The sequence below is a fragment of the Coffea arabica genome, chromosome 2c, assembly GCF_036785885.1.
Source record: "Coffea arabica cultivar ET-39 chromosome 2c, Coffea Arabica ET-39 HiFi, whole genome shotgun sequence".
NCBI classification, from domain to species: Eukaryota; Viridiplantae; Streptophyta; class Magnoliopsida; order Gentianales; family Rubiaceae; genus Coffea; species Coffea arabica.
This window is the reverse complement of record NC_092312.1, coordinates 72,014,849-72,083,404: the sequence shown is the minus strand read 5'-3', so window position 1 is coordinate 72,083,404 and position 68,556 is coordinate 72,014,849. Positions and strand designations below refer to the sequence as shown.

At 34.7% G+C, this 68,556-nt stretch overlaps 8 protein-coding genes and 1 non-coding gene across 18 annotated transcripts in view; 6 read left to right on the top strand and 3 right to left on the bottom strand.

Annotated features, from left to right (window-relative positions):
* LOC113727782 (pyrophosphate-energized vacuolar membrane proton pump) overlaps window positions 1–8,414 on the top strand; it is an 8,707-nt gene extending 293 nt beyond the window's left edge. The window contains exons 2-11 of one of the 4 annotated variants that reach the window (XM_072076353.1): window positions 1,629–1,692; window positions 2,261–2,345; window positions 2,487–4,126; window positions 4,850–5,424; window positions 5,550–5,929; window positions 6,019–6,105; window positions 6,466–6,796; window positions 7,291–7,701; window positions 7,827–7,886; window positions 7,988–8,414. In XM_072076353.1, the coding sequence (XP_071932454.1) occupies window positions 3,892–4,126; window positions 4,850–5,424; window positions 5,550–5,929; window positions 6,019–6,105; window positions 6,466–6,796; window positions 7,291–7,701; window positions 7,827–7,886; window positions 7,988–8,194 (2,286 nt within the window). In that variant the 5' untranslated portion in view covers window positions 1,629–1,692; window positions 2,261–2,345; window positions 2,487–3,891 and the 3' untranslated portion in view covers window positions 8,195–8,414. Of the gene's footprint in view, window positions 1–1,628; window positions 1,693–1,911; window positions 2,031–2,260; window positions 2,346–2,486; window positions 4,127–4,849; window positions 5,425–5,549; window positions 5,930–6,018; window positions 6,106–6,465; window positions 6,797–7,290; window positions 7,702–7,826; window positions 7,887–7,987 lie in introns of those variants that run through there. The other 3 variants (XM_072076352.1, XM_072076354.1, XM_027252127.2) reach the window with 3 other exon arrangements.
* A 7,396-nt stretch (window positions 8,415–15,810) lies between these two features.
* On the top strand, window positions 15,811–19,514 carry LOC113727781 (calreticulin). Its single transcript, XM_027252126.2, has 14 exons — window positions 15,811–16,016; window positions 16,850–16,957; window positions 17,052–17,244; window positions 17,332–17,590; window positions 17,674–17,730; window positions 17,821–17,868; window positions 17,969–18,055; window positions 18,136–18,193; window positions 18,281–18,348; window positions 18,435–18,530; window positions 18,636–18,683; window positions 18,841–18,870; window positions 18,985–19,095; window positions 19,194–19,514. The coding sequence occupies exons 1-14, from the start codon at window positions 15,905–15,907 to the stop codon at window positions 19,203–19,205; spliced, it is 1,287 nt and encodes a 428-aa protein (XP_027107927.1). The 5' UTR covers window positions 15,811–15,904; the 3' UTR covers window positions 19,206–19,514.
* Window positions 19,515–20,270: 756 nt separating this feature from the next.
* Window positions 20,271–29,078, bottom strand: LOC113724638 (histidine kinase CKI1). Of its 4 annotated transcripts, none has more exons than XM_072076347.1 (9): window positions 28,457–29,078; window positions 28,178–28,300; window positions 25,594–25,924; window positions 25,286–25,507; window positions 24,536–25,192; window positions 23,305–23,680; window positions 22,500–23,074; window positions 21,151–22,338; window positions 20,271–20,552 (listed from the first exon to the last, which is right to left on the bottom strand). In XM_072076347.1, the coding sequence occupies exons 3-9, from the start codon at window positions 25,666–25,668 to the stop codon at window positions 20,334–20,336; spliced, it is 3,312 nt and encodes a 1,103-aa protein (XP_071932448.1). In that variant the 5' UTR covers window positions 25,669–25,924; window positions 28,178–28,300; window positions 28,457–29,078; the 3' UTR covers window positions 20,271–20,333. The 4 variants fall into 4 exon arrangements, with proteins under 4 accessions (XP_071932448.1, XP_071932450.1, XP_071932449.1 ...); XM_072076349.1 differs by having other exon boundaries at window positions 25,594–25,723; XM_072076348.1 differs by having other exon boundaries at window positions 28,178–29,078.
* A 2,638-nt stretch (window positions 29,079–31,716) lies between these two features.
* Window positions 31,717–32,971, bottom strand: LOC113727779 (uncharacterized). Of its 2 annotated transcripts, none has more exons than XM_027252123.2 (4): window positions 32,644–32,971; window positions 32,430–32,536; window positions 32,177–32,295; window positions 31,717–32,009 (listed from the first exon to the last, which is right to left on the bottom strand). In XM_027252123.2, the coding sequence occupies exons 1-4, from the start codon at window positions 32,843–32,845 to the stop codon at window positions 31,916–31,918; spliced, it is 522 nt and encodes a 173-aa protein (XP_027107924.1). In that variant the 5' UTR covers window positions 32,846–32,971; the 3' UTR covers window positions 31,717–31,915. The 2 variants fall into 2 exon arrangements, with proteins under 2 accessions (XP_027107924.1, XP_027107925.1); XM_027252124.2 differs by having other exon boundaries at window positions 32,665–32,963.
* Window positions 32,972–36,518: 3,547 nt separating this feature from the next.
* LOC113727778 (dihydrolipoyl dehydrogenase 2, chloroplastic-like) lies at window positions 36,519–44,648 on the top strand. Its single transcript, XM_027252121.1, has 15 exons — window positions 36,519–37,072; window positions 37,546–37,692; window positions 37,952–38,086; window positions 38,235–38,352; window positions 39,056–39,180; window positions 39,861–39,986; window positions 40,107–40,187; window positions 41,543–41,605; window positions 41,706–41,780; window positions 41,871–41,949; window positions 42,046–42,146; window positions 42,838–42,951; window positions 43,078–43,191; window positions 43,612–43,683; window positions 44,223–44,648. Exons 1-15 carry the CDS (start codon window positions 36,722–36,724, stop codon window positions 44,274–44,276), a joined length of 1,755 nt encoding a protein of 584 aa, XP_027107922.1. The 5' UTR covers window positions 36,519–36,721; the 3' UTR covers window positions 44,277–44,648.
* Window positions 44,649–50,134: 5,486 nt separating this feature from the next.
* Window positions 50,135–52,857, top strand: LOC113727777 (uncharacterized). 3 transcript variants are annotated; one of them, XM_027252119.2, is made up of 4 exons: window positions 50,135–50,544; window positions 51,469–51,539; window positions 52,123–52,227; window positions 52,452–52,857. In XM_027252119.2, the coding sequence occupies exons 2-4, from the start codon at window positions 51,495–51,497 to the stop codon at window positions 52,566–52,568; spliced, it is 267 nt and encodes an 88-aa protein (XP_027107920.1). In that variant the 5' UTR covers window positions 50,135–50,544; window positions 51,469–51,494; the 3' UTR covers window positions 52,569–52,857. The 3 variants fall into 3 exon arrangements, with proteins under 3 accessions (XP_027107920.1, XP_027107921.1, XP_027107919.1); XM_027252120.2 differs by having other exon boundaries at window positions 50,136–50,452; window positions 51,458–51,539; XM_027252118.2 differs by having other exon boundaries at window positions 50,138–50,544; window positions 51,458–51,539.
* Window positions 52,858–54,844: 1,987 nt separating this feature from the next.
* LOC113724637 (uncharacterized) lies at window positions 54,845–55,288 on the bottom strand. The gene has a single exon (XM_027247520.1). It carries the CDS (start codon window positions 55,286–55,288, stop codon window positions 54,845–54,847), a length of 444 nt encoding a protein of 147 aa, XP_027103321.1.
* Window positions 55,289–64,602: 9,314 nt separating this feature from the next.
* On the top strand, window positions 64,603–67,947 carry LOC113729447 (small COPII coat GTPase SAR1A-like). The gene is made up of 3 exons (XM_027253742.2): window positions 64,603–64,951; window positions 65,293–65,424; window positions 67,464–67,947. The coding sequence occupies exons 1-3, from the start codon at window positions 64,823–64,825 to the stop codon at window positions 67,782–67,784; spliced, it is 582 nt and encodes a 193-aa protein (XP_027109543.2). The 5' UTR covers window positions 64,603–64,822; the 3' UTR covers window positions 67,785–67,947.
* LOC113728316 (small nucleolar RNA snoR83) lies at window positions 66,417–66,537 on the top strand. Its single transcript, XR_003458044.1, has one exon. It is a non-coding gene; the product is annotated as a small nucleolar RNA snoR83 (small nucleolar RNA).
* Window positions 67,948–68,556: the final 609 nt, after the last annotated feature.

Here is a 68,556-nt window from a genome sequence, read left to right as displayed (position 1 = left end):
ATATGATTGTTGTTAGTGCAACAGAAATTTTTAAACGGCAAGATAACATCAAAATGGTATTGATCAATCTCATGCATCTTCTGGTCAATGTACTTTTGAATGTTTCTACTTTCAAAACAATTGCTTTTTTGAATATCTCTGCCTTCCAATAAAATTATTGTCAGGTTATAGAAGTTACCCATCACTGCGTAAGACACTTAAAGAAGTCACCTCTTTCTCTGTTAATTTGATGAATGGGAGCTTGTCATTATCTACCTATATTACAAGCTGGTCTTAACAATAAGATGCTCATTCTCAAAGACTTCAGGACTATGAGAAGGTGACTACATATTGGGTTAAATAATTATCTAACAAGGATATATGGTATAAAAATGAATATAGATGTACCTAACTGATACCCTGTCCCCTCTCCCAAAGAGGAAAAAAAACTCCTTGTTAACAAAATGTATCATAATAGAAGCAGGAAAAGAGCTGCTAAGTGGTTTCCTATGAACTGGTCAGTGGATCTAAATTTTTTCTATTAATTGGTAAGATTTTGTTCTTTCTGTGGTTATAAATTTTGGCATCCTTGAGTTGAAATGTACAAGAGTTAGAGGAACCTTATTCTGACAGTTGACTTCACTTAATGAGAATGTTGGCCTTGATCTTGTTTACATAAAATGACTTACTGTTCTGGATGTATACTTGTAAGAGGTGGGAGGCGCCAAAGAATTGGAGCTATCCTGGGGTGTTATTCTGTCTGTTCAACATAAATTTTGAATTAGCCTTTCTTATCCAAAGTAATTGAGAATTCACCGAGTAAAACAATAATTACTGAATGTCAAATAGCACCTTTTTCAGGAAAAATCAGTGCTTCTATACTCAATATAGCATACTTTGTTACCTAATCATGCCCCAGTATCTAAAGAAGTCGTTGATTGATACTGCAAGCCTTGTTTTACTGGGTAGTTTACTGGTTTACAAGGAAGAGTGGGTGGTGTTCAGTTTCTCAGTTTGAAGAGTACTCAGTAAACACTCCGTCTAGTTGTTTGATTGGGTTACTTTTCTCACTTAGCTGAATTTGCCTGTTGCTGCTTCAGACTAGTTAGAGCAAGAAGCAAACCAGCTTCAATTGAATGGCTTGGGCTTGAGTTCATGTTAAAGTTCTTTCTCCTAGACTGATTTGGTTCTGAGAGTATGTGGACCTGGCCAAGGCTTGACTGCAGTTTGAAATTCTTCTTATTGATTTATCTCCTGTCTTTCTACAACGATCAAACGTCACACTAACCATGAGATTATCAAACATATCCCTACTTGGTTGAGTTTAAGACATTGAATTTGGGTCGCCCTCATACTCAAACACAATATTCAGTACAAGCCTAATCAACTGTTAGCTCAGCTCAGGCTTGATAATTTTTCCACCTGAAGCTTTATAATCATCTGTGCAATTTTTATTTAACATGTACTACTACATTAGGGACATGAATAACACACTATATTTTTATCTAGTTCAACTCATAATAATACCTGGGATGACGGGCATTGGAAGTCTCCAAGAGTTACTCCACTGGCTTTGAGCTGCATGAATAAGTATAGTAATATCCACCTATCGATTGAATTTTTGACATATGGAACTTCATATGATGCAGAATCATGCGATTTGGAGATGAGATTGCTCCTACATTGCAGCAGATGGACTAGTGCATAATTAAGGTATAAGTAATCATCTTTAAATTCAAAATGAGCATCTCAGGGATTACTGCAGCGAGGAACATACACAGGAAACAGCAAAGAATCATGATCCTCTTCTGCTAGAAGTTCACGATAGCTGTGACTAGGATATGTGCTTTATGCCTGGAAACCTGGATCAAAACTCATCGTGTTTGACCAGAAACAGCCAGTAATTTGTCTTTGACTTCCAAGTTGCTGGGTGGACTTAGGATTCTGCTTTGAGTGATTAAATGTCATAGAGCCTCTTTCTTTGCTCTAAACGGTGAGGTGCTCGTTGGGCAAATATAAAATCTAGGATTTGGCTGGTTCAATAAGACCAGGTATTTGTTAGGTGAATAGACTTGCCAACATTTATAGTTAAGTGTACGGAATTTCGTGTTGAATATCTGGTCCAAACCATAGTTTTTGCATTTCCATTTATTATCCGTCCGTCCTTTTTATTCGTTTACGAAAGTTGATGAGACTTGTACTGAAGCACAGAGAGTGGCATCTTAGTAATGCCCTAAGGTAATAGAATTTTATGATTAACTCGTTAATTTCCACTTTGTAGTTTTCCAGCCGCCTATTCAGATTGTTTGCAGCCATGTGAAATTGAAGATTCTAAAGTCCTGGAGTTCTGTTCTTTCCTCTTTTAGGTTCTCTTATCTGAAATGAGTTGAATTATTTCTTTCTGTACTGTGAAGTAAAACTATCCATGATATATAAGGAATTTCGGATTTCTCGAGTGATCGTTAGCAGTTATGAAAATTGACTAGCTACATGTTCTTCTATGCCAGATTAAACAACAGCAGTCTGATGTTCCAGAACTGATGTAAATTTTCACAGGGACGCCCATATGTGCATCAAATTTTCAATCTTGGATACAGATCAGAACGTGGGTTTCCATGAACTATGATTAATTAAAAGAGGTATAAATGTGAATTCAAGACGCAGCAAAGGTGGGGAGATTCATTGCCAAGAATACAAATAAAGTTCTTTTACTTTTTCTGATATCCTTTCACGATGAAACTTTCAAATGAAGATCTCGACCATTGACTTTCCTGAAGGAACTTGCTGCGTAGCTACTAGCTACAGAGTACAGAGTCGCCTTGGACATCAAGCATCAGCACTTCAAAAGAGGCAACTTTGGACTTTTGTCACCTTAATTGCTAAAATATATTCCTCTTATCTTAAAAATTAAAACCCTTTTAGCTAACAGGATTTCCGTACCAAACCTGTTGCATATGTAATCATGTCGTTAAGTTGACTGGATGTTTAGGCATGCACTACTCCTCTCTTTCTCTGTAGACATGGGACGTAAATTTTTATTACTCCTCTTAAGGAATTTGACTGTCATGGTGCAGTTACATTTATTGCCTGTAAAAATGCTTATGATCACTGGAAATGACATATTCTTGCATGTATCGCGGTGTTTGGGTTAGTCGGACGGTGACAGGATCAGTAAAGCTACATTCAAGGACGTTAGTACGAGGACAAAATAATAGTATGGTTACGCAGGAAACAGGGAAATTGTGGGCTTTTTTTTTAAAATTTTTTATCACGGAGTAAACTACGGAGATCAGTCAAACCACTTTCGAATTTTGTATCCTTTGCTGATGTATTTGGAAAAGACTAATGGCGAAGCTTGATAGATACAATAATGGGTCAATCCAACATGGTTATGAGAAATTTGCAGGACGTCATCATGATTTAGAAAGGAGAAAACGTGTAGGAGGAGATCTTAGACTAATTTTTCAATGGGGAACTGATTTTAATTCTGGCTCCCTCTACTTGGTCCAGTAGCTTGCAAGTTTGAAACTTAACAAGGAAGCAAAAATGGGGACAGAACATTGACGAGGTTGCAAGATGTAACCTTTTGAAATTTAAGTACAAAGTAGCTGTTCTAGAAGTTTGAATAGTAAATGATATTCTTAAACCACTTGTCCATTTGGTCAATCCAACCAAGCTAAGTTAAGGATTTCCGCATGCACCCCGCAGTGAAAGCCATCAAAGATAGTTTTCATTTGTAGCATCAAATTTTCATTTTCAGCAGGTTCAGGAGACTTTACTCTGTGGGATATAAAAAATATATTCAAAAAAAAACCGGAACAGGTCGCCAAGAAGTTATTTGATACATGTGTTTATATAGAAGGTAGTAATCCAAAGAAGTTAAAGGTGTTGAATTGGATAGAGTTTGCTGGAATGGGGTTGATGAGTGAGGCCTTTTCACAGACTCTGATTCCTGTGTGTGCTTTGATAGGCATTTTGTTTGCTTTAGTCCAGTGGTTTCTCGTTTCAAGGATAAGAGTAGCTTCAAGCGGTCCTGACAGTTACGAGGATCAGTTGATTGAAGAAGATGATGAACAAGTGGAAGGCATTGATTCGGCTGAGGTTGTTAACAAGAAGTGTGCTGAGATTCAAAATGCTATTTCTGTTGGTAAGACATCTCCGTGTCTCTCTCTTTTTCTTTCTGTGCACACTGTTGGGTATCTGTGTTTCTTTTTATCTTCTTCTTATCTTCTTTGATGATCCATCTATTGTGAAAATGGACGTAAATTCTTAGACAGATTTCTAGTACTTTAGGTGTGTTTCTGGTTGTCCTTCATTAATGACCTTCTCCAGGAGTTCCAGTAGTTTCTAGTTCCCTTTATATAAACAGACACTACTCGTTCATCCTTTCTGCAGGTAATTCTGGTTAAACTGGTTAACCATATTTTGAGTTGCATGACATACCTGAGAAAGTTTTACAAAAATATGTATTAAGATTTCGATTCTTCATGGTGACTTCAAACACAATGTTTATATGGAGAAACGGATTGTCATCTATTATGACTTCAAACACAACATTGAACTAATTGGTTTGAAGTTTTCATACTTTTGATCCCTTTCTATTTTCATTTAGAAACTTGAATACATCTTTGATACATCATTGGCGAGGATAAATTTCTGCAGAAGTTTAATATGAACATAATCAGAAACAAGATACACTAACTCTCTCCACGTCTGAAGAAAAACAGAATTACAAATTCGTGTCGTGTATCTCCAAAGGATACCTTTATCTAGGTTCTTTAAATTGCAATTCTTTAATTTGAAGCCATTGAAGTAGTAGAAAATTTGCAATCTTTTTTTCGGAACTTACTCTCCACATGATTTTTGGCAGGTGCAACTTCGTTTCTGTTCACAGAGTACAAGTACCTTGGAATATTCATGTTTGTATTTGGTGTAATCATCTTCATATTCCTTGGATCAGTTAAAGGCTTTAGCACCAAAAGTGAACCCTGCACTTACAATGAAGGAAATCTCTGCAAGCCAGCTTTGGCCAATGCTATCTTCAGCACAATTGCCTTCTGGCTTGGATCCCTGACATCGGTTCTCTCAGGTTTCTTAGGAATGAAGATTGCTACATTTGCCAATGCAAGGACAACTTTGGAGGCAAGGAAAGGAATTGGGAAGGCATTCATAACAGCCTTCCGTTCTGGTGCAGTGATGGGTTTCCTGCTTGCAGCCAATGGCCTCTTGGTGCTTTATGTATCCATAAACTTATTCAAACTATATTACGAGGATGATTGGGAGGGACTCTACGAATCGATCACTGGTTATGGTCTTGGAGGGTCTTCTATGGCACTCTTTGGAAGAGTTGGAGGTGGAATCTATACAAAAGCAGCAGATGTTGGGGCTGACCTAGTTGGCAAAGTTGAGAAGAATATACCCGAAGATGATCCCCGTAACCCAGCTGTAACTTCTCTCTTTATGCTTTTCCTAGAGGATCTCATTCATCTAGCACTAGTAGTATGTGTACCATTGTCAATCTGCCAATGTAGAAGGAACTATTTTAAATTACAAGCGTGATCTCTTTGCAGGTTATTGCAGACAACGTTGGCGATAATGTTGGAGACATTGCCGGAATGGGTTCTGACTTATTTGGATCTTATGCTGAATCATCCTGTGCAGCACTCTTTGTTGCCTCAATTTCATCTTTTGGTATACACCATGACTATGCAGCGATGTCTTATCCTCTAATTATTAGCTCTGTGGGGATAATCGTTTGCTTGATAACAACTGTTATTGCAACTGATGTTGTTGAGATTAAAACTGTCAGTGAGATTGAACCATCTTTGAAGAGGCAACTTCTTATCTCAACTGTTCTTATGACTGTTGGGATAGCTGGAGTAAGCTTCCTTGTTTTACCATCAAAGTTCACTTTGTTCGACTTTGGGGCTGACAAAGTTGTGAAGAACTGGTATTCATCTGGGACCTGATGTTTGTACTCTCTTCTTCTCGTCCATCTTGTATATGCAGTTTTATGATCCTAATGGGTACACTTTACAGGCATCTTTTTTTCTGCGTTTCCATTGGCTTATGGGCTGGCTTGGTGATTGGATACGTTACTGAGTATTATACTAGCAATGCTTACAGGTAAGCTGTCTTAAATTGTCCTTGGCTTTCTTTCTGTGTGTGCTGTTAATTGGGACATGGCTTTCAGTACTTTTATTGGCCTCATTACCCTATTTGGTAGATCCTAAACGTGGACGCCATAAACATGAAACTGGTACTTGATATAGATTCCATCCATATTTTACTAGTCACTCTTGAGCATTAAGTAGATAAATTCTTGGTTGACATTTATTCACAACCTAATGCGTAGAGTATATGCATTCTCTTTGAACTCTTATCAGTTGCTTTTTTGCCCACTTTTGTTGAGAGAGAGAGATGATGTTTAATTGTGGATATATCAGTTCTGAAGTATACATAAACGGTATCTGTAAAATCTTGCAGTCCGGTGCAGGATGTAGCAGATTCTTGTAGAACTGGTGCAGCGACAAATGTAATCTTTGGGTTAGCTCTGGGATACAAGTCTGTTATCATTCCCATATTTGCCATAGCCATTGCTATTTATGTAAGCTTCAGCTTGGCAGCAATGTATGGTATTGCAATGTCAGCTTTGGGAATGCTCAGCACTATCGCCACTGGACTTGCAATTGATGCTTATGGCCCAATAAGTGACAATGCTGGTGGTATAGCAGAAATGGCTGGAATGAGCCACAGGATTCGTGAAAGAACAGATGCTCTGGATGCCGCCGGAAACACAACAGCTGCAATTGGCAAGGCAAGTTCCTGATAGCCAAAAACTTGGTAGCATCAGTTTATGTAGAAACTGGGGAAATTAAGGATGGTAACTTTTACATGTGGACTATAATGTAGCCAAAATGGTTTGGTAAATCAGTTATACAAGAGATGATAAGTGGCTTTCTGATTGCCAAAGCTACTTTTGCAATATTGGGTGGTTAAATTAGTATATAACAAACTAACTCACGAAGAGAAATCCAGAAATTACTAATCCATGATCTGTAACTCAACTGAGAGAAGATAACTAGGGTGACTAAGTAGTTAGCCTATGGCTTTCAAATCCTGGAAGTTCTTCTGAAGGCATCCTTCTAGTCCTTTGAGTTTGGGCAAAATCATTAACTTATATGTCAAAAGATAATTCTTCCCAGAAGATTCACCAATCACATAGCTTCACAAGTCACTAAAAAGCGATGATCTTTTTATGTCCTAAAGAGAGAAGTTCTCAAACAGGCTTAATTATTCTGGTACATTCAGGGTTTTGCGATTGGATCAGCTGCTCTGGTTTCTCTTGCTCTCTTCGGTGCTTATGTAAGCAGAGCTGGTATCAAGACTGTTGATGTCTTGACTCCAAAAGTCTTCATTGGCTTAATTGTTGGGGCCATGCTTCCTTATTGGTTCTCGGCAATGACAATGAAGAGCGTAGGAAGTGCAGCACTGAAAATGGTCGAAGAGGTCAGGCGACAATTTGACACCATGCCTGGGCTCATAGAAGGAACAAGAAAACCAGACTATGCAACATGTGTAAAGATTTCAACCGATGCTTCGCTCAAGGAAATGATACCACCAGGTGCTCTTGTTATGCTAACACCATTAATTGCTGGTACTTTATTCGGGGTCGAAACTCTGGCTGGTCTGCTTGCTGGCTCCCTTGTTTCTGGTGTTCAGGTATACTTGTTATTCTGAACCGCTTACCTGAATAGCCAGCCATATCTGTCTTTGAAAGTTGCATTGTGAAACAGTACTATTTATGCGTGATATAAAAATGATCATGTATACTTATCCTTTCTTAGGTAGCCATCTCCGCTTCTAACACAGGAGGGGCATGGGACAATGCCAAGAAGTACATAGAGGTAAGATAATGTGCCTCGATCAACCCTTCAAGGTGTCGTTTTATCATTACCTATTGTGGTGGATACTGATTTTTCTGCCCCAATCGGGTTGCTTGCTGCAGGCTGGTGCTTCAGAACATGCTCGAACACTCGGGCCTAAGGGATCAGATGCTCACAAAGCTGCTGTAATTGGTGACACGGTCGGAGATCCCCTCAAGGACACTTCTGGTCCATCGTTGAATATCTTGATCAAGCTCATGGCCGTTGAATCATTAGTTTTCGCTCCCTTCTTCGCCAGCCATGGGGGATTGCTGTTCAAATATCTTTGAGATTGAAGCTGTTACAAAACCAGGCCATCAAACCAAAGTGCATCAGTTTTGACATCACAAGAGAAGCTTGTTGATCAACGAATATTTCAAGACAAGATTAAATCACTCAGCAATGTTGACAAGAGCAACACCATCATCTGATAATTTATGTTGTAAGCTGACTTGTATTACTATTTGTCTACATTCATGGCATCAATGCATTATAATAGTTTCAGATCCACCATTGGTGTCAGATGCATTTATCTATTCGATGCCATAACTCAAGCTCCTGTGCTGCATCCTCGATCCTGAAGAGAAGTTGTCTGGCCGAAATGATGCTTCGAGTGTTTCGTTAAATAAATAAGTACCATTTATTTATAGGGGAATGGGATGGGAGTTTTATACACTAAGCTATTAATTGTAGAGGTGGCAAAATGGGCGGGATGGGCGGGATTTGCTTGGGTTTGAGATGGAACCGAGTCATATGGGTTTGGGCCCAACATTACCCATATGTGTTTTGGGACTAACTTGGGCGGGATCAGTTTGGGATGAGTTTAGATTGATCCCGCCCAATACCCAAATCCATTTTCTACATATTTTTTTTCCTTTAATTCATTTTTTATTTTTTATATAATTTTAATATTTTTGATTTATTAATTTCTTTTAGTTTTATTAAATAAACATGCAAGTGCTTTATACTCAAGATTCCCATAAAAAATTGGATTAACAAATAAAAGAAAAGATAGATATACAACCATATTCTAACATATATCAAGATGGCCAAGGTCCTTAGGATGTTGAATATTTATATCATTGTCCAAGGATGACAGGTCTAAACTAACTGAAATGTTGGAAATTCTTGTGGATAATGACTAGGAAGACTACTAGATTATATTCGCTGGTATGACTATAAAAATTGTTAAAGATGATTTTTGAATCTAAGACTCCGTTTGGATTGACTATTTTTTCAAAAAATAAGTTTTTCAAATACAATGTTACAGTAATATACAATAACTCAAGAAACATCCCATCCATATTAGTATATCAAATATTTCAAAAAAATTTTATAGTAAAAATTTTTCATATACACTGCTACAATAAAATATTTCAAAAACACCCCTCAAAAACAGCTAATCCAAACGGAGCCCTTGTCATTTGAGCCCAATGGGTACCCAAGTATTTCCCATCCTTTCCCATTCATTAATGGGTATAGTTGGGATGTGTCCCAATTTAAACCCAATACCAAATTATAATACCCATCCCGCCCAAAGTTCCTTTGGGCATGGGTAGCCCATTGGGACTTGGGACAAATTGCCAGCTCTAATTAATTGTGGTTGTAAAGTATATATGCCGACTAAAAAGTTTTAAATAACTCACTCAATTTATAAGTCTATGAACAATTGGCTAGTTAGTCAATTTTCACTGTCAAGCCTTTTTTTTTCGTGTGATTAAGTTTAAGGACATTTATGTCAACACGTAATATATTAAGAAAATTCAAAACCATAGAAACCCATCAATCAAGATAAAATGAAAAGAGATAGTGAGAAGTATGGGAATAAAAAGCAGAAAAAGAAAAATCACCGCAAGATTGCCTTATTTATTTATTTTTTTCAGTAGGAGCGGGATGAAATTTAAAAAAAGAGGATTTCAGTCGTGGGGTTTTTTTTTTTTTTTTTGTGTGTATAGTTTTGTTAAATATTTCCGGATGGACATAAATGCTCCTAACCTTGAGGACATTTTAAACATAAAAAAAAGGAAGGAAAAAAAAAACTTCAACAACGAAAATGGATGGAATGGTTACTAATACTTTTACACGATTAAAAAGTGTTGTGGTCTATTTGAAACTCTTAAATAGTTGAGTGACTAAATTACAATCAGAATAATAAATTAATTTTTGTTGCCATTCTTCAAGTTTAAGTATTATCCAACAAAAGCCAACGGATCCAACTCAGAAGCACATGACCCATTCCTCAGGTCTTTTCCTACTAATTTATGTGCCTCCACCAGTTTATCTACTTGTCTTATGGATCTGGTCATTGACCAAAGTTGGCAATCTCTGCAGCTCACCAATAATCACCATAAATAGGAATAAGGTACCAATGCCACCATCATTCTAATCATCATCAATATATATGCAGTAGGGCTTGTCCACTACATTGCTGCCTTTTCTTGCCTTTCAATTCAAGCATCCATTGAAAACAGATTTACAGACTTACACTAACTTGTATTATTGTCCCACCATACATATTACTAAGAAAAAGCAGGCTAAAAATACATGTTACATAGACTTTTACCATGCCGTAGGGAAAAAAAAAAAACCTTAATTAGCACAAAACAACACGTATATGGAAGGCACTTAGCTAGAATGATATATAATTTGTACTGTAATTTGTTCTATTTCATTTGTTTGTTTTGAAAGGACCATAAACCCTTTTTTCTTCTTTTGGAGATGTAGTTTGATTTATTGTCGTAGTTTGATTTGCTATGGAAATGTCCTTTTCAGAAGAGGGCAATGATCAAAAAACTATTGCCTAGGATTTTCTAAAGAAAGATTCTTCTCTCCTAATGTCTTCTAGTGAGAGTTTCTTCTCTCCTAGATTGTTCCGATGAGAGTTTTATTCTCTTCTGAGTTTTTCCTAGGGAGATTTTTATCTTTGTGAAATTTGAGATTTTGTAGATCTAGAATCTAGTTTCTTATATCTGCAATTTCTTCATTATCGTCAGATCTAAATTTCTTTTTGGACTTGAACCAGTTTTAATCAGATCTGATTGTCAGCGGACATGCATTGATGTATTGGATTACGGTGATTCATCCGGATGAAAGACATATAGGAGCATCGATATTATCTTTATTTGTATTATTTTCTTAGATCCGTTATATTTATTGATTTCAAATCTATATGTATCTGTGTCATGTTTGTTTGATGTATTTTTTACTATTAGTGCAGATTTGTTTGAATGAAATGATCTTCTATATATATATATATATATAAGTGTGCAATGATCTAAAGAGCAAGGGTGTACACAAATCTAGTCAAGTCAAATATCTAAACGTTTTTAACGAGTTTGAATTCGTGTTCAAGATTGGTTTGTTAATCTATCGAGTCGAATTCATATGAGATGCTATAGAACCAAACTCGAGTCAAATTCCTGTAGTTTGAATTTTTTTTACCTATAAATTCTAATTTTATGCTAATGGAGCTATAGACACAGAAGTCAGAAGATTATTGTGGTTTGTGTCGTAGGCCCATAATGGCTAACATCCCATGAGGAGGCCTTGACTTGCAACGTTGTCTGACTGGTAATTTTGATGTAAGTTGCTTTCTTTTGGATCTATCCTATCATTCGGTTCAATTAAGGGTCAATGGTATCAGAATCTTCTAAAGCTCACCAATCACTTTCACTTCCAGCTTTGAGAGAATATAAAATCGTCAATCTTGCAATGCTCATTTTCTCTTTGGTTTAGGGTCCCCTTGAATTATACTCCCTCTGTCCCTAAATGTTTGTCGTATCTTGGAATTGTAACTTTTAAAAAAAAAAAAAAATAGTGGATCGATAGTGATGTTAATGAATTTGGTTTTACAATTAAAATTAAAATTTTAAATTTGAATTTCGTCTGAAATATAATTAAAGGTATAAATAACATTGAAAAGATAAATCAAAAGTAATTTTGACTTTAATAAGATGACAAATATTTTAAAATAAAAAGTATAACATTTTCAATAAAATAGGGTGGAGTGAGTGTCAATCTTCTCAAAAGTACCAAAGTAATCTAAAATGGTGTGAATCATGTGCGTGAATTCGAATTGTCATTTTGGTTTAGGAATTAATTAGGAGACGTGGAATCTGACGAGACTAGATCAAGAAAACCAAACAATAAGTTCACGCTTTCAAAATAGAGTCAGCACCCTTTTGCGGATTTGCATTGACAACCAATCCCTACGCCTAATGGTGTATAAAAATATTCGTTTTAAAGCTAAATCAGGATTAGAAAAAGAAACATGTATGTAGTTATATCCTATAACTAGGGGTGTGCATTCGGTGCAAAATCGGTAATTCGGTGCACTGAATTCGGTGAATTCGGTTATTCTACCTATAGAAATCTAAACCGTTTTCAATTCCGAATTAGCCATAACCGAATTTATACCGCAACCGATTTCAAATTCGAAAACGGTAATGAATTCGGTTAATTTAAACTAGAATAAACCTTAGACTATACAATGACTGGTGATAATTTATGAATTTATAATTTACAATGATTAATAATAAGTAATATTAGTTAGTAGTTACAATGAATTTATAATTTACAGTAATTAATAATAAATAATATTAGTTACAAACTTACAAATTATAATAATTAGTGATAAATTATATTAGTTACAAACTTATAATTTATTTCAAATCAAAATAAAAAACTTATTTACTTACACATGTTATTGTAAAAGTCAATACACTAATACATTGATTTGCAATTCACATGCATTCACTTACACTGCCTAGTTGTCTTGTCTATACTTAAAACCTTAAGATTAGTAAATAGATAATATGAATTTTAACTTATTTGATAACTTATACCTAGAATCCTTAGTCTATGATTTAAGGAACACAATGATTAGTGATAATTTATGAATTCATAATTTACAATGATTAATAATAAGTAATATTAGTTACAAACTTACAAATTACAATGATTAGTGATAAGTTATATTAGTTACAAACTTATAATTTATTTCAAATCAAAATAAAACTTATCTACTTACATATGTTATTGTGAAAGTCAATACACTAATACATTGATTTGTAATTCATATGCATTCACTTACACTGCTAACTGCTTAATTGTCTTATCTATACTTAAAGGCTAAAGCCTTAAGAATTAAGATTAGTGAATAGATAATATGAATTTTTATGTTAAATATGTAGAGTACACTAATACTTGCAAGTTACAGATTACGCATTTAAATATTTAATAATTCAAACATGAATGATATATCAAATTACCAATATCTAAATTCTAATTATGAATTATGTTTATTGTTTAATATTTAGTATTATACATATATGTATTAATTATTTTCTAATTCTAGTCATGTTACTCATGTATAAAATAATAAGTATTATAGTTATCTTATATTGTTATGTATTACTATATATTTGTATTATTATAGTCATATAACAATTAACAAATACTAAAAGAATATATTGTACATTATTATATATTATTATTATTATAAGTACATGATATGATGATAATACCATATACTAATTATTATTAATAGCATTTACCTATATAATATAATAAAGTATTAGTAGTATATACTAATACTAAATAGCATTTATCTATATATTATATAATTTTATTTATCAATTTGGTAATTCGAATGCAGTAATGCGGTACCCGATTTCAATTACCGAATTTGAATGCGAAATCGGTTATTACCAAATTCATAATCTCATTACCTATTTCATACCATATTAGAATTCGGTGAATTCGGCATGTACCGAATTTGTACCAAATTACCAAATACCCGATTTCAAATTACCGAATTGAATTTGAAATCGGTTATGAATTCGGTAAGAACCGAATTTGCTCACCCCTACCTATAACTAATAAGATTGATACTTGCAAGAGAGCAATGATCTTATCTTAAGATAAAAATTATTAATTTGCAAGAAAATTACTAATTGGAGTAATTATCTTGGAGAAATGAAAAATATATTGTAACGATGTAATGTATGTGAGGTAAAAAAAAGTGGCTAAAAATGAGTTAAAGAGATTTTTTTTTTGGCGAAAATTAACAATCCAAACAAGGTCTAATTTTATTATAAATTTTGAACTTTTGTACTTGTTTCTTTAAGCTCTTAGGGTACCATACTTAATTTTGTATTCCTTTGTCTCTTAATCGGATATTAGTGGTGCACTAATGGACCATAATTGTTCTTTTTTTCCAAAAACGTATTGGGCTTTTTTTTAAAAATTGAATTTGTCTCATTAAGATATATTTCAAGTATCATATTTTTGAAAATATAAGATTAATTAAGGAAATTAAATAAATACAAGAGAGAGTGAGTAAGATTAAATAGAAAAAGTAATAAATGCAATAAAAGGTAATAATTATGGATTAATCTTTCCTACACTGACAGTGTAGTGTTGGATGAATGATAAATATGCCAAATTTGAATTTGAAATTTAACTATTGCACACATGTCATGAATCAAACAGTGATAGTATATACACTGTCAGTGTATATAATATTTAATCAATAATTATTAGTATGTATATATATGGAGTAGGTTACGTGAATTTTAAGTGTGGTTAACGAATTGAAAAAACCCTTTAAAATTCATTCAACAACTGTCAAGTAATTGCATTAAGTTATTAGCAGTAGATCTAAAAGTCAAAAATTACACTTTAGGTAAAATATTAATTTTGGAAACTGTAGTTCACGCCGCTGGTGATAAGCATTCCTCGTGTCTTTGGAATGAGGTCCATGAATCATTAGAAACCCATGAAATCTAGATCGAGAAACCATTTAGCGAATAAGTAAACAAAAAATTGCATTTTCAAAAATCTTCCTCCAAATCAGTCATCAATTAAATCAAAAAATGTGGTTGATTCTAATTCGAGAAATACTTGGATTGCATTTTAATTTAAAGTAATCTAAAGAAATCCACACTTTGAACCAGAAAATCCAAATCTAACCCGTAAAGATAAGCACAATATTTATCTTCAATGACTCGGATTCGCTATAAATTATTTTCCTCATATAATGAATTAGCTTCTACAAGAAAAATTTTATTCAACAAATCGAATCGAATCAAATCGAATTTAACTCACTCAATACTCGAATCGAATTCAAATTGATACGAGGTTGTTCGAACTTGATTCACCAATTAATCAACTTAAATTTGCACAGCATTTTATGTTCGATAAATTTCAAACTCAAAAAAGCTCGTTCAATCTTGTTTCGATAAATAAACAAGTCAAATTTAAACAAATTTTCAAATTTATTAAAATAATCAAACAGATTTAAACATTAGGCATTCGATTTAATTAAAGTCATTTACACTCCCAAGGTTGACTTTGTTCCTTCTTCTTTCTTGCTCTTTATTATTATATTACACCACGATTGGACTGATGAAGTTTTTGTTGGTTCTTGTACGTTCATTTTGTTAGCAAAGACAATTTCCTTTCTCAAATACATATTAAATCTTTCAGGGTACAAAAGTTTTTTTTTTTTCTTCGTCTAGAATAAAAAGTTTGCTGATTCCATTCTATCCCGTGTCAAACCTTCTGAAAAATTAAAAGTAACCCCATTTAAATTTTTTTTCATTGTCTTTATCTAACTAATTAAAAAAAAAAAGGCAAGTGAGGATTTAAGTCTAACGTGGAAAATTTCCTAAAACCCCAGGAGAAGGGCTAATCCGTCATTACACAGATGAATCCAGTGCCTGCATCTGCCGAAGCAGGCCTGGGCGTTCAAAGTCGTGGTGGTTCCCAATAACAAAAAGCCACGTGACAGAAGTGACACTCTGATCCTACGTGGCTTATAATAATTGGACCACGTAATCAAATGGATCCACGTCAGATTCCGCCCCAAAATCCTCCGTGAGCGTAAAACCCAATGGGAAGCCCCCATCAAAATCAAATTATAAATAGGACTCTCTTCCTCTCTCTCATTTTTGCAGTGCCTCAGTCCTCACTCTGAAATTCTTCTTTCTCGATCAGCCATGGCGTCGCAGCAGCGGAGAATAAACCCTAGCTTTCTCTCTCTATGCCTTGCTCTCGGCCTCCTCTTCGCCTGCGCCTCCGCTAAGGTCTTCTTCGAAGAGCGTTTCGATGGTATCTTCACCTCCCGATCTCCCCCTCTGTCTGCTACTTGTTCTTTTTCTGAATGTTGAAGTAGTAATTGAGTTTGGTTTTCAGTTATTTCCAATTTTTCTTAGCTTTACTTGTCGAAATTAATTTGTGGAAGATCGGATTTGGATTAGCGGTTGATGTATTGAATCCAGTTTTCTGATTGGATGATTTGAAATGTGAATGGAATTCTGGTCTGTTGCCTAGATCTGTTGATTCTGTCGATATGAAGTTGAGACTTGGATTTCTTTTTGATGATTCGATGTAATGGTTTGTCGGTTGTAATTGATCCTCTTTTTTTATGTAAGTGAGGGCGGTTTTCTGGGCAGTACGCTTGCTTCCCGGATGTTGCTTGGTTACTAGATAAGTTAGAGGTGTGATTTTGTGCGATTCCAGGAGGATGATGGTGATGTTATATGATCTGTTTATATAGCTTTCCAGTTGAGATGTTTGGAAAGAATTGAATATGTTAACGGTTTAACAATGTTATTGTGTCGGTCCTAGGTGGCTTTGAACATTGTTTTCGCATTGCTGATGATTAGCGTTATCAACTGCACATTGTTTCAATTGGACGACTATGTTTCTGTAGAATAATGTACAATCATGTCAGCTTGTTTTTGTGTTTTGGACACCCCATTTGTGCTAGACTGAAGGAGGAATGTTGGTAGATAGCTTTCTTAGATATCATTTTCTGTCCAAAGGGAAGTCTGTTAAAATGTAAAATCAGTTTCTATTTGATTTTTATACTAAAATGAATGTACAAGCAATTTCTTTTTGATTGTCATACTAAAATGCTTTGTGCTGATAAACACTTTTAGATGGATGGGAGAAACGGTGGGTAAAGTCTGATTGGAAAAAGGAAGATAATACTGCTGGAGAGTGGAATTATACTGCTGGTAAATGGCATGGAGACCCCAATGATAAAGGTAACCTTTTTCGCCCTGTATTCTTGGTGCACTTTTGGATGTGAACTTTGAAGTTAAGGATACATTGGATCTTAGCTTTGATGTCCCAATGCAGGTATTCAGACCAGTGAAGACTACAGGTTCTATGCCATTTCAGCTGAGTTCCCTGAGTTCAGCAACAAGGATAAAACCTTAGTGTTCCAATTCTCTGTGAAGCATGAACAGAAGCTTGACTGTGGTGGTGGCTACATGAAACTACTCAGTGGTGATGTTGATCAAAAGAAATTTGGTGGTGACAGCCCATACAGGTCATGCCTTAGAAATCATTGTTATTTTCATTGTATATTCTTTAATTCCTTCAACAGTGGTTGATTCTATAAAACTTTTATCTTCAGTATCATGTTTGGACCAGATATCTGTGGCTACACAACCAAAAAAGTTCATGCCATTCTCAACTACAACGAAACAAACCACTTAATCAAGAAGGACGTCCCATGTGAAACTGACCAACTCACTCATGTCTATACCTTCATCCTACGCCCAGATGCCACTTACAGCATCCTAATTGACAATGTTGAGAAGCAGACTGGTAGCTTGTATTCTGACTGGGACCTTCTTCCACCGAAGAAAATTAAGGATCCAGAGGCCAAGAAAGTAATTGCATTTTCATTTCCTTTCTGATTAACATCAACTGATATTTTGCTGTGGTTATGGTATTAACTAGGCCTTTGTGACAGCCTGAAGATTGGGATGACAAGGAATACATTCCTGATCCTGAGGATAAGAAACCAGAGGTGAACAAATTCTTTCTTCTGTTTGCCATTTTTTTTGGGTTATTCTAGCCAGAAAATGATGATAAGAAGCACTTTTTGCTGTTCATACAGGGTTATGATGACATCCCTAAGGAGATTCCCGATCCCGATGCCAAGAAGGTATTTTTCATTAGAATCCTGTTTCCTGTATTGCCAACATGCACCTATACTCTGTTTGGAGTAGTGATGATGTTGCTGATGAGTTGTTTACAAATTGCAGCCTGAGGACTGGGATGATGAAGAAGATGGTGAGTGGACAGCCCCGACCATTCCCAATCCAGAATACAAGGGTCCGTGGCAGGCCAAGGTGTGTTGGATCTGAATTTGGGTTTGATTGTAATTATTCATTGACTAGTTGTGTTTCTCACTATATTGTTTCTGTATCAGAAAATCAAGAATCCTAACTATAAGGGAAAATGGAAGGCACCTTTGATTGATAACCCAGGTTTGCCCTCTTTTTGGAATGATCATGTACTTTGTTAAACCATAGATGTGTAAGTTGACTCAGATTGAATGTTGCTTATGCATGCAGAATTTAAGGATGATGCAGATCTATATGTTTACCCGAACTTGAAGTATGTAGGCATTGAACTGTGGCAGGTGAGATTGCTTCTCAAGTGTTTGAGATATTGTTTCTTCTCATTGGATTCAACTGATTGATGGATGGAAATATATGTCCTCTTCAGGTGAAATCTGGAACTCTATTTGACAATGTATTGGTATCTGATGATCCTGAATATGCTAAGAAGTTGGCTGAAGAGACATGGGGCAAGCATAAGGATGTATGTGGAATTTTTTTCCCCAAGCGATGCACAAAAAATAAAAAAATAAAAAGGTTTAAATTACTTTCGTCTGCTTGTTGACCCATGAAAATGTTCATGTTGTAGGCTGAAAAAGCTGCTTTTGATGAGGCAGAAAAGAAGAGAGAGGAGGAGGTACTTTTCATTAATTCTCCTCTGTTGCATGATGTCTTGAGTACATTTGAATTCCATTTCTGTATAGGACTTCCTTTATACTGCATTATTTGAACAGTGATGATTTGATTATGAAGAGACAACTTATATCTCAAACTCCTGTCTGATTTTGTTTCAGGAAGCAAAGGATGACCCAGTCGATTCTGATGTAAGTTCCTGACTAAAATGTTGTTCTCAAAAGAGACTCTTTTTGCTCCACATTTTATCTGTGATATGTTCTTATTACGTGCACTTTCTTAATGGGAAAAACTTGTTCTTTTAGGCTGAGGAAGGCGATGATGATGATGCTGCTGATGAAGCAGATAGTGATGATACAGACGCCAAATCAGAAACAAAGGAAGATGTTACTGCCGCAGCTGAGGAAAATGTTAAAGTAAGGGCTTGCCTGATCCTTCAGTGCTGAGTTAACCATGATGATTTGTTATCAGAAATTTCAATTGTTTTAACTCTCTTACTTCCACCCTTTTGCAGGACGAGCTGTAGGAAAGTACGTGCGAGTGCTGTGGTTGGCCCAACATGCTGTTGCGAAGAAGAGCTTTGTTGGCAATTGAGCTCTCGACATTTTTCATTTTTCTTTTGGCTTTTAGCTGTAGAATTGCTGTTTAGGGAAAAAAGATATTGGAGGCTCTGCATGGACTTGGTGTTGCGATACTTCTTTATTCTCATCTGGCTCAGCCATTAGAACCAAAAGAGAAACATGCCTGTTTTAGTTTTAGATTTATGAACAGCCTGGACTTGGAACATTAGCGGTGTTGAGATTGATTTATTTCGAATATTTCAGCATTAGTCTGACATGGATGATCTTGCATGTTTTGGAATTAAAGCCCCATTCCATCAATTTGTTAACTAAGCTGTAAAACTAAAACCCCTTCAACAACCATTGGCTATGCGGCAGCTTTGACCCTTTGAGATTTTGTTGCATTACCAGGAAGTCCCACCAAAACAAAGAAAAAAGTACATCCCCTATTGAAGATTTAGGTCCGTCAGCAACACGAAACAGCTCCACTAACTACAGCTGGGATGTAACCTGCACTTGGGAAACTCATGCCGGGATTTTACTTCAAAATTTCAGGTGGTTACGAAGTGAAACAAGACAATATTGAACCACCTAAATCAACATGAGCACAAACCTTTGTTCCAGTTTCATTGGAGTAGAAGTTTTTGAGTAGAAATGCCAGGACATATATACGCGTTTGTTCCTATTTCCTTTACTGGCAAAAGATTTTAAAGTAGAAATGCGAGGAATTACTAGTAGTGTATAAACGGTTTCTTCCTATTTCCTTTCCCTGTAAAAGGCGTAAAAGGGTTCATATCAGCTTCCAGCATAAACATTCCATTTTTCACCCAAAATCAAAGATGAACAAAGTCCGGGAAAACTGAGTAGTATCTCCAAGAACTTCCACTTTATTTTCAAGCGAAGACACAGAGAAGAAGACCAGAAAATGGTGTGTTTGGATTGCAGATTTTCAAAGAAAAATTGCTACGTTTTTTGGTGGGCACATTTTTTAATCACCTTTTTATCTCATATATATCAAATCGTTACAGTAATTTTTCTACAAAAAGTCCAAAAAAATACAATCCAAACAAATAAATAAATAAACCATTCAACAGTCAATGTTTGAATTTGCCCTCAATATCTCTAATGGCATCCATTAGTTTGTCTGCATCGAATGGCTTGCACAGATGAAAATCCATTCCAGCGTCAACAATCTTTCTGTGTTCTTCAGGCATAGCATGGGCTGTTAGTGCAAATATGGGAATATGGATGCCGTGAATTTTCTCTTCCTTCCTTATAAGTCTTGTTGCTTCATATCCATCCATTACTGGCATCTACCAACAAAAACAAGTTCCAAGCATGAGCATCAAAAAGCTTCATATAGCAGCACGAACTATACATTTGTGGTCACTATCACAAGAAAAACTGGGTCGATCAGTTTTCAAAGACAGCTTCAATGAACTATGAGGATGGAAAATATGTAGGGTTAAAAACAAAAAGGCCTCATATGGTATACCTAATACATAAAAAGCCCCATGTGGTTTCAAAATATATAAAATGACACCTCATGTTTTGAACTAAATTGTAAACTAATAGAATTTGTTAAAATTAAAGAAAATGGCGGTCTAGCTGTTAAATTTACCGGATTCCGTTAAATTTTTCGTTAAGTTTACCGGATTCTGTTAGTTTATAATTTAGTTCAAAACATGAGGTGTTGTTTTGTATGTTTTGAAATCATGGGAGCTTTTTTGTGTATTAGGTATACCACATAAGGTTTTTTTGTTTTTAACCCAAATATTTATGATGTTCAAATTTTTTTTCCTGAAAAAATGTGAGAGTTACAGCTTATCTCAAAACCCAAAAAAAAAAACCGAATTTGTGACAGAAAAAAAAAATGTCAAAAAATCAGAGTCAGTAGGATCTTGAGAGTACCTCACAATCCATTATTATGAAATCATATGGGAGAGTTTCCTGATTAATTTCCTTCTCATCGTTCAGGACCTTGTAGACTTTGTCGAAAGCCTCCTTCCCATTCTCACAGACTTCCACTCGAGCACCGAGTTTGGAAATCCTCGTGCTGGCTACTCTACGCAATACCTCGAGATCATCTACTACCAATACAGATTTTCCCTTGAGTGGGTTTGGAGAGCTTTGGTCAGCAGCTGGATCATGTATTACAATCTCCTGGAGTTCTTGTTTTTCGTCTGTTGAAATTCTGCCTTTTTGAAGCTCAGTATTGCTGGAGAATTTAACCAATCTATTTGAAGGTACAGTAATCTCAGAGGAGCCCTCATTTTCTTGAACTGCTTCAGCTTTAACGATCGACGACTCAGGTGGAAATGCACCATGAAATACAGGAAGAAGTCGTAGCACGCCATATAAACCTGATCCATGCAAGGGTTTCTTTAATATGTAGTCACAAGGAATTAGTGGCCTTTGCTCTTTCACGTCTCTTGAATTCCTTCTAGGAATAATTGGATTGTCCCAGTAAACAACCTTACACTGCAAATTTCGTGTTTCCTTCTTAAAGCTGGACAAAGCTGCACTTGCTTCCAAGGAAGGTCCAATAGCCGCATCAATCACGATCAGTATAAAATTTTGGACAGCTTTGGAGTTCAAGCTTTTTCTTTGGGGGAGATGAGCTTCATGTCCATCTGTAGCACCTGAATGCCCTTCATTCAATCCTGAATTAGAATTGCTGGACGCGGACAGGTAGTCAGGCGGACTAGATTCGGATTTCTCAAGCAGATTAAGCTGGAAATGGTCCATCTTTTCCTTTATCTTATATAGAATACGCCTTAGATCTTTATCTGTCTCTGCAACTGTTACTTTTATGCCAATATTCTCAATTGCTCTCTTGGAAATCTTTCTGCGCTCTTTACTTGCAAGTAAGAGCACGACATGAGATCCCTCCAACCTTGTATTGGGATAGCGAAAATGTAAATCAAAATAATGCAGAAGATCACTTGAAGAAACTCCATTTTGCATATGGTTTCCATCTTCATCCATGACAGTGGACACCGGATTGCACACTGTCAAAAAGACACTGAACCTAAAGCAGGTTCCTTTTTCTCCATTTTCTTTGTCAACGATTCTGATTTCTCCCCCCATTAAACGTACCTAAGCCATGAGCACTGTGTTATACTCAATAATTTCTAAGAATAAAGACAGCACAAGGATCATCCCATGACAATATTTTTATTTTTCTAATTTGATGATTCAGTTGCTGAAACAGCTACTAAACTAAATGATGAAGTAAAGACAGCCATGCAATTTCTTACCAAAGACTGAACGATGCCGAGTCCTAGACCCCATCCTTGTTGTCCAGCAGCAGCGACTGTAATCTGAACATAGTTTTCAAACACAAATTTTCGCCTCTCCTTTGGAATCCCACAGCCTGTGTCATCCACCTCAAACACGAATTCCATACAATTAGGAGTTTCATGAACTGTATGGATGTCATCAAGCGAATGTAGGCTTCCACCGTTCTTGTAACACAACCTTGAGAGACAATTTAATGTGCTTCTGCGGTTAGAAGCAATTATAGCATTCTCTTTACTTGTTTTCCTTGCTATACAGCGAACAACAACATGGCCTTCTGTCGTAAACTTTATAGCATTACTTAGCAAATTCTCTAGTATCTCTTTGAGCCTTCTTCTATCACCCCTGACATGGCGAAACTTTATAATTGAGAAATCACATTGGTCAAATATGACATCTATCCCTTTCTTAACGCCAACAGGATAGTACATATCAACAACGTCTTCAAGGACCTGTTCCAGGTTAAACTCTTCTTCTACAAGTTCTGTCTTACCAGCTTCAGTTTTACTTTTATCAAGAACTGTATTTAGTAGACCTACAACAATAACCAAAGGACAAAGAGAAATTATGATTGCATACATGTTGAAAGAAATTGAGAAAATGCATGTCCACATTTGAGAACCAATTATCTTGCAGGCTAGAGTGAAGTGAACCAGAAATTGAATGAGCACTCATCCAGCCCCAACATATTATCAATATTCACTTCAACTTCTCTAGACTTCTAACTTGATGAGTCCATTAGGAATTGAAAAATAGAATGGTTACCTAATAGATCGTGTACATATGTATCTAGCTGTGACAAGTTGGCTGCCAACTGAGAATTTGGGACGACATCTTCACGACAAAGCTGTATCAAGCAAGTTATAGCTGTTAAGGAAGCACGTAGATCGTGACTATATGTAGCAAAGGCATTCGTCTTGCTCATGCTTTTGCGCTCAGCTTGTTGAGTTGATTCCTTTTGTTTTATGAGTGCGTCGCACAAAACTATTTCTCTTCGTGCAGCTTTCAGGATCAAAAAAATGAAGAGGCAAAGCGAGACGACTGATCCCACAAGCGTAAGAACAAGAAGCATGATAGCTAGCATGCTGCTTTTATGGGCAGCAGCTTCATTTCCATCTTCCGGAAAAGCCAGTACATATACCTAAAATACAAATTAAGACACATTTGATTATCCAGTTGATTTAGTTCAACTTGTTACTAAAAGTAGTTGAAAGCAAAATGCATTTCCAATGTAGTAAAAAGTGTTTATGCTCCAATCAAGTATGCCAGGATGATAGACTGACGGTTAAGGACGACGAATCCCTATGATGGCCTGCAATCATGGATATAAAACTACTAAAAAAGATAGACATACTGAGTGTAAGGCTATTATATCATTCTGTTAAGCAGAGTAATTCATCCAGTTCTTTCGGACAATATTGGTTTTAGATAATCAGGGGACTGCCTATTAGATCTAATCAGAATTTGGTTTCTGGTAAAATGAAAAAAAATCTCACATGATTAATTCAGATAAGCATACTGCAGGATAATTGTATTTCATATATAAAGGTAAACAATATCAAGAATAAGCATTAGGGAGACATTTCAAATTCTGTAAAATTGCATGAATCTAAAAAGGGTAGACATCCTATTTTGTAACATGAAGCAAAACGTTCTTATTAGTCACTATTTATTCACTGTTGAACCAAAACTTGCATGAGCAATTAGAAGTCTGCAATTAGCATGAGCACTTGTATTCAAGGGCGTTACTTCGACTTCTTTTATCATTTTTAGCTATAGTTCTTTCCATGATCTAATCAGTCACGTATGCATCGATCATGTGACTGTGACTTTGCAATTCAAGAAAAAGTGGATGCAATAAATACGGTAAGATGCTTAAATACCCAATGGTGTTGTGAGCAATGTATGTGCTAACTTCATGCATAGTTGTTAGAATTAGTCAATTTCTAAAGATTCCTATAATATTTTCACGGATTTAGCATTATTAAGGACTTACTGAATCAATTCCTGCAATGTCAACAGTTGAACAATAAAATTTGTGCTTCTTTTCATTGATCTTCACATCCAAATGCTCTAGATCAGCATCATCCTCCAACTTGCAAGAAACATTACTGACTACATCTTCGTAAGCACCATTTTGTTTCTTCAACTTCAGTGAATATGTTCCGTTGTACACAAAAATTTGAGTATCAGCAAGCTCTTTCTCAAAAAGTACTTGGCCATCATTCGAAGCTAGGTGCAAGTGACTGCCATGAAAATCTAGATGAGAAAACTGATTTTTAACTTCATCTGCTGGAAAACCTATTGAAATGAGCCCCATTCCAACCATTGGAACATTGCTTTTGAAAAGGAGATCCTGATTCTTCCCCGTCTCTAGTGAAGGATATGGTAGTATCCCTCGTGGGCCGTCTAAAAATCTCGTTGAGTTAAATGCAATATTATAGTTAGACTCAACTGCTTCACCAAACAGCTTTCCAGTGTCACGGTTCACAGGCTGAGTATAAGATGTTGAAGGAGCTGAAGAGTTCGAGAAAAATGCAAATGTTTGCTCATCATTGCGGTAATAGGAGAACTCCCATCTGTCCAACCCCATGAATTCCACCTCTTTTACCCGCGGGATTGTTGTAAGTGCTTGAAATAGTGATGGCGCAATCTAAGCGAATTGAATGAAAAGAAAGAAACCTTTAAAAACTGAAACTAAGAAAATTGTATCAAATTTAAAAAAAAAAAAATTATTCTTGCTAACATTTGCTTGGATAATAGGAAATGTTAAGGCCGTTCCATTTAGTTTTGCACTGAGCACCGTAGCTAGATTCAAGGCAGAAGAATTCAACGGATGAAGCATGCTTGTGGCGTTTTCAACATCTCTAATAGTTTTGTTGCGAGCTTCATCTGCTTGCAAAACTATGATATGCTCAAATTGATTGATCTTCAAACAGACCTCCGTGACCATGTAACATGCTATTCCCTGGATTGAGATTTTCAGTCAAAACTAAACACAATTGTTTAGGCATCAGCCAAAAAAACAAAAAAGGAAAATGCTGCAGAAATTACCAGGAGGATTAGAAAGAAAAGAGGACGAGTAAAAATGCAACAACAGCGTCCCATCCTGTTAAAAGGTAGCCTCATTCTGTGAAAATGAAGTGATAAACCTCACCACTACGTAGGATGTCTGCCCATGGCTCTGCAGGATGGAGTTATTAGCTGAGTTAATGGCTCATGCTGTGACTAACATCCATAACACACTTCCTTTAGCTCATCATGTATGATGCATCAGAATTGAACAAATTTTGTTAATATAATCGCTGAAGCAGTTTATTGTCTTTGTTTCCTGACATTCCCCAGAATCTGCTATTGCTTAACTCCCACTAATACCTTCAACAATCTGAATTAATTTTTTGTTAATATTAGCTCTGTATAACAATACACAACAGTTTCATGCTTACAGAATCCGTATAATTTTACACATCCAAATTATGCAACCATTCACAATAACATCAACATTGAATTTACTGCTATTTTGACAATTCACGTAGGAGTCTTGTTTGCATGTACCATTATATACATGTCCAACCAAATGCGAATACTGAAAAGCACTAAAAAACCACCAAACTTATGCCCAAATCCAACATGCTAGAGGTTATGGATCTGGTCATTTATTTTCAGAAGGCAAGGGAAGCACAAGAACCACTATAATCAAGATGAAACTCCAAAATAAGTACTAATTCTTTTCTGGGATCCAATTGGAATCAATTTTTTTAACAGGATATCGCTTGCCAAAACCCAAAGAAGAAATAAAACTTTAAAACTGTGTTAAACCCTGTTTTATAAACGGTGTTTTGATGAACGTAGAGAAATCGAGAACTTTGGATGCTGAATATCCCACTTACCAAGCTACGAAATTTGAGAGAAGAAAGAAAGAGTTAAACAAAAACTTGAGAAGAAACAAAGAGCTAAAAGGAGAGAATAACACTACAGTAGAACAAACCAGTTGCGATAACTCATGCACAAAAAAAAAAAAAAATCTTCTGTTAATAAGATTCTTGGAGAGCAATCAGCAGGGAGAGATTTAAGGCTAATGCAATACAAAGTCATATGGGAAATTAACGTTTGATTAACGTTCTTGGGATATGATTAGGATAGAGATTGACGGATTTTGGACATGCTCATCATTTACGTAATCTGATTATTCTCCGATTAAAACTTCTTTATTTTGTGAAGAGATATTCATGGAAATATCTTGTGATAATAGAATCCTTGTTCTCAGCAACTATTTATGGAACGGAGAATCTGCCGTATCCAACTTAACAAGGAAAACAAGTTACTGACCAAAAAACTACCAATTTTCATTTTCCTTGTACTCCTTTTTATTCTCAACCTTATCCGGCTATTAGTAATTGTATGCAATCTTGTGTTCATACTTTTTTTAGTTCTGGGTAGTTTTGTTTTCTTTGTTTTTGGGTCAAAACTCCAGTTTACAAAAATAGCAACAGCTTCAAATCATCTGTTATGTCAATTTTAGGAGCACTTTAACAGTTTTAAGGAGACATGCGATGTCCACTCTCTTAAAATATAGAAGATAAGACAGCATATTAACAGCAAATACGTCCAACAATCATGCGTGAATGTTTAGTTCATTGATTGTATTACGCCCACCATCGTGGGATCTCTGTAAATCTTATCAGCAGAAGAAGAACAAAAGCTCAAATGTTCCTATATTGAATTGGGTTTGAGCTTATATTTAATGAACGATACTCCCTCTGTCCCACTTTGATAGTTTTGTTTCTTTTTTCACACAGTTTAAGAAAAAATAGTTAACTTTATTGGAAAAGTAAATTTAGATTGCTATTTTTCTAAAATACCCTTACATTAAATATGGTACAACTTTATAGGAACTTGAATTGATGGTAAAAAAAAATCAACTCTCATTAAATAGGGTAGGTTTATAGTAATAACTACTTACATTGAATAACGGTATTTTAGGAAAATTAAAATATAACTACATTCTTCAATTGGAAAGTGGACTATAATTTGGAACAGATGAAAAAGGAATACAGGACTATCAAAGTGGGACGGAGGGAGTATTACGTAATAGTATTTTTCTAACGGGTGTCTTGATACACTAGCATTCATCAAATTTATCTCATATATATATATATATATATATATATATATATAGGGTTAATTACATTTACCTCCCCTGAGCTTTGGCCAAACTACCAAACAAACCCTGAGGTTTGGCCAAATAACAGATACCCCCTTTTAAGTAACGTCTGTTAAATATTTCGGATGGAACTGGTGTAAAGACTAAATGCCCAATTGGTATCAACTGGACTAATATATTTTTTTTTCAATTCCATGAGGAAAGAATTTGACAATACCTAAATACCGTTTTCTACTTTTTAAGAAATCCATTTAATTCTTTTTAATTTTATATTAATCTTCTTCCTCATTAAATTTTAAAATATTTTAAAGTAGCTGGCCATGGAAGCGGCAATTCCCTGCCATAACTGCCACCTCCACCTCTGGCTATCACCACTGAATAGCGAAATCTTGCCAAAGTTATAGGATGAGTTCAATTTTCAGAGTGGATCATGATTTGAACCTCAAGTTTCGCAAAAATTGATTGAAAAGTTACCAAATAAGAGTAACCAGTTGTGGCCTTCTTCTCCACTGGCACCCAAATCCATCAGAATTCATGAACTTCACAGGAGAACGAACAAACCAGCCTATAGCTATAGAAGGAGACGTCAACGATTCCCTAATCAAAAGCCAAATACCAAAAAACCTCAAAACTCACTTCGTTAAAAATCCCTGAAAATTGAAAACCCATTTTCCTTTCAAACCACAAATTCCTAAACTAGAATTGTCATAGAGCGTATACCATAAAAAAATGACTCTAAACTAGAATTTGGACCTTGACTCGAAGCAAAACTTGTCATCCTGTACATCACTATTGCAGCAAAACAATGGAGTCATGGGAAAAATGAGCATGGAATAGGATCTTATCTCCCCATCTATTTTCCTGGAATCGCGAACCCATCACCAGGCAATCTCCAAATAGCTAGATGCTTTGTTCGAGTCACCTAATCACTAGTATCAGAGGTAATTCATGGAAGCGGAAGCCACGAGAGGATCCAATTGAGTAGAATATGCGTTCAAAGGCCATTTTGCAGTCCGGGTTGGGAAGACAGAGAGCTTTGTATTGGCAAATTTTTCAGGGGATTTTTTTTTTCTAGATTTTATTTCACTCCCTTCTTTTTTTCCTACCCATTTTTTCTTTTCGTTCCTTCTTTTTGACAATTTTTGGTTAATTTTCCCATTTTATTTTAACAATTGCGGTTTCAAAATACAAACATTAGAACAAAGTCTTTTTTTTTTCTCCCTTTAAGGTGCAGCAATTCTGTTAGTATACCATAGAGAAATGGAAAAAGAAAATGCTTTTTTATTATTTCGAAAAAAAAAAGAAGTTAAGAGTTTGTCTTGATAAATGGGCACCAGAAGGATATATTTATTTGGGTTAACACAATAGCTTTGTGCTGACATCAGCAGATTCTCTAACACCTTAAGACGTTAGGGAGGTTTTTGATAAACATCTGTTTATTGCAAGGGGTCAATTGTTATTTTGTCAAACCTCAAGGTTCAGTTGATAATTTCGCCAAACCTAAAGGGAGGTAAATGTAATTAACCCATATATATATATATATATATATGTGTGTGTGTGTGCGCGCGCGCGTGCGTGTATATATGCAGCACATACTAACAATTATTTTTCTTATATTTATTTACTTTTTCTATTCAAACTTGTTTACCCTCTCTTATATTTATTTATTTTTTTTAATTAATTTTATATTTTAAAAAATATAACACTTTAAATACATCTTAACAAGTGCCATGTTAGACAGACAGCACATAATATGTGGTTTGGATGACATTACAAAGTAGAATTTGACTAAAGGATACTTATCATGAGCACACGTTTAAGAGAGACTAGAGATGTTACGTGCCCGTTTTGATTGTTATCTTCTAAAATTTTTGTAGAAAAATGTGTAATGATTTAATGCACATTAGATATAAAAGTGATTGCGAAATATGCTCACGAAAAATGTAAAAATTTTTGAAAAAAATGACAATCTTTTTGTTTTTTTTATATAAAATTAGATTTAACTAGAAAAAGTACCTATATACAGACATGCTATAGTTCACATGATAACATCAATTGGGGACTCAGTGTGTAAAGGAGAGAGGAATCAGTCAATGATGGAGTCAGGGGGGCCAAAGAGGGGCCATGGCCCCCCTATGTTTTGAAATTTTTAATTCATAATATGTAAATATATGTATAAGTCAAAGTTGGCCCCCCCCTAATTTTTATAATTTTAGTTTATATTATCCGAGTTATATATATATATATATATATATATATATATATATCTGTGTATGTGCGTGTATGAATTAGCCACCTTTTGATTTAATTTTTTCTTCAAAAAAAAGTTATTTATTTTTTATTGTACTAATTATTTAACATTCAAAAAATTAAACATATAATTTGATGATCCATAGTAAATTGACCCAATTTGATGTATTATAATAAAAGACTCAATTCATAATTATCAATGGGTTAAAATAAAAATAATTACTTTAGTGGTCCATATACAAATATACACCTTAGCCTAATTGATAAAAAATTTAAAATTAGTGATCTATCCTCTTGTTGACTCATATACAAATATACAAATAATTACTTGAAGGTTTGGTGAAAACAAAAAATTGAGTGATATTTCCTGTTATTAGCAGATTGATTATATTTGTTCTCACTCTTTCTGTATCAACTACAACTATAGAACGTACATTTTCAATTGTGAATATAATCAAAACAAAACTCCAAAATAAGATAAAAGATAATTTCTTGAATGACTATCTAACAATGTACATAAAAAAAGGATGATCAAAATTTAGTACTGATTCAATTATAAATGAATTTAGTTCTATGAAAGAATGTAAAACTCAATTTACTTTTAAGAAAAGAGGTTGAAATTTTAAGGTATGCTAACATAACTTTTATCTTTTATTAATTGAAAATAGTTATATTATATTGTATAGTTATATTTTTATTTTTTCACAAATGACATATTGAAGCATCTTCTCATAATGTACAATTTGGGTAGTTTGTTTTGTTATAAGATATTTAATCAAAGGTTATTCTTTGTCCTAATTTTTGTTATGACTATACTGCATATTTATGAAATAGACATACCTTTATAATTAAAATTAATATTTGATATTTTAAGATATCATATATTTAAAAAAATAAAAATTAGTTTGAACATAACATATTAAAATAATTCTGTTCGAAAAAATATTGGCTCCTCCCCTCCAATGAAAAAATCCTGACTTCATCACTGGGAACCAGAAACAGTAGAACACACACTGCTACAATGTCCTCTAGCAAGAGAGATTTGGAAAGTAGTCCCAATAATATGGGATGGAGCCAAAGATCAACAAGGCAATTTCAAAAGATGGCGGAGCAGAATCACCAGTGCTAGGAAAAGACTAAATGGTAAAAGCCCATTGACTGCACTGCCAATATTCTATGGCAGATATGGAAGCAAAGAAACAAGAAGGAATTTGAGAACCAGACCAACCATCAACCATGCACCATGCAGAGTTATTCAGAAAGTACACAAAGAATGGCTGGAGCAGGAGGAAACATGTTCAAACAAAACCAGATTGAACAAAAAATGGCTATAGCATTTTTTATGATGTGTCGTATGTGAGATAAAAAATTGATTAGGAATACAAAAAAATGAATTGAAAAATGTATTTATCGTGCAAGCGAAATATTATTTGAAATAATAAATGGTATCCAAACAAACATATTGTTTTGAATGTGCTCCTTTTATATTTAGTTAGTAATGATAACAATAATATTGGTCCAAATGTTAGTTCATATGCTTTAGGCATTTTTTTTTTTTTGGATGAGATTATCGCTCGAATTGCAAAACTCTCTTTGGAAAATCAGCATCCTAACGTTTCAAAAAAAAAAAAAAAAAAGTACTGTAAGTTAAATGCACGAACACCCCTTACAAAAAATTAAAATTTACAAAGTAACATACATATGAACATGGATAGAACATAAATGCAGTAGAGCAGAGCAATTTACAGTTGGAGACCTTGTCAAACTTGAACGGCAACATAGTACATTAAGCTGCTTCCATTGTCAGAAGCTCTTGGAAAAATATTAAAAATAACTTGGGGAAAATGTTATACAAGTTAAACAGGAAAAACAACATAGAAGTTATTTGAGAAAAAAAGAAAAGAAAACTTGCTATACAAGGAGTAAAAGATCCACCAAAAGGACAGAAAGGAGATTTATCAACTAGTTTCCGTCATTGGATTTGGGCTTTTTCACTATCAGAACTGGACACTTCAGGTTCTGTGCACAGTGATGGCTCACACTGCCAAGAAATGCCCTGCCCCAATTCCCAAAAAACCAAAAAAAAAAAAAAAATTCAAAATCAACCAACCATTACAACAATAATGAAAAGAGATTGCAATAATAATAATCATCAACTAATATAATTAATTACAGGGATTTATTTAAAAGAGAAAAAAAAAAAAGAAAGAAGGGGGATTCCACCTCTTGATGAGCCCGTAGCCGTGACTTCCCATGACTACCAAGTCAACGTTTAATTTCTCTGCCACCTGACAAATGACGTCCCTAGGATCTCCATGCTCCACCTTAGTCTCCACTTTAATCTGTGCACCGCATCCACACCCAAACATCATAATTTACTCCTCCAAAAAAAAAAATGAATTTTGATTGTATAATTTGAAATGGATTTCTTTAGGAAGAGAGAGAGAAAAAAAAAAAAAAGAAAAGAATGGCATACGGCATTAAAGTCCTTGCATATTCGGTGGGCTTTCTCAAGAACGCATTCTGCAACTTCATGGCTATACTTCTCCATAGAGGCTAATATATCAGAAGAGAACAAATACCCTGCAAAAACAACCAAAATAGTAAGAAAAAAAAAAACTTTGATCTCCCAAAATGCCCATATAAATAATTAGCTCAACCACAAAAAAAAAAAAAAAAAAAAAAGTCACCTGGGAGGCGGCCTTCCTCACCTGATCCATCAAGGGTAGAGTAAACAGCTCTAGGTGGCCTGGCATAGACGAGGACAAGGGTATCTTTGGAATTTTCATTGACAATGTTGGAGAGACACCATGACAAAGCATAGGAGCTCTCCTCCCCTTCATCCACTGCAACCAGAATCTTGCGTTCTTTCTCCGCCACTTCAGAAGCCATCAACCACAGATTTTTTTCTTCTTCTTTTTTCCTTTTTTTGGTGCGTAATTAAGCTCTGACTATGAAATATTTTATAGTGTGTGAGTGACTACTGCGTGTCCTGTGTGTGTGCGTCTGTGAGAGAGCCGCGTGGGCGGTGGCGGCGGTTTGATGGTTTTGAGCTTTTTGTAAGTTTAATAATAATGCTGTTGGCGGCTCGTGGGTTCTGGGACATGGAATGGACCAGGGTTTTTATTTTACTACTCAACTGTCAAAAAAGATATTAAAAGTAATTTTGTTTGATAAAATGATAAGTATTTTGCAACATCTCAAAATAAAAACATGGCATTTTAAAAAGGGAATATGATTTTAGAAACCTCCTCTAAGGTTTTTAATTGTTTCACTAGCCTCCCTTTAAGTTTTAAAAATTATACTACTAATATTCTTTGAGATTTATTATCTTGTAATTACTTAGGTGGATCTGATAAAATTGAAATTTGAATCTATTAAATTATTAAATTGTTAAATATTAAATATATTATATTTGGATGTATATTATATTTAGTGATAAATGAATAGTTTATCACTTAATTTTGGAAGTATTTTTTGTTTAGAAAATTCAGTGACACTTAATTAATCCAGATTTTTAATTATTTGTTATTAAATAATTTAAATATGTTAAGATCTGAATTTATTAAATTTAAATATTAAATTGGATTATCAAATACAATCTACGCCAACCAGCAAATAAAAAAGTAACATTAGAAAAGAGAAAAAAAATAACATGATTCTATTGTACTATTATCCTTCATCTATTATATTATTTAATTAATCTAATACTTGTTCGTATATTAAAAAAAAAATACTTACTAGATTTCTTAGAAGCACGAAACTTTCAAAAAGGGCACCTTTTCGGTAGGTGGGTTTAGTGGCAGTTATCTTGGAGAGACTTGGCCGTAGCGGCGGGGCCGTGTCTCACTTTTCTTTTTAGGACTCAGATGTGATTAACACGTGTGTCCGAGTAATCATGATTACAAAAAAAAAATTATTCATTAGCATCGCAAACATAATTTTCAATATATTTTTTCATCTTTTTAATTATCTTTTTATCTCATCTGCATCATATCAAAAACAAATATTACAGTAATTATTTTAAATAATTTCTTGTCCAAACCAAAATCCTGTTTGGCAAATAAGTTTTGTTGCTGAATTTGTCTGTTAGAAGTTTTTTAACAATTTTAATTATAGTAATTTTAAAAAAAATTTCAAAATTTTTAAATTATATATTTTAAAATATCCAAAAATTTATATATTTTAAAAATTTTCTTACAACTTTTACGATAAATTACAATAAAATTTTAAACAATTATCAAAAAAATTCTCAGTTGTCAACCGAGATGTTTCGGCTCCATGAACCACATGATGCTCCCAGGCTCTCACAATTTCTTTTGAGGAAAGTTCCACAGTTGCCAACGTAGGCGAGAATGTCAATAATGTACTTTTTCACTTCAAAATCTAATCCAAATTCAAAAGGAAAATTTGTCAAATTGGTCCCTGACATATGTTAAAAAAACTTTTTTAGTTTTTAACATTTAAATCAGTCAGAATTGTTCCTAATATTTAAATTTTGATTCATTTTGATCCTAATACTCGTATTTACTCATTTCTTCGACTGAAAATAGCATCTTCTTCACATTTTCTTGCTATTCTCTTCCTCCATTACACAGCCATCCAGTTGCAGCCACCTTTTTTCTCTTCAATTTCGTTCTTTCAGTGAGACGATTATGACACAAATGCGAAAATATGAAGGAAAGATGGCTTTACTCAACTGAAAATGAAGTGTATTTTTCGATTTTACCCTTAAAAATATATCCACGTGAGAGAGACGTGCTATTTTCAGTCGAAAAAATGAGCAAATATGAGCATTAGGACAAAAATAGATCATAATTTAAATGTTAGAGACAATTCTGACTGATTTTAAATGATAGGGACTACAAAAGTTTTTTTGACAAATGTTAGGGATCAATTTTGTAAATTTCCCAATCCAAAATGCTCATGTATTATGTATATCCAGATTCAGCATTGAATCTCTTGTTACCCTTTTTTTAGTACCCGCCAAAGTTTCCGTGCGGTTAATGACCTTAAATTAAGAGAAACATGTTACCCTGTAAACGTGGTGTATTCCAAAAGCCAGACTGATTCTTGTAATTATGCCCAAGAACCAGAACTTGTTATCTGTAATACGAAACAGGGCATATGAACCTTCCCTCTTCATAAAGATACAAAGTGAAAGATTTTCCATTTTGATTGCTATCTTCTGAATTTTTTTTAGAAAAATATATTATAACGATGTGATGTTTATAAACTGTAAAGTACTAAAAAAGTGATTAAAAAGTATATTTACAAAAAATATTAAATTTTTTAAAACAAAAAATGGCAATCCAAACGCATCTAATTTTTGGTGTCTCCCCTCGAACAAATCGTAAATGCTTAGTGTGCCATCTAATATTGCCTTGTACGCAGTGTACCAACGCCAATAACACATTACAAAGTAGTGTTGGAAAGTCACATATTGTCCCTCATAAGTATACAAATTCGTCCCACCATCATTACTTGATAATTAATTAATGATTGATACTAATACATCATGCGAGCGAGCAATGCACATAGAACGTGTAATACCTTTACATAAAAGCCTTAGAAAACTAGCTCAATAGGTGATCACAACAACGGTCATGCTATCAATGACTTTGTTTGGGAGGTAATGTTATGTACGTGCAAAAGTTGAATTTTAAATTCAAATTTTACATAATTGTAATTTATGCAACGCTGCCAACAGTATATACACTATTAGTATAAGAAAGATTAATTCTTTATTCGGGGTTAATTATTTGTAGAAAATTTATTTGCTTGCGTCATTAACGCATTTTTAAATCATCTGTTTATCTTATGTCAAATGAGTATTACAACTTTTTAAAAAAAAAAAAAACTATTCTAATTAATTTACTGTCCAAACACACTCCACCACTGCTACAAAAAAGTTTTTTTTTTTTTTTTGTTGAGGATTTAACTCATGTGCTCTTGTTTTTAGATTGTTTGCTTGGCTAATCAGCTAAAAAACTTGACACAAATCTTCAAGGCTTTTAGGTAAACAAAAGTGATGTCAATAATACCTAAGAAGGATGTTATGAGATGTAGCACAAACCATTTCCAAGGAAATTATGTCAAATATAAAGAAATGCAACAAAAGCAAGATAAACCATTTACATATAAGAGAACTTAGAAATATAAACACTCATATGAAATTTAGGTAATCCGAATTCTCAAACTTTGGAAGTTTAATATTTCTTTAAAAAATAATTATATGCATTTATTCACTTATAAAACACACTTATAGCACTTAAATACATCTTTCTATGCAAATTCAAATGTACTAGTTCTTTCTTTAATTAAGCAATTACATATAATGAGTTCTAAATTTGTCTTTGTTACCTATAATATATTCAAAACCAAAATGATTCAACACCATTATATCAAAAATAAAAAATAAATGTGACACCTATTTCCTCTCTTTTTTATTCTCAAGAAATAATAGGTAATAAAAAAAAGGGCAAAAAAAAAAAAGCAATTAAAGAAAAAGAAGAAACTATTAAAATAAAAGAGAAAGGAACAAGAAAATTAAAAAACGAGCGCTAAACGACTATGTAAGAGGTTGGTTCATCAAACGCCGCTTTGTTAACTCCGCCACCTCCAACGGACTTCTCGAAGCCTTCCCTCCTCTTCCTCTATATCACTCCCCCGGCGGCCCCACTTCCGCTCCCAAACAATCTCCATTAATTCATCCTCTACTGCGTGAGTGTGTGTTTTTGAACCTCGAGTCCTCGAAACCTTTAAAAAATGCAATCAGCAATGACAATGTCCCTGGCCTCGCCTTCCCTGACAATTGCCCCAAGATCCGACTGCTCTTCTTCCACTTTTCTCACGTCACGATCGCTCCGGTTCTGCGGGCTCAAGAGAGAGGCGATTTTCGGACTGAATTCTTCGCATTCAGCTGCGGCGAGATTAGTTTCCTCCTCCTCGGCTGCTGTATTTTCTTCTTCATCCTCAAAGCAGCGTTTGAATTTGAAGGTTTCGGCTTCGGTGAGTAATGATAATGGAACTCCGTCGAAAGAGGGTTTTGATTATGATCTCGTAATTATTGGCGCTGGTGTTGGTGGTCATGGCGCTGCACTTCATGCTGTAGAGAAGGTAACAATGCCACTCTGATCATTAAACTTCAGCTGTGTGTACTGTTTCTGTCAGAAGCTTCAGATATTAATGTTATGCTAATTTGAACTAATTCTTAAAGTATTAGTTACGTCCAATTTGATATTCTCTTAGTTGGCAAGTGTTACCTGGTGATTTAGTTGTAAACGGGATTTTTATTACTTTAGCTGATCTTTACTGTTTGTTTTAATTTTTTTTTTTCTGTTTGGATTATTACAACCACATGTACCTTACAGATGTTGATTTGTGTATTCTTGGGGGATTAAATTTGAGGGATTTTCTTTTTATGTCCTTTGTCAAAAGAGACAAAAGAAAGTGATGAAAGAAGCTGGTGGCTAACATCAAGCAGGCATTTTGTTTGACTGCTTATTCACCATATAAATGCATCTTGTGATACCTTTATCAAATTCTTGAATTTAGTGAAAGTGATTAACTGACAAATGTTTTGTTTTCAGGGTTTAAAAACTGCCATCATTGAAGGAGATGTAGTAGGAGGAACATGTGTAAATAGGGGTTGTGTGCCTTCCAAAGCCCTCCTAGCTGTTAGTGGTCGTATGCGGGAGCTTCAGAATGAGCATCACATGAAGGCTTTTGGTTTACAGGTAGGCATTTTTGGTCTTGTTCTTTTTGCTGAGAAACCAAAGTTTAGTCTCTTGAATGTTTCAATAACTGTTTTTGGGCCAGCTGTAAATTCAGCATCAAGTTCATGAAATGGTTGAACTTCTTGTATTGGCACAAGTTACTGTCCAGTGTCATATTTCTTATAAAATCGCCGAAGCTTGCATTGCAACCCTGAAATGCTCTTATTTCTGTTTTCCCTGTTTTCGACAGCTTGCTCACTTTTTTAACCTCATATGATAGGTTGCAGCTGCTGGATATGACAGACAAGGAGTTGCTGATCATGCAAATAATTTGGCCTCCAAAATTAGAAATAATTTGACAAATTCAATGAAAGCTCTTGGGGTAGATATATTGATGGGTGCTGGCACAGTTTTGGTAAGCTGAGCTATTCATCGAAATTTCTCAAGTTTAAGTAGGTGTTTTCTGTATAGAAACAGTCATTTTTAAGTAAAAGGGAAAGTGGTAGTCATTAGATCACATATATGAGGCTTTGTCATTCATTTTCACATAACTATATTTTCAGGGTCCACAAAAGGTGAAATATGGAAAGGCTGGCGCTGGAGAAACTGTAATAACAGCAAAATACATTATAATTGCTACTGGCTCCATTCCCTTAGTGCCAAAGGGAATTGAAGTTGACGGTAAGTACTCATGTATTTGTCCTTGTGTTGGCACATGTTGTAGCTCGTCTGTCAATGTTTAATTTCTAGCTTCTAGTTTGCAACGAAGTTGCTGCAACAGTTTCTATAGGTATTTAGATGTAAAATTGGTTCAGTTTTGCTATGCTTACTTTCATTGCAATCTCAAGGAAGGTAATAAAGTATATGCAGGACGTCTGCCAGATTGATCTTGAAAATTTGGGATTTACTGGATGTTAAAAGTTTCTGCTGTATTTAAATTGTTGAAGAGCTTATAAATGCTAATGTTCTGAATGTGTGCATGATACCATGTCTCTCAAGTGATGTTCAATAGCCTCGAACTGATTTGCAATTAAACATTTCAGATTATTAGGTTAATTAGTGCCTAAAGTTTGTGATTACCTATAACTGCAAGCGATGAAGAGTGCTTCTCAATTGTGTAGGAGGAACAATTTTAGCAAAACAATCGTGTTATAATTAGCTTGCAAGGAATTAGACTTGGAAATTTTACTTCTTGAACTGCTATTATGTTTTTGTCATTCTTTTAGTTTTGTTGCTCATAGTTGCACAATGCTTTTTTTGTTGGAGGGTTGAACTGTTATAATCGTGTTCGTCTGTCTTGCTTTTTCAGTCCTCCAAATCTTCTAACTGAATACTATTGTTTGCCAAGATTAGATTAACCAATATCATTGATAGTTGCCTGCAGGTAAGACAGTCATCACCAGTGATCATGCACTCAAATTGGAATTTGTTCCGGAGTGGATAGCGATAGTTGGAAGTGGTTACATCGGTCTCGAGTTCAGCGATGTTTATACAGCTCTTGGAAGTGAGGTGAGAGCAGTTTGTGCTTAAAAAGTTGTTTCATTTTTGTTGAGAAACAAAATTTCTCTTGTCATGATCACAAAAATTTTGTTCTACTTTAGTCCTGTTTAGGGAGAGCTACTCCTCAAAAACCATCTTCTTTTACTAAAATATATGTTTTGCTTTTTAACTGTTTTAATGAAACTTGCTCTTCCTTTCTATTTCCTGATTTGGTATCACTTTATAGTTTCCCTAAAAGAAAGTTGTGGGACAGGTTATCTATGGAAAAGAATGTATCATCATTAATTGTTAAAGGAGTTCCACAACCTGACAAGGACAATAACGTTCAATAATCATTCTCCATGTTTGATTTATCAAATGGAGGGGCTTCAAAGCTGTGGAGTAGCCAACTTCATAGAGACTAACTAAAAGCAGGACAAAGAAACATATAAAACATAAGGAAACAACTTTTAGTTGGAACGATCCAGTTTTAATTTGTATGAATTGCATAACCCTTTGCAATCTATTACAAAACTTTGATTGACTGAACTTTGTTTCTCATTGTCCTTTGAAGAGCCTTCTGTGACATTGGTCATTGAACATTTTCAAATGTGTAAAACTAGGAGTGCATTATCTTTTTGTGTTTATTTTTGCTTCCACTCACCCTAGCAAAATGGCTTGTGTCACAAAGTTTCATCTTTATTGCACAGGTTACATTTATTGAAGCTTTGGATCAGCTGATGCCTGGCTTTGATCCTGAGATTGGAAAGTTGGCACAGAGAGTCCTCATAAATCCTCGGAAAATTGATTCTCATACTGGTGTGTTTGCCAGCAAGGTATGTCACAGTTCACAGTCCTTTTTCTAAGTTACAGGTGCAATGCTGCTATTAATATGTACGCTGCTTTCCTGTTTGTGCCTTTTTAAATTCATTTTCATTTATCTGATACTTTTTCAGATAACTCCAGCAAAGGATGGGAAACCAGTGATAATTGAGCTCATTGATGCCAAGACCAGGGAACCGAAAGGCACTCTAGAGGTAAGTTAATAAACATTCAGTTAATGCATGAATTCTTAGGTCTGTACATCTGAAAGCAGAGTGATATTCATTTAATATGTCATTCTTAGGTATTCAGATGTCATTGTACATAATTAGTGCATTGGATCTCGACATGATTCTTGGGTCTTGGCACAATATATGGTTGACCAATCATGATCACTGATTCACGGAGACAGCTTCCTAGTATAGAGTGACAAGATTCTCTAACGTAATTCATTCCAGATCTTTTGTTGAAGAAATTTCATCAATTCGATACAGATGTTTGGTGAAGAGTTAGTTAGCAATTTAATGGATTTATTGCAATGCAAAATATGCAAATGGAGGATCAGGATGTGGTTGACCTCATCCAATATAGGGTGTAGTTGGATAGAAATTATTTGTCAAAAATTTATTTGCTTGCATCACAAACACATTTTTTCAATACACCTTTCTATCCTTTTAATTACCTTTTTATCTCACATACATCATATCACAAAAGTGCTACAGTAATTATTCCAAATAATATTTCAAATAATCCAAAGACACTCATAGTTCCCGTAAACCTTCCCATTTGTTAGTTGTCGGCACTTTCAATCATATCATATACTAGCTTTAATTGTCTTAAGGACAGACATTTTGAAAGAAATTGCAGCAGATATCAGCATTTGGCAAACACAAAAACTTTTGCCCCTTTGTTTGAGATGTAGCTTGATTTTCAACTGTGTGCTAATCATTACATCTTAAAAGTGTGGGGTGGGAGAAAAATTCGCTCAATAGAGAACAGTAAATAGGGTTTCAAGTGGGTACCTGAGAAGATGAGAAGAATATTTTGAGATTTCAAGTGTTATTATACACAAAATTCGGTTCTCTTCATTGCCCACAACAACCAAATCATGTTATTGGGAGATATTTCAGCAAACTTGTTATGACAGAAGTGCATCTTCTCACTGTGGGTTTAGATAACCTTTTTCTCATTATTGTTTAATCTTTATCATAAGCATGCATTGAGTAAATAAAGTCTGCTATATGTGCACTTGAGATGGAGACATCAATGATGAAAGAGAAATGATTAAAACTTTAAGTTATTTTGTAGTAGATATGCTTTTGTCACTTGTTTAATTTTGTTAAAATTGGGAACAATTTAAGTGTGCTTAAAAGAACCTTGGCTCAGGAATTAAAATTTCTGCAATTATGAGTTTGTAAAGCTTACAATGACTATCCTTTTTCAATCCTCCAAAGTGTGCTTTCTATGATCAAATCTTTTAGAATTCATTCCTCTTTAAATTCCTTTGATTCTTAAATCCTTCTCGGTGGCATCCTCGCTCACAACATTTTTCAACTGTTATTTACCACAGGTAGATGCTGCTCTTATTGCAACTGGTAGGGCTCCATTCACTGAAGGACTTGGCTTGGAAAATGTTAGTTGACTAGTTTATTAGTTTTCTGAATGAATCACTCACAGAGTACCTAAAAATGAGATCATAGCCTAATTCTATGCTATTGGCTTACACATTTCAGATTAATGTACAAACTCAACGTGGATTTATACCTGTAGATGAGCGCATGCAAGTAATAGATGCTGATGGGAAGTTGGTCAGTCGCAGCCTTCTTTGCTCGTAATGTGTCAGTGATGTTCTGCTGGTATAGGCCTTCCTTTTATTGATATGGATCTCTCATTTATAGGTTCCTCACTTGTATTGCATCGGTGATGCGAATGGGAAGATGATGCTTGCTCATGCAGCCAGCGCACAAGGAATCTCTGGTGGTTACCTCTTCTAGTTTTGCCTATTCTGTATTCTTTCACTGTGTTGTTCTTATTTTCATATATGTTTAACAATGGGAACTGCTGCCGTCGTAGTTGTTGAGCAAGTTACTGGAAAGGACCATATTCTGAACCATTTAAGTGTACCAGCAGCATGTTTTACCCATCCTGAGATCAGTATGGTTGGACTGACAGAGGTACAAATTGCTTCACCAATTCTTATTCTTTCATATATTATTGTTTAATCAATTTTTGGTGCATTAGAATGTAGGTATCTGTGCACATTTCACATGTACTGGTGTATCGTAATAAAGGTTGTGAGTTGCTATCCGTTGAAAACTCAAACCCCTCTTTGTTCAATTAACTTTTACTGTACTATCATTTTTGTGAAAAATAAATTTTTTATGAAGATTACTGTGTGTGTTAAATGTTAAAGGAAACTTTCCTTTTGAAGTGGATCAAGTGATACTACTAACGCTGTATAGGGACACTTTGCAACTATTAATTGGAATCTGACATCTGACAACTATAGGTTGATCCAGGATCAGACTTTCTTTGTTAGTATCGTTGACCAAGATTGACTGTAGGATAATTTAGAGCGCAAATCTTGCAATGGCTGCTGTAGGTTGAATCTTGAGTACACGTCTCCTGTGTATTATAGATCTTATGACAACCATGTTGATTGGTTCACCTTCACTGAGGTATTTCTGGAATGTTTTCTAAAAATCAGATTATTGCCATGTACCTTAAATATTTAACGTTTAGTACGAGGCAAAGAAACTATTTGCTTAAGACATTGGATAGGCAAGTTAAGTCTTATGCTTGGCAAGCATGTGTCTGAAAGCTATTACATTGAAGGTATGGGTGAATAAATTTCATTTTTTGCAGCCTCAAGCAAGAGAAAAGGGTGAGAAGGAAGGATTTGAAGTCAGTGTTGCTAAGACAAGCTTCAAGGCTAACACTAAAGCCCTGGCTGAAAATGAAGCGGAAGGACTTGCCAAGGTTGTACTTGTGATCCCTTGAGAAAATGGACATGTCTGTAATATACATTCACTTCCAAATTTATTCCTTGGCTCTGCCAAAATTTTGGTGTTTAGTTAATCTTTTCAAACCTGTGATTTGATGCAGTTGATCTATAGACCTGACAATGGAGAGATCCTTGGAGTTCATATTTTTGGTCTGCATGCTGCAGACCTCATACATGAGGCATCTAATGCTATAGCTATGGGGACACATATACAGGTACACATCTGCTTTGGGAATTTGCATGCTCGTGCATAGGATATATGCTAGTGTTAGAAAAACATCTTAACAGATGGCAGAAATGGAATTCCCTTGGGCACTTTCGTGATTAAGAGAAACTAGGACAAATCATGATTGTATGAAGAAAAGGGTTGAAGCAATAGCAGCAATATCAAAATTGGAATTTCTTAAATTCAACTGATAGTCTGCTAGGTTGTAAAGCAGTTGACTGCATGGTCTATAACCATCGAGTATATCAACATCTATTGGCATATTTAGAAATGCTCTTCAACTTCAGGGTCTTTTTTCACTGCAATTGAATTATTTCTGGAACCTCCTTTTCTCTTGTAATTATTGTGTGCTGATGCTTTTTTATCTTTCTATCTTGTCCACTTCATTGCTTCTTTTTGCATTACCCAGGACATAAAGTTTGCTGTTCATGCACATCCAACCTTGTCTGAAGTGCTTGATGAGCTCTTCAAAGCAGCCAGGGTAAGCTTTTTATCTCCTCTCTAATTTTTATTGCACCAGAAAAAGCCTCTTAGGATACTTTTAAGAAAAACATTGAGGAAATTGCTTTAAAAAATCACAATGTGAAAGTTATCTTTGACTGCTTGCTCAAAGTTGTCGCTATGAGAACTTCAATGTGCGTCACAATCATGCTCACTACCAAATCTTAGCGCTGTTAATCATTATCTAGACGTAAATACAGATAAAGCACCTAAAAGTATGGAGTATTTTTTTTTTCTCAATTCTAAAAATCTAATGAGGGACTGCCAAATCTACCAAGATACCTTTACAAGTTTGCATGTACAAAATTGCAGGTAAGTAGGAAAGCTTCCTTAAGTCCTGAACTGAGATTCTCTGTCATTTTATCCTGGTACTCTAAGCAACCTATTTTTGAACGAATAACTAGTGCTAAATCGCAGTTTGCTTTCCGATATCTGCAATGTCTTGTCTTCTATCTGAATTTAATTTAAAAGTCAGCAACAGCTATTGAACCAAATATATCTTTTTTGTTCTTGTGGCAGGTTGAAGTTAACGGTTCTATTCGAGTGGGTATGCAATTTGCTGGCCATACTTAGATTAGTTGGGGAATGTTTTTGGGAGTATGTGTTGTTACCTTGCTATTGGGACCTGAGAAGAAGATTCAGGTCCAAGAGAAAGGAGCACTAGAGCAGCATATAAAATTGCTCTTGCTTGCATTTTGGTAGCATTTTTGCTGCACATTCAAGCCATAGACAGCCTTTTGTCAAAGCCATCGTCATTGTTTGTTGTAGAAATTATTCTCCTTGAAAATAATTGGAATTCTAGCTTATGACAATGAGATGAAGTTTTGGTCACAGTCCAAGTACAAAGGATTTTGGTGTACCCTGTGACGAGCTTCAAAGAAATTCTGATTTGTACTTTGTATTCTCGCAGTCATATGATTTATTATTAAATTGAGTTTTTGGACAGCAGGGGCCCCTCAAGGGTCGAATTGACTCGAAAAATAAAAGATGATGGACTGATTCTTGCAAATTAAAGTTAAAGAACCAATTGTATTTTAATTAAAAAAGAAAAAACTGCACCAATCGTCACTCACATATCACACACATATCATAAATGTGAAAATTTAGTCATTTAGAATAAAAATGATCAGTTTTAATCCTTGACAAACAAAAAATGATCACTCTTAGTCCTTTTTCACTTTTTCGAACAAATTTTGGATCCCTGACAAACAAAAAATGATCACTCGTAGTCCTTTTTCACTTTTTCGAACAAATTTTGGCCGGAGCTCACTGGGTACGCATGCTGTGCCTAATTTTTAAAAGGTAAAAGTGGCAAATCATTGTTGACCAATTATGCGAGGGACCAAGTGTGCAAAACTTTAGTTAAACATTCATAGAAAAAAAAAAAAACAAAAACTAAGAAGCATATTTTTGGCTGCAAATTCAGGATAGTTGTCTTGGAGAAGAAGAACAACTTGTTTTGTAGCAACAGGAACTTCCTTCCTGGATGGCTCGGGTGAGTTCTTGGGATCATTGATCTGAAGCAAGGAATTGACACCGCCAGGCTTGAAATCAAACTTCTGAATTCCCTTCTCCATAAGCTGGACTCTCCATCTCAAGAACTGAATGCGCTTCTCCTCAATCCCAAATGTCTTCTTGTAGAGCTCCTCATCATCCAAAACTCCAAAAATGTCACCTTGTAACTGTTAAATGCAAATCTGAAGGTTGCCCTCGGAGAATATATGCGTCCAGATTGGCTACCACCTAGCTCATGTGCATCAAGAAAATGAATACCAAGCATACTTGTGAAGGAACTTCGGTAAAAGCTGGTTATAGCGCAACAAGGGTGGAAATATCATCAAGGAAAAGTTGAATCTTTCTCCAAATTCAGTTGAACTACTCGCAGGCATGGCGTGCCAAGGAGATTGCCCGTGAGCAGCTTCAGGGATCTTATAAAGAGGCCTACTGCCAACTACCCTTCTTCTGTCAAAAGATAATGGAAACAAATCCAGGTAGTATTGCTACATTCGCGACAAAGGAGGACTCCAGCTTCCACAAGCTCTTCGTCTCGTTTCATGCATCAATATCTGGTTTTCAGCAAGGTTGTCGGCCTCTTATTTTCCTTGACAGCACTCTTCTGTACTCAACGTATCAAGGCACATTGTTGGCTGCAACATCTGCAGATGAGAATAATAGTGTCTTTCTAGTAGCCTTTGCTGTTGTTGATGAAGAGACTGACGAAAATTGGCATTGGTTTCTGTCAGAACTCAAGTCTGCTGTCTCAACATCCAGGCAAATCACATTTATTGCTGATTCCCAGAAAGGAATAAGAGAGTCATTACGCGATATATTTGGTGAAGCCTGCTATCATGGTTATTGCCTATACTATCTGGCTGAGAAACTGAATAGAGATTTGAAGGGGCAATTTTCACATGAAGCAAGACGACTCATGGTCTAGGATTTGTCTGCTACTGCCTATGCACCAAAACTTGAGGCATTTGAACGCTGTGCAGAATACATAAAGGCCATCTACTTCTTGTATTCTTCATTTCACCTTCCTTTTTTGGTGACTCCTTTGGAGCCTCTTTAGCCACTTCTTTCTTAAAGAGCTTGTTCCCTAAAATGGTTTCTTCCAGCTTCGATCTCAAATCATTCAAAGCCTTTTTCTCAAACTCTTTGAGATCAGAAGGGAAATTACTTTCTTCCCTATAAGAAGAACTCTTCTCAACCATCTTCCCTTCTTTGCATTCATCACCATCAATCACATCCTTCACTTGCTACACTTTCTCCATCTCCTTTTCTTCCTTCAAAACCCCTTCCTTTGTAACAGCCACTTCAGCCACCGCCTGAGTTGCCTCTGATTTCTCCTCAAAAGTCATGGTAACAATGCCTAAAATGAACGCAAAAACACCAAAAAAAAGAACAAAATCGTTCAATAAATTAATCAATTACAAACCAAATACGTAAATTAAAGAAAGCCCAACTCACTTTTACTTCTGATTTTGTTGAATTTCTATCACAAACTCTCTTCTTGCTTCTCCAATATCCACTGCTGGTTCTTCTTTGGCCCTCTGAAAAGTTGAGAAAAGGAAATCAAGAATGGTTCGAGAGGAAGGGGAAGAGGGAGGGGGGAATTTTACTTATGATTTGCCACTTTTACCCTTTAAAAATTGGGCATTGCATGTGGACCCAATGAGTTCCAGCCAAAATTTGTTCGGAAAAGTGAGAAGGGACTAAAGGTGATATTTTTTGTTTTTTTAGGGATTAAAATTGATCATTTTTATTTTGAGGGACTAAATTTTCACATTTGTGATATGTGAGGGACGATTGGTGTAATTTTTCTATTAAAAAAAGTTGGAGGTGCCATCTACCATGGTTAGTAAATATGGTACATGTATCATATGTATTTATATAACATTACTTTTTTTTCCAAAAATAAGATTAAAAATTCAGCGCAAAATATGAGTTTGTCAAAATTACGCATAAAAATTTGGATGTTATAAAACTAAAAGTATGAGTAAAACTGCTACAATTTTTGCAAGATCATGATATATTTAATGTGGGAAAATGCATTTTTCATCCTCAAAAGTTGGGTTGATGACTAATTTCGGCCTCAAAGTTTCATCAAGAATACATTTCATCCTCAAAGTTCCTGAATTTTTGCCAATTAGAGACAATTGACAGAATAACAATCAATTTGGACGGAATGCGGCACGCGAGAAGCATGCTCTGTTAGAACCAATAAAAAAAGGATAAAACTCGTTCGGAAGTGCAGACACCAGTGTTATAACTTTTGAATTCTAAAATTTGTATCTTTACATTATTTTGTTTATGGTCCATATTCGGTAGGAACCATGTTAAGGACCACTTGGAATGCATTTTTGACAAGCTTATACCTCTTCTTTTTTGATGGTTTTAGTTGGTTATATTAATTTAATTACAGTATCCAGTTTGGTTGTTACTTCGGATTGTTAAAATTTAAGGCAAAATTCTACCAAAAATTTCCTTCTTACCTTATTGACATGCAAATCAGCATGAAGATAAAAACAGTTGGTGGTTTTTTTATATAATACCCATTTTAGCTTGGAACTGAAAATCATACTCATAAATAACTGGTAATTTTTTCAAATAATGGATGAAAGCAACAAACAGCTGATAGTTTGTAGGAAATAAAAGAAGCTCACAAAGAATCATAAGCACAGCTAGTATTTTTTTCATTTCTAGAGAAGGTTAAAAAAAAAATTATAAAGAGGTGATAATTTTTGGACAAGATAAAAGAAAGGAATAATTCTAGAAACCTGCCCGAGGTTTCTGACAATTTCACTTACCACCCTTAGTTTTGAATAATTACATTAACCTCCATTCATGCAGTAAAATAACTATAATATCTTTCACTTATAGATAATTTCTAAAAAAGCCTACAACTAAAACTAATTTTTCATTTTAAAGCAACAGCTACTATACAAAACCAACTCTTATTCTCTCTCTTCGATGCTCTCTCTTACCTTTTCTCCCCAGTATTTCATAGTTCACATTTTTTTCAGAGTCGTCATCTACACAACCATCTAATACATCCCGAATCCTCAATATTATGGAAATAGATCCTCTTTTTTTTTTTTCCTTTTTTGTAAGTATTATTGAATTGACATTGCTAAATGATAGGTTGTCAAAGCATATTTGCTGTCAAACTAAATAAAAATGAGAAGAATGGTAATGATACAGAATATAAACAAGAAAATAAAAATGATGGCTAAAAAAGAAACATAGATTAAGGAAGATTACACTATTATGCTAATTGTGCAAAAAAAAAAAAAAAGAATTTTGGGATACAAGAACTATAATCAAATTTGCCTAAAGACATAGAATGTAGTCTCTAATGTTGCTTTTAGTTGCTCCATATTGGTATTTTTGGGGGGTTATATTATTTTAGCATCAACAAACTTGCATCCATTTTGATTGAATTTGAATAATGAAATTGGTCAATTTAGATGCAAAATTTAGGCAAAAAAATTGAGGAAAAAGATTAGGTTGAATGCAAATTTTAATTATCATAATTGATTTGCACAGGAATCTTTAAGGCTGCAAAGTTGGGCTTTCGAAATTATGAGAATACGAGGATTAAGTTATGGTGGCTTATTGACTTCGTCAGGGTAGTAGTTATGCGAATTGCAATAGTTGCAATGTGAAAGAAATACATGAGCGAGTTTTCCCCCCTTCTAACTAACAAAGGGGTATTTTAGGATTTTTAGAACAAATTTAGCATAGTGGATTTATATTGTTATTGAAATGCTATAGTAGAGAAGGTAAGTGTAATTTTTTAAATTAGAGAGGACCTACCTGCAATAGCCAAAAACCTCTCCTGACGTTTCTGAAATTATCCCTAAAATTAAAAGTTATAAACAGCTGGTAGTTTCTATACAAAATAAAGTAACAACAACCTACCAGCTTTTTACGGCTTTCCTCTATTTTTGCAAATAGGGTTTCCTCTATTATATATTTTTTTGATAGATAAAAAATTAAATTAAATTAAATTAAATGATTTGGACTAATTTAATGCGTTTGGATAGATACTCAAATCCAAGTCATCTATAATCCATGAATAACTGGATGTCGACCTTTTATGTAAACCTTTTTGCCAGCAAATGACTAGATTTAATGGTTAGAAATTTTTTTAGAACTACAACAAGAAAAAGAGTGGAGAGGACACAAATGAAGTAAGAATAGGTTTTACCTGTTTTTTGTTGAATGCAAAGTTGGTTCTAACGAAGCATGCTTCTTATGTACTGCTTTCCATCCAAATTGAGTATTATTCTGTCAATTGTCCCTAATTGACCAAAATTCAGGAACTTTGAGGATGAAATGTATTTTTGATGAAACTTTGAGGACGAAATTGGTCATCAACCTAACCTTTAAGGATGAAAAGTGCATTTTTTCCTATTTAATGCTACCCTTGACCCTTACCCTTATGCTTTGTTTGAATTGCATTTTTCTGAAATTTTTTGTAGGATTGCATTTTTTCTGGATTTTTTGTAAAAAAATTATTGTAACGATTTGATATATGTGAGATAAAATAGTGATTGAAAAATATGTTTACGAAAAACGTTTAACATCTAATTATGATATCCAAACAAAGCTATTCTTGTGTATCAGATATTAACTTTATTAAAAGTTTAACATCAAATTATGTTACATGTATAAATATATAAAATTATGATATACGTACGTGATATTCCATATATAATTGGAAAGATAGGTTGTCATTGTTACACAAATTTTTAAATCTTTCCAAAATAAATAAGTCTAATTCGCGAAGTATAATAGAAAAAAAGTTTATTATTGTTATTATGTGAAAAGTACATATATTTTTCAGAGTATTTTTTAGATAAAGAAAAAATATTTTGAATTATATCAGACGGGCAGTAGGCCATCATGTACAAAAAAATCTAAACTCGAATGGCTGGAAATCGAGAATTGGAGCTCATTATTATTGTTCACTTGTAGGAAGCTTAAAAGGGAAAAAAAAAAGAAAAGAAAATCCCCATCTTCTTTTTGTTAAACCCATCTCTCGGCTTCTTTTCCTGGAGAGCAGCCGGATTTCCTCCACCACCACCACCAGCCCCGCCCTTCCCCCCCCCCCCAAAAAAAAGCATCCTCTTTTCCGATCATTCATCAATCATATTCAATTCCTCTTCACTGAAATCGTGGTTGCGGGAGCAAATCACACTAAACAGGGTTAGCCCGGCAAAGTCCGGCGCCGGTTGCATAAAACGGTAGCGTTACCTCCCTCCGACCAACCCAAGAAATTCAAGGGAAAATAAAAAGGAAAATTAAAATCTTGCAAGTTGTATTCACATTTCTAAAGGTATTTTTTAGTGTGACTGCTTGTTTCGTATTCGGGTTTTTTTTTTGTTAGTTTAGTTGCTGAATATTCTTTGAAATATGTGGAAAATGAATGGATAATTTGACTCTGCTGCCACAGTAGATATAGTAATCTGGAAGAAATTTAATTTTTTTTCTCTAGCAGTTATACCGTGCCAATTTGTGTGGCTTTATTGATTTTTCCATGTCAGATATACGTAGTTGATTGTTAATATAAGCGGCGAAAAAAGAAGGGAAAAATAACGTGAATTTTAATCTTTGAAACCCTTTTTATGTTCTTTATATTTATTATGAAATCATATTCCCAATTGTTCTTCTACAGAGAATAACGTTGGCATGATAGAAAATTTTTGATAATGGTTGACATTTATTTTACTGAATTCAATCTAAAAGAAATGGAAGTAAATTATGATACTGAGTTACTTTAGGAGAAAACTTCCAACTTTGAAGGGCATAAACTTGAAGAATGCTGCTATCCTGTGAAAACATTGAACTAGGCTGAGAAGTAGAGGATAAGCGAGATGAATGTTGTCCCAGAACCAGTCATTGGGTGCTCATCTATGACTAGGGAGTGATGGATTATGGATCATGGATTATCTTGTCCGCAATTGTAAGAGCTACTATAGGTGTAAACCAGCTGAAAGTAGGAAGCAGAAGTAAACAACACCAATCCTGTTTATTTGATTCATTATTTTTAATCTGTTAGATGATACTTCTTGATTGAAGTTAAAGGAGATGTTAGGAAATTTTTTCTTTCTTTTTTCCGGCTGAAGACATACGGATCCCTAATTGAGTGGAAGGATCACTATTTAAATGAATATAGGTAGATAAAAACACATGTTATTAGTGTCTAAATGTAAAAAACAAGATTGATTTCCATATTTTATTTTTTCCAGGTTTGTGATAGGAACCTTCTGAAGTGTTGAGAAGATAATGCATCCCCCGCTAACATTACACAGGCACCCAATGTGTGCAGAAGTAAGTCCTGTTTTGCCTCCTTTTAATAATTGCTTTGTCTAGTTCTTTCTCATTTTAAACTATAAGTTTGTTGATGTTTTACTGTCTTCTATTTGGTGATGAATGATACCTTTACATAATATCAAGCGCATTCCTTGTATGGAGTTGAATTGAATGAGGTATATTATGAACTTTATTTTGTTCATGCCTGTTGTGTGGTCAGTGTTAACTCAGCGCTGAATACCTGAAAATGCAAGAATCCTATTATTGTAAGCTCCTTTTCATGTTTAAACATTCAAATCTTGGATTATTATCGAATGAAATATGACAATTGAATACTATATTGTAAATTGTTGAAGTTGCTTTGGAATTTTGGTGTTGTTTAATATCTTACTTTGGACTGGATGGGTTTGGACTTTTCTGTTTACTTGGAGTTGAAAAGGATGAGAAATGGTCTTCTTGTGTTTTGACAAAACTGCAGTAGGTTCTATAATTGTTTTCAGCTATACGGACTTATATTGCCTGGATTTTTGTATTCAATTGTAGAGCTGTTGGAGTATGATTAAGTTTGAAGGAATTAAGTTATTCGTGCTGCATGATGCAGATTATTGAACAGTTCCAGAAGTGTCACTCAGATCATCCAATTGGGAAATTTTTTGGTAAATGCACAGAACTCAAAGTAAAGCTTGATCGCTGTTTCAGGCAAGAAGTAAGATTTTGTAACTGGGATATTGATTGCTCTCCTCTGATAGGAACAATGAAGCTTATTTATTACTCTCTATTTGAGATCAAAGCTGCAATACAAGTTTGCAAACATCCCAACCACCCCTCGGATGCTTTGCAATTATTTAAAAAAAAAAAGAAAAAAGAAAGTAAAAGGGTAAGTGATAAAAAAGCTTTAAATATTCATTTGTGATGCTAAAACTTTTGCAGAAAGCTTTGAAACGAAAGGCAAATTTTGAAGAGAGCAAGAAGTTGAAGGAGAGGCTCCAAGCGCACAGGAAAGAACTTGCTGAGAGAAGCCAAGAAGACAAGCTTCATGCAAGCTGAAAAGAGTTAATGGGTCACTGAAGGCTTGATCGAATTCTGCCCTTGCTACTGTGGGATAGATGCATGGAATTGCACTTGGCTGGATACTTAAATGTACACAAAAATAAAATAAAATAAAATAAAAATAAGAAAGAATTACATTGATGTGATGAAGGCATTCTTGAACTTGTATGTATCAGGAGTTCTTGGGATCCATGTCAGGTAGAAATATTCAGGAGGTTCAATGTTAGTAGATGAAGAACTGATTGTGATGTGGGGACAAATAAAATGAAATGTCTTATTTTTGCCTTGCTTGGTGCAGTGGATGACTCAAGACCGGCTACATAGGAACGTGCATATAAATAACCACCTCGCACAAATTTTACGATGAGATTTTATGTATGCATAACTACCAATTATTTGTCTAAAAGATGATGTTAAAATACGTCTGATAGATTTTCTTGAGCATATTTGCCAGTTTCAATGCATTTCCAATTTGAGCGCAAGAATGCCTTGATATTTTATTCATGAGTGCTTAACTCCATTTTTTTTTTTTTTTGTCAAAAGGTCATCACTTAATATATATGTGAGAAAGGTTACAATATTCCTAGCATATACATACTACTGGCACATGGCCAGGACATCTTTGTGGGCTTCAGTCCTAAGCCACACAGGGAAGTCTAGCTCCCACCTTGTTTCATCAATTAGGTTGATGGCAAATTTTGCCAAATCATAATTAGTGCGATTATATTCCCTTCCAATAAATATGAAGGAACATCACCAAAAGGATCGACGAAGATGTACAATATCCTCTACCAACACATCTAATAGAGATAGCCCAAAACATTTGTGATTAATTCTATCCACTAGACCTTTACAATCTGAATGTATGAGCAGAGATGTCCACCTTTCTTCCAGAGCTTTGAGCATGGCTGATCTGATTGCTTCAGCTTCTAATATGGCAGCATCCTTCATATTCCAGTAGGGATTGCCCATGTTTTGACAAGTTTTCCATTATGGTCCTTTGTTGCGATGCCCAATCCCCCTCTACTTCTCTTTTTGTCCATTGCTGCATCTGTGAACATTAGGGTGGCATGTTAATCCTGAAGTTCTTTTGTGATGGTCAGCGTTGGTACTTCTGGATCATCTTTTTTCCTTCCATTTTCTCCAAGTCCCACATCTGTTTGTACTCCATCCATTCTTCTAGAGCTCTATTTGAGATCGGTTACCTTTTGTGCTTTCCTTGTTTAAGCTGCAGGCATTCCCTGCTTTCCACAATTGCCACAAGAAGTTTGTTGTGGTTTCTATGTGACTGATGCCGTTAACTCTGCTTCTAGCACCCTGCAATGCTTCCCACCACTTCGAGAAATTCCATTAACTTTCTTGAATACCATTCCATTTGATAGGGAATGTCTTTCAAGCCTCTTCTCTAGCTATACAGTTGAAAAAAAAGTGCTCTAATATTTCTACCTCTTCACCACAGCATTTGCACCACTTGTCCCCTTTGCCAGTTCTTCTATTCACTTCTTCATTGGTAAGTAGGATGTTATGAAAGCATTTCCATAGGAAGTGCTTCAGTTTATGTTTTATGTTTAGATCCCAGACTTGATGCCATAGTGTAGGATCATCCTTCCTTGCGCTGGATCCCTCATTTGGTTGCATCTTATTGGCCCTCTTGCTCATTTTTAATCTGGCTTGAGCATATCCTGACTTGGTGGTGTAATCTCCACTGCTGCTATGCCTCCAAATGAACCTGTCCTGCCTTTCCTAGATACTGAGAGGGATCATTAGTATTTGTTCCACCCCTTCTCTTGAGAAAATGGACTGAATAAGATTATTGTTCCATCTCTTGTTAATGATCAGTTCACAGATTTTGTCTATGTTGCAATTTTGAGGTCTAGCTGATCTTATTAGTCCATTCATACCATCGGGAATCCATCTATCTTTCCAAATTGCAGTTGATCTATCATTCCCTATCTGTCTCCTAAGTTCTTCTTCTAGCAAAGAGATTGCACTATGAATGCTCTGCCATATCCACGAGGAACCTGACTTTGCTTTGGCTTGCAAGATAGAGGAGTTCGGAAAATATTTCCCTTTCATTACCATACTAACCAACAACTCAGGATTTGTTAGCAGTCTCCACGCTAGCTTGGCAAGTAAGGCTTCATTGAAGCACTTTATATCACGAAATCCAAGTCGTCGTTTACCTTTGATTTCTGTCAGGTCCCACCATTTTTTCCAATGCATTTTCTTCTTGCCTTGGTTATTTCCCCACCAAAACTTCGCCATCATGCTACTTAATGCTTTGCATAGTCCATCTGAAAGCTTGAAACTGATATGGTATATGATGGTTGAGCTAATGCCACGAATTTGAGAAGAACCTCTTTGCCTGCATTACTTAACATCTTGCCCTTCCATCCTTGCAGCTTGCCAATCATTTTGTCTTTCAGGAACCTGAATGTGTTGTTTTTAGATCTTCCTATAACCATAGGGAGACCCAAATACTTTGCTTGAGAAACATGCTGGACGTTGCCTAGAGTTTGGAGGACATCTTGTTTATTTGCTTGGGAGCTGTTTCTGCTGAAAAGAACTGCTGCTTTCTCAATGTTGATCTTTTGCCCTGAAGCTAGTTCATAGATTTGAAGAATTCTAGTGATCTCACTTGCCTCCTTAGAGTTAGCTTTACAAAAGATTAATGAGTCATCTGCAAAAAACAAGTGGGAGATGGTAGAGCCATTCATGGAGATTTAAATTCCTGTTAACAGATTGTTCCTGCAAGCAGAAGTCAAAAGATTTGCAAGACCTTGGAGTGCTCAACTCCATGGCGGGTACTCCAATGGGCTTAGTGGGTTGTCCACTCAGTTCATGTTAAATTGACTGATTCTTTTCTCTGGGGTGCAAGATTCTTGGACAAAGTGGCTCTTTGGTGCTAGATTGGCTCTTTGGTGCTAGATGGCTGTTTCAAATTTCAGATTGCCCTGCCTATTCAATGCAATGAGGGTTCTTCAAGACTGATTGGGTATCAGCTGGGGGCACAATTAACAACTCGTGTCATCCCCTTTTGCCTACCGAACACCAGAGAAGACAGAATATCAAGCATTCAAAGATTGCATTGCCTCTGATGGTGGAAATGTTGGGCAAGATAACACCTAGGAATCTCCAGATCCGGCAAACAATGCGCGGACTAAACAGTCTGAACCTTGGGGTCCTGGTACTGGTGGTCTGTCATTTAAGGATGCTCTTTTATCTACCACGAGCCTTCCACCAATTTACACAGGCTCAGATGATGAGGATCTAGGTCAACAAATAACTTTGAAGTCATGGAGAAAAGCTCTCATTCTCAAACTGTTGGGGAAAACCATGTCATTCACTTTCCTTTCTCCCGAACTTGTTCAACTTTGGAAGCGCAAATACCCATTGGAGCTTGTTGACCTGAGCATGAACTTCTTTCATGTATGTTTTCGATGCCAAAAAGATTGCTATCTAGTGCTGGAGAAAGGGTCCTAATATATAATGGGAAACTACATAACTATTCAGCCATGGAAACTGAATTTTATGCCTACCCAAAGCTCAACCTTAGTTTGGGCAAAGTTCACCAGTTTACCTGTTGAGTACTATGATGACAGGGTTCTGTTCAAGATTGGAATGCACTTGGAAAGACTGTCAAGGTGGATAAGCGGACGATGGCTATTTTTGCTAGAGTATGTATGATCTCGTTAAGCCTTTATCTCCTTGCATCGGATCAATATGTTTTTACAGGATGTAGAATGTGAAGGCTTGCACATGATTTGCTTCGAATGTGGTAAATCAGGCCACCGGCGAGAGGCCTGTCTATGGATTAGTGACAGGTATATGAAGGAACTAAATGAATGGTAGAAGTACTAGGTGAAGTATGTTTTCTGAATACAAGTAGGGTTGTTTGTCAATTCCTCCTGTCTTGCGCCTTAGGTTCTTGGATGAGCTAGTTTTCTATTTCGGAGTATCTGCTGTTCTGTCTCCTGCTGAATCATTCTGTGCTTATGCTTGTTCAAAGAGCACTGTCAGCGACTGAGTTGCCTCTCCTCATTTTTTGCCTAAGCTTATTTATATGCTTTGTCAATGAAGAAATTCTTAGCATGAGAAAGTGCAAATCTTTAGCTTACTTCACAAGCGCTATCAAGAAATTCGTTAACTTATGGCACGTTTGTAGATCCTGTTGGTCCTAAATCAAATTAATCATATAAGTAACAGTAATTTCTCTAGTAGGATTTAACAAAGAAATTAACAAAATCTCATACCTCAATATTGCAAATAATTTGTACCATCAAAAGTTATTTTGGCATGGGTTGATATGCGAACTAGATTTTAAAATTATTGGATGAACAACTTCTGATTTTCAATCCAACCACCTTGTAATTGACAGCTACTAAAAAGTTCGGTAGGGTTGAGACGAGTAGAACGCTCTCTTTAAAACGATACGCACCCCTACGGTATTTTTTAGAGCGATGCAGAAGGTCTAGCACGCCGCCTCCAGGATACAATAGTCCAACTCTATAGTTGTTGCTTCCCTTTGATCTGCACAACCAAGAGAAGCAGAAACTTTTCAATATCTTAGTTTGCCCAAAGAAAATAGAATGAGAGAGAAAGAAATGAGCGTGAGGAAAATAGTATTTAGAATGATCTTTCGTTAAGAGAAGTGCGTGTCACAAATTTTTCAAAGAATTTCACTATTTATAGGCTACAAAACTTTAAGAAAAAGGGGTTGAAAATGTGTAACGGTTTTTTCCTATTAAATTGTAGTTAATTGGTAGATTTTGTAACCTAAAAAAAATTAATCCACATTTGAATGGGTTATAAAGACTCAATTAATTCCTCATTTGAAACAAATAATTCATTTGTAACTCTAATTCAAATAATTGTATAATAACTCCATTCAAAATGCATTGTAACTCCCACAATTATAATTCACATAACTCCCAAATAAATTATTATAACTCCTTGTAATGAAACTCCCACAATTATAATTCAAAGAACTTCCAAATAAATTATTATAACTCCTTGTAATAATTTGGTCAAGGAAAAAATTAAGATTTTATTAAAATACACCAACATTCCCCCACTTATTTTAATAAAATTTCAGAAAAATAAAGATTTGGACAAGGTGAGAACATCATGCATAATGAAAGTGGCATTGCCTTGAAACCTTCATTTAGTATTTCCATAATCCTCATATTAGAGTCAAAGTGGACTATAGCCTTGAAACTAAGACTACTTTAAGATATATAAAATTATGTCACACACATGATATTCAAGATATTAATTAACAAGCTTTTTAAGCCAGCACATTACGGTCTTGTGCTTTATCCCAGATTCATAAATGCTTTAAAGAATTAGCCAAATTCTCATAAGAAGCGGCCTTTACTTCCACACTCATATAGGTGAGTCTATCAAGAATACCCCTATGACTAAGGCATTCCACCCATAAAGGGCTATAGAATTCATTAAAAGATTTATATCAAATCTTAACCTTTCATTCGTCATAGAATCACGAGCATGCTCTACACCATGGGAAGGGATTTAACAATTTTATAATATATGCATGCTTTTCACCCAAACCATTCTATGATTCGTTTGTCTCTGACCTAGTTCTTGAGAGCTCCAGTCCCTAGGTAGTTGTATCCTCATAAATGGTTCCAATTTAAAATTTTGGCCTCAAGTCCCATTCCCCTTGATGTGTATCATATCTTTGACTCAAGTTTGAGATTTTACACAATAAAATAGCAAAGATATGATATCCCCGAATTTATTTTAAAATAATCTCTCTTAGTGGTTCAGATATATTGAACCAATCTTTGGTGGAAAAATTTTTCATCCATTTATATTTGCCAAATAATATAGGCATATATTTGCTCATATTCAATTTTTCAATTTTATCTCAATGGGCAGCAATCTAGTAGTGCACTAGAAGCCATTCTCAAAATCTTCACGGCTAATTTTGCTTTTGCAAAAATACCAAGAAAATATTTCGAATACCTTCACATTAGATCATACTTTTTAGTGAGTGCTAGTCTACGCAAATCAAAATAAGAGTCAAAATAAATCCAAAAGTTATACTCATAAATTGAGTAATAAAATGATATCATCTTTTTTTTTTTTTCACCACTTCTATTACCGCCGTGTTTTTAAAACCTTGGCATTACGCATCATTTATTGGTCGCCACTAATCTGCACACTCAAACCAAGGAATAAAAAACTCATAATATAATTCTCAAGATAATTTCACAATCAAATTTCAAATTCTGTACCAAGATGGTAAAGTAAATGCATATAGCATTTAAAAGTCACGTTCTATATTAGCCATTGGATTTAGACACCCCCACTATTTATCATAATCAATCCATATCAAGTGACTGGAGTACTGTTCAGTAGCTTTTAACTATCACAAAAATTAACAACCTCCCAAGTTTAAACTTTTTCAACAAACTAAAAGGAATTGTAAAATAGTACTCACTAATTTAAGACTGAAAACAGATGTAACAATTACAATTTTAGGCAACATTACCTTGTGCAAAATCATTGGGAGTATATGCCACAAAACAATCTAATAAAAGATGAAATTTATATTGATAACCAATAAAGTACCGAATATTAGCATAGAGAATACATTGATATTTTTTTTTATAAACACATAGTGGTAAAGCATTAACAAATGATTCATTCAATTCTGCAGATACTATTTAGATATTTATCTACATAGTATTTCAAATTACTCAAGCTATTCTTCAACGTGTCATAGTCATGCACTCAATTGAAGAATGCAATGTTATCATGTAATTACATACCCCTTCTATTTCTAACAATTATTCATTCAAGACTACTCATGGAGTTCATATGTTAAGATAGTGCAGAAATAGTGTTCTAGGTACTCAAAATGATATACACTCAAAGTAGCACATAAGCATAAGAGCCATCTTATTGGCTACAAATCACACATTAACATCAACAAGAAACTTGACTTTTTTTTAATTTTCAAAATCACACACATTCAACAACTAAATAGTTGCAAAGTCATTCATATATTTTGAGATCATCATTGTTTAAAATGAGGCTGTCTATAGACTTGGAAATTGAACTTGACTCCAAGTCATACATGCATTGTGTTTAGTGTATCTCGACTGCAGTTGAATTCAAGTTAATGGCCTACTGGTTTACAATTGTTTGAACTATAATGTCATAAGACTTATACTTTTGCATAGCATTTTTTTTTTTTTTGGCAATCACGTTGAAAACCCAAACCAAGAAAATATTCATATACAAGTCTTTTAGGCATACTTCAAAACTATGAGATCGTACACATTAAAGTAATGAACTTTTAAAATTGAATGCGATTAGGCAATAATAAAATGCATTGCATTCTTTAGTCAATTACTTATTCTTAAAACCTCATCATTAGATTTCATGTGCATAGATAAAACAAGACACATCTAAAATTACTTAGCAATTTCACAACCAGTTCAAAATCTTTGAATATAAAGTTTTTTTTTTTTAAATAGGAGCAAGTAGAGTGGGCATATATTTGCTCACATCAAGCAAAGCCACATTGATTTCCATCATTTCTGTAATCTTCTCAGTGGCTGATAATCTAGTAACCCGCCATTCTCATAATCCTCAATGAATTTTCTTTTGCAAGAAAACTTCATAAGTAATTCAACTCTATCCAAATCAAGCCTCACTTTTTAATTTGCACAACTCAAATTAGAGATTAAGAAAATTCAAAAAATATAATAGTCAATGCACTGTTATGCTTTAATTTCAAAATTCAATTTGCAAGTAATGCAAGCCTTATAATAAAAAATCTCAAAGGTTTCAAAATTCATAACTACCAGCTTAGTCAACATTCACTGTCCGCGTTTCCATCCAAGCATAGTCTCACTATAGTTGTGCTTGGCATGAAAATTAAGTATTCCAGTTTGCATTAAATACAAAGACAACCACATAGCAAATAACATGAAATAATTTAATACAAATCCAAAAGTTGTTGGTTGCCTGCAAATTGATGGCCTTTGACTCGAATACAAATTTTTCAATGTACAATATCACATTTTCAACTCAAAAGTTCATATTCACAATTTTAACAAAATACAAGTCAAGAGAATAGAATTGTTGAGAATTATATGGCTAATAACTTTATATTTCACAGCTTCATGCCACTAAATCTATTATCCATGTATATAATTTTTTCTTGGTGATAGTGTCATCTTTTCTTCATGTATTATCAATACCGTTTATTGCTTGTGAAAATGCAAACCTCAAGCTGGACTAAAACCATATGAATTCAAGACAAAACTAGAGAATTTTAAACCCTCACTATTTAAATATAACTTGAACCCTCATAATTGTAGTTTTTTTTTTTTGATACACCTTGATACCACTATTTTTAAGACAATAACTGGCCACGTTATACATGCATTTCATGAAATATATATCTTTATCACCAAATTAATCATTTATATGTCAATGCCAAAATTTTCAATCGGAATAAATCCGTTAATATAAGAGACATTGAAAGTTCACTATGTAACATGACAACCTCATGCCAAAATAGTTGATTCATACAACATATATTAAAAAATCAAAAAATAGCAAAAAATTATTGTATTTGGTCTACTGATATTCAAAGACATCATGCAAGTATCATGTTTCCCTTAAACAATCAAATACATGACATTCTGTTAATAATAGGCAACTTGGATTCAAAGGTATATATTGCAAATTATTTATAGGTGCATACACAATATTGATACCAGACTCCAAAGCACATAAAACCAATGGATATTATCCTTTCTAGTCTGAGTCTATAATTATGACCATTCACATGAAATATCTTGTTTATTAAAGTTTGTCCTGATTATGTTATGCACCATGTAAGATTCTTATCATCGGGATTATGTTAGTTTTATGATTCGATTATTTAGAAGCAAAACATGCAACGATAACCTTATCTTATGTGAAAAGGCTTATCGTCTTAAAATTGTTCGTCCTAGACCAAATTAATCATATAAGTAACAGTAATTTCTCTAGTAGGATTTAACAAAGAAATTAACAAAATCTCATATCTCAATATTGCAAATAATTTGTACCATCAAAAGTTATTCTGGCATGGGTTGATATGCGAACTAGATTTTAAAATTATTGGATGAACAACTTCTGATTTTCAATCCGTCCACCTTGAAATTGATAGCTACTAAAAAGTTCGGTAGGGCTGAGGCGCGTAGAACGCTCTCTTTAAGACGATACACGTCCTTACGGTATTTTTTAAACCGATGCAGAAAGTCTAGCGTGCCGCCTTCAGGATACAACAGCCCAACTTTATAGTTGTTGCTTCCCTTTGATCTGAACAACCAAGGGAAGCAGAAGCTTCCCAATATCTTACTTTGCCCAAAGAAAATAGAATGAGGGAGAAATAAATGAGTGTGAGGAAAATAGTATTTAGAATGATCTTGAAGTGCGTGTCACAAATTCTCCAAAGAATTTCACTATTTATAGGCTACAAAACCTTAAGAAAAAGGGGTTGAAAATGTGTAACGGTTTTTCCATTTTAAATTGTAGTTAATTAGTAGAATTTGTAACCTAAAAAAAATTAATCCACATTTGAATGGGTTATAAAGACTCAATTAATTCCTCATTTGAAACAAATAATTCATTTGTAACTCTAATTCAAATAATTGTATAATAACTCCATTCAAAACGCATTGTAACTCTCACAATTATAATTTCCATAACTCCCAAATAAATTATTATAACTTCTTGTAATGAAAGTCCCACAATTATAATTCAAATAACTTCCAAATAAATTATTATAACTCCTTGTGATGATTTGGTCAAGGGTGAACTTGCAGAGCAAAAACATGTGCATAAAATAGTCAAATGCATCGATCACAGCCCATAGTGACTGTCTTTGCAAGGCATCCAACTTCATGATTTTTAATCTTCACAAACTTTGAAAGCAGGATTCTTGATTACTTTCTGTGAAGTTGACAACCCTTGAAACATTCTCAGTTTGTTGTCCATTCGAGCGATATTGTACAAATACAGATTACTGTATTTTTCTTATACTAGTTGACAAGTCATTTGATTTGTTGAACAAAGAATAAACACTAATAACGCTTACATAATTCTATTAAATCTTGATATTTTGTGGATTAAAAGCTGATAGAGCGGACTCACTTTTGAAGAACACTTGCTTAAATATTCCATATAATTTTTCATTCAATAGTCAAATCGATAAAAATAAGACCATCACTCGTGCTAATCAAATAGTGAAAGCGTGACTAAACCAAAAAAAAAAAAAAAAATAGTGAAAGCGTGGAGCTACGAAAAAAAAATTTAGGTTCTGTTTGATAACGTAATTCAACACTTAAATTTAATATATTTAGATTTTAACATATTCAGACGCTTTTGATAATAAAAAATTGATCTGAATTGATTAAGTGTTAGTATTATTGAATTTTTTAGATAAAATTTGCTCTAAAAAATAAGTGATAAACTATTCACTTATACACTTAAATTTAAATATATTTGATTTAATATTTAAAAATTTTAAAATTTAAAATATTTAAATTTTACATTTAAATTTTTAAATTTTAATTTTATCAAACACGCCTTTACACTTGGGATCGCAATCTTGTCGTTATCCCTTTGTCTTGATCGGACGGTGTTGATTTCAATAATAATCGCATTTCTTTACTTTGGGTTGAAATCCAACGGTTTTACCTCGCCAGGTGACGACGTGAGACCATAGACTATCCGTTTCCTTTGAGCTGAATCCAACGGTTAGAATTTACCCGGTGACAACATACTTACGGCTTTCCTCTTTGTTTTGGGCTGATCCAACGGCCTGTATATACCCAATGACGATTCCCTGATTTTTAGTCAAAATAAAAGGGCTGGGGCAGGGGGAGTTGGAATAGTACAAAAGGGGTAAACTTGAGAGTGCGTTTGGGATAGGAAATTATGGATAAATTTTGTAAAAACAAATATTATACCACTTATTTAATGTTATATATGTGAAATAAAATTATAGTTGAAGAATGTGTTTATAATACAAATAAATAGATTTGCGCAAATAACAAACTATCTAAACAAATTTGTACCTAGAAGCAAATACATATTTGAGATAATTTTTTCAGAAAAATACTATAACACAATTTTAATATAATATATCTGACATAAAAAATAGTTGAAAAATATATTGATTATGCAAGCAAATAATTTTTGCTAATAAACGATTAATCAAACAATTCCACAGTAACGCTTTTTTAATGTAATACAAGTAAGATAAAAAAAATGTATTTATAGTGCAAACAATTATATTTGTACAAATCATAAACTATCCAAACAAATTTATAGCCAAAAGAAGTACAATAAACTAGTACCAAGAGTAGGAAATTCAATAAGAACAATAAAAAGAAAAAGGCACCAACAACCACCATGATGCTATCTTTCTCTTCTTCCTTTTTGATTTCTCACAAATATTTGAGATAAGCAATCCTAGATTCACCTTTGACTTAAAAAGCAACAACAACAAAAAAAAAAAAAAAAAGAAGAAGAAGAAATCAAGTACCCAAAGTCTTTTTTGCAATTCTTCAAGATAGTATTTGATAAGTTGCCTCTAGCAAAATTATTTTTGTTATAAAATTTTTAAAATTAGTATTAATTCAGTCTCAACTTTAGCTAATTTGTGACTAGACTTAGACCTCATCGACAACAAAAATTGATTTAAAATTTTATAATTAAAAATTTATTAAAGCACAAAATTAGAGATTCATCAAATAACTTTAAGATTTTATTTCTTATATATATTAATATATATATATTTTTTGTTTTAGATATTATAGCCTCATGGTGCATGCACTATATATAAAAATTAAAAAAAGGAATCATGTACGATAGCATGTTGATTCCGATACCCAACAGGCAACGGTTTGATACCAGAGTTCAGCATCTTCTGTCCGCTAGTGCACGGTAATAACTCTAGGTTCCCTCTATAAATAACGATACCCGTCCACACCAACCCACCTTTTGCTCTTTCTTTCTCTCTCTAAATCAGCGCACAGTAAATTTAGCCCAATTTTTTCCCACCCTCTAAATTCGCCTTTCTTTGATTCTCTCTTCTCTTGTCGTCCATCGATCCGACTGGTGAGGTTTATTTTTGTAGGGATCGGAGGTGGATTAGGGAAATTGGGGGTGATTAATTGAGGAATTTTGAGGTGAATTATAATTACAAGGATTCGAAGATGTTTTTGTTGGATTGGTTCTACGGAATATTGGCCTCGCTAGGACTGTGGCAAAAGGAGGCTAAGATCTTGTTTCTGGGCCTCGATAATGCCGGCAAAACCACCTTGCTTCATATGTTGAAAGATGAGGTATAACTTTTTCATTCTTTTTCCTCATGCGTACAATATTTGTGGTTCGTTAACTTATATTTGTTGAGATGAATAAAGGAATTTAGCTTTTGTTTACGGGGTTCCTTTGATTCATTGATTTGTTGAGCTGATTTTGTGGGTTTGGTAAAATTGTTGTTGTAATTTAGAGAAATATAGTTGGGAGTGGTGGTAATAGGTTTCCTAAGGTGTTTCACCCGATTAATGCTTATCTTTTTTGGTTCTTGGATTTCGTTGCACGTGGAGAAGGGAATTGTTGAAAGTACTAATTTGATGTAAAGGGATTTTGGATATTGAATGAATTATTTGTATTTTGTGGGCAGAGATTGGTTCAACATCAGCCAACGCAGTACCCGACGTCTGAGGAGCTGAGTATTGGCCAAATTAAGTTTAAGGCTTTTGACTTGGGAGGCCATCAGATCGCTCGCAGAGTCTGGAAAGATTATTATGCCAAGGTATAATTTCTTTTTTCCTCCTTTGTCTACTGGTTTTGGCTGCGATATTAGGTGCAAGATTGAAGCGCAAATCCCATGTATTGGGTTATTGTGTTTTATCTTTGTTAGGTTTTCTATTTTCTTGATCAGATTTTGGGATTATTTCACAAACCTTCCTTGAGGTTTCTGACCATTTCAGTTGGCTTCGTTGTGGTTTGAAATATAGCATTAATTTTAATTTTCATGTAACAAAGTCAGTCCATGTATCTAAATCTAAAAAATGATATAAAAGTATAATAAGCATTTCCATTCCCGAGCTTCCCTTGCATATTAGCATAATAGATTATACATGGACCAGAAAATGGTGTGAAAAACAGTGCTAAATTTTTCACACTCTCTAAAAGCATTTTCACAGCCCTATTTTCACACCCTCCTCTAAATTCGCCTTCCGTTAGATGCATAGTAGCCCAATTTTTATCCCCTTCTGTGTGTTTCCCTTAAGTTCCACTCTAGCATTCACTGATAAGTTTTTTTTCTTGGGGCAAAGTTCTATTTTCTTCAGCATGGAATGCTCTATTTGTGGAGCGAATTTCTTTTGTCGTGTTTCTTTGGCTTCTTTTCCCCCCTGGTTTTTTTCCTTGTCCATCCTTTTAATTTTCGAAGAACCAGGTTTTATAATGTGTCTTTTGCTGGTTGAAGTCTCAATAAAAAACTTGCCTTAATATGCTTCAGATTGTAGTGAACCTTGTTATATGCTTAGCAATGTCTATATACCTACTTCAACAATTTTTATCAGTTTATTCTGAATATTTCAAGGTTGTTCTATTTTTTTCCAGGTTTACATGAAAGTTCCTTTTTTCCCCCAATGGCTGTGCTTTAGTCTAATATACGAGGTGTAGGGGACCTAAGAGAACAATTATTAGTTTGGCATCTAACAGAATGAATGGGAACCATTTATATAGAGGATAAATGAGCTTTCTCTCATTTGCCAAGATGTTTAAGTGCCTTCATTAATCCCAAATGAACGTTTTCTATGTTTATTTGATTCATGGGAGGCCAATATCGATGTGGAAGTTCGCTGATAATACCTTTTATATTCCAGAAGGTGTTTCAATAGTACCTTGCCCGACAAATATTAACTTCGCTGTGAAAATGTTGTTTCTATCTTTTTTATGGGTTTATTTTGTTACCTTTAGAAATTATACCTTAGATTATTAATTATCAGTTCCTAAAGTACTCTTTGTTCCTTTATTTGGCTCTATATGTGGAAAATGAATGCAACAAAGAGTATCACATAGCTTTTTTGAGGGATCTATGATGTTTTATGAAACTTCTCGTGTCTGATGAGGATATAGGTTTATTTTTAATGAAGTTAGAAAATAAACAATTTGGCTAATACAGATGGAAGAAATGGTCTTCTTGATGGCATGCAATACATGAACTGTTTCCGCATATTTGACTTTGAACTGTTATGATCTGGAGTGTATGTTTTAAGCTGTTGAGTGCACTTACAGAAAGTTTTCAAGTTGTCAGGTTCTACTAGCTTGAAGGTTAAAGCAGGTTCTTAGATGCCATATTGCGTTTGCACCTGATTTTGTGGCTTGGACTGCTGACATTTTTCAAGTGTGTAGCACAAAATCTTTTAGGACGCTGTGCAAAATTTAGCATTTCATGATTTGTTTTCTTTTCTAATGTTCTTCTCCTTTGATATTCTGGCTTAGGATATGTCTTCATTTTTTAAGCTTTTATGGTGTTGCTAGATCATATTTGCATGACATATCAAGCATTCCTTTTTCTGGTGGTGATATACTAGTTTCTGTAGCTAGCTTATGTTCATGCACATGTTCTTTTGATAAAAGAGGCAAAGAAAATCTATTGAGTTGTGGATAGGATTGGATTATATCTTGCTTTTGTTTCTCAGGACCTGGCTGATTTGAAGTTGTTGGTTTTTCTATCCCATTTCTGTAGCGGTTTATCTTTGTTATATTCTTGCTTAGGAATACTTTTCAAATTGTAATTGGTCAATACCATGTGTATAACATGCAAATTTGGGTGTGAAGGTGGATGCAGTTGTTTATCTCGTGGATGCTTATGACAAAGAAAGGTTTGCAGAATCAAAGAAAGAGCTGGATGCTCTTCTCTCTGATGAGTCCTTGGCAAATGTCCCTTTCCTTATTCTGGGGAACAAGATAGACATTCCTTATGCAGCTTCTGAGGACGAGCTGCGTTACCACATGGGCCTGACAGGCATCACTACTGGAAAGGGCAAGGTAAACTTGGCAGACTCAAATGTCCGTCCCCTTGAGGTCTTCATGTGCAGCATTGTGCGCAAAATGGGTTATGGAGAAGGCTTCAAATGGATGTCTCAATATATAAAGTAGTGGGCTTTAGTGGGGGGGTGAGAAAGAGAGCTGTTTTTTCTTTTAAAATGTAACTCCTGCCAAAATGGAGTAGAACATGTGTGTCTGGAAGTACTACTGGATATTCTCAGTTTTTGGTGAAATGACATACAGACGTAACTACGTCATTTAGTATTACTATCAATGATTGATGCTTTGTCTATCAGATTTGGAGAGAAGAATGCTGCATTGTTTTTGCCTCTTGTATTTGTTATTGTTCTCGAGGATTTTGTTAGCTTTCCCAAAAAACGGTGGAGGATTCCTGCTTTTTCAGCTGCAAAGTCAACTGTCTGTGTCTACATATTTGCAGCTTGTCTGGTAATATCTGGCCAACGGTACATGTTCCAACCAGTGCGTGGATGAAACACGGCTAGGTGATGTATGTCAGAAATGCTGAGAATTGCTTACCGACAGTGTATCATTTTTGTCATCTGGCTTACAGGAGTCAAGTGCCCTCCTGCTGTGATTTGAGATGGGCACTCTACATCCTTCCCTCCAAGACCACTTGTGAAGAAGCATGGCTGCACTGGATTTCATTTTTTGCTGAGTCATAGTGAAATGAAGTGGCTGGATTCCCGTTAATATTAATGTGAAGAGACACGAATTAATCAATCACCAAATGTATCAATCTTTTCCTGCTTCAGTGACACCTTTTTAAGTGTTTCAGATGAATGATTGAAGAGCCCATGATATCAACTTTTTCCTGTTTAAGCGACACTTGGATGAATGATTGAGGGCTCAAGATATCAACTTT

Excerpts from the sequence above, each read along its gene's own strand:
- LOC113727777 (XM_027252119.2), top strand. The coding sequence starts at position 51,495 with ATGCATCCCCCGCTAACATTACACAGGCACCCAATGTGTGCAGAA. Across the intron at positions 51,540-52,122 it reads GGCACCCAATGTGTGCAGAA|ATTATTGAACAGTTCCAGAA; the intron begins GTAAGTCCTGTT and ends TGCATGATGCAG. Across the intron at positions 52,228-52,451 it reads ATCGCTGTTTCAGGCAAGAA|AAAGCTTTGAAACGAAAGGC; the intron begins GTAAGATTTTGT and ends AAACTTTTGCAG.
- LOC113724637 (XM_027247520.1), bottom strand. The coding sequence starts at position 55,288 with ATGAATGGCTCTACCATCTCCCACTTGTTTTTTGCAGATGACTCATTA.
- LOC113729447 (XM_027253742.2), top strand. The coding sequence starts at position 64,823 with ATGTTTTTGTTGGATTGGTTCTACGGAATATTGGCCTCGCTAGGACTG. Across the intron at positions 64,952-65,292 it reads TTCATATGTTGAAAGATGAG|AGATTGGTTCAACATCAGCC; the intron begins GTATAACTTTTT and ends TTTTGTGGGCAG. Across the intron at positions 65,425-67,463 it reads GGAAAGATTATTATGCCAAG|GTGGATGCAGTTGTTTATCT; the intron begins GTATAATTTCTT and ends TTGGGTGTGAAG.
- LOC113727779 (XM_027252123.2), bottom strand. The coding sequence starts at position 32,845 with ATGGCTTCTGAAGTGGCGGAGAAAGAACGCAAGATTCTGGTTGCAGTG. Across the intron at positions 32,537-32,643 it reads TGAGGAAGGCCGCCTCCCAG|GGTATTTGTTCTCTTCTGAT; the intron begins GTGACTTTTTTT and ends TTGTTTTTGCAG. Across the intron at positions 32,010-32,176 it reads GGCTACGGGCTCATCAAGAG|GGCATTTCTTGGCAGTGTGA; the intron begins GTGGAATCCCCC and ends GAATTGGGGCAG.
- LOC113727778 (XM_027252121.1), top strand. The coding sequence starts at position 36,722 with ATGCAATCAGCAATGACAATGTCCCTGGCCTCGCCTTCCCTGACAATT. Across the intron at positions 38,353-39,055 it reads AAAGGGAATTGAAGTTGACG|GTAAGACAGTCATCACCAGT; the intron begins GTAAGTACTCAT and ends AGTTGCCTGCAG. Across the intron at positions 40,188-41,542 it reads AACCGAAAGGCACTCTAGAG|GTAGATGCTGCTCTTATTGC; the intron begins GTAAGTTAATAA and ends TATTTACCACAG.
- LOC113727781 (XM_027252126.2), top strand. The coding sequence starts at position 15,905 with ATGGCGTCGCAGCAGCGGAGAATAAACCCTAGCTTTCTCTCTCTATGC. Across the intron at positions 17,591-17,673 it reads AGGATCCAGAGGCCAAGAAA|CCTGAAGATTGGGATGACAA; the intron begins GTAATTGCATTT and ends CCTTTGTGACAG. Across the intron at positions 18,349-18,434 it reads TAGGCATTGAACTGTGGCAG|GTGAAATCTGGAACTCTATT; the intron begins GTGAGATTGCTT and ends TGTCCTCTTCAG.
- LOC113724638 (XM_072076348.1), bottom strand. The coding sequence starts at position 25,668 with ATGAGGCTACCTTTTAACAGGATGGGACGCTGTTGTTGCATTTTTACT. Across the intron at positions 25,508-25,593 it reads TTTTCTTTCTAATCCTCCTG|GGAATAGCATGTTACATGGT; the intron begins GTAATTTCTGCA and ends ATCTCAATCCAG. Across the intron at positions 23,075-23,304 it reads ATATGTACACGATCTATTAG|GTCTACTAAATACAGTTCTT; the intron begins GTAACCATTCTA and ends TTATTGTTGTAG.